Here is a 70,881-nt window from a genome sequence, read left to right as displayed (position 1 = left end):
GCACTGGAGCTGCCGCTTGCACCCGCTGCTGGCACCCGAGCCGCTGCCAGTGCCCAGTGCTGGTCCCGATCGCTCAGTGCCATCAGCAGGTGCGAGTGATGGCTGCCCGCCCCAATCACCCCTGAGGGCTTCTCCACCTCCCCCTGCCACTGAGGGGCAGCAGCCACTGCTCACACCCGCTGCTGGCGCCAGCCCCAATCACTCTGTGCTGTGCTGTCAGTGGGTATGAGCAGGGCTGGTGCCGTCAGCACGTGAGAGCAGTGGCGGGAGCGGGGCTGCGGGCAGACAGGGGATGAGGGTTGCGGGGGCCACGGCAGGAGGGGCCAGGCGGGGGCACGGAGGATGGGCCGAGACCTGCCCCTGTGCCCACCGCAGCCTCGCAGCCCACAGTTCCTTTCAAGGTGCACGAATTCATGCACTGGGCCCCTAGTGTTACTTATAAGTGGTCCCACCCTAGTGTGAAAAAGACAAGTTTGGATCCAAAAAGTCTCTTTGCCTCTCTCAACCTTTGCTTCTTCTTTGCCAAAAATGGAATAACCACTCTAACGTTCACTCAGGATCAGCGTGAGGGTCAGATGAGATGTGTCTGGATCTTGTAAGTCCCTGCACAGTAGTTACAGGTGTTTGGTTTCGTGTCTGCAGGCAGCCTGTCATCCCATTAGACTGAGGGGCTCCCCTTGCCTGGAGGCAAGGAGGGTGGTCCCTCTGAAAATCCATGGGTTACCCCTCATTCGATCGCCACACAGCCCTCTGGTTGAGTAGAACACCCTGCTCCCCTTTACCGGTGAGAGGCAGGACGTTAGCAGAGCCAGTGAAACTGGGGCGGGCAGGCTTCCGCCTCAGGGAAAGCTCCAGACTCGACATTATAAACAGGAGCCCCAGGAGCAGGTCGCACATGTCATTGTCACCTCAGTAGCTCCTGGTGCCCACTGGGGTCCAGGAAGCCCAGGGCCCATGGCTAGGATTTAACTCCAAAGAGGGAAACAGCAGGGAGGGAAAGGGGCCGAGAAAGAAGAGGTTCGATTAGTTTGGGAAAATATCACCGACTCAGAAAGCTCCACAGTGAGAAGCTGGGGAGCCCCAGGCCTCGGGGTCAGCCCACCTGTTCACAGGCGCTCATTCATGGGGATCAGCGCCCGAACCACCTCCTGCCAGCCTTCAGGAATTGCTCTGAAACCCCCGGCGCGGGAGGCCTTGCGCTCACCAGCAAACACACGTCCAAGTGCTGTGCACAAGGGACCGCTGGTCGTGTGTGCCGGAAAGATGTCGCAGCACATCTGGAAACGGGGGCGGCTGCGTACTCAGCAGTGCACAGGGGCGACCCGAGTCACGAAGACGCTCCAGGCGTGAAGCTGGAAGGCCGTCTGGTTTGGTGGGTGTTTACTTTCAGGACGCGTGGTGTGACGTTCTGTTGACATGGAAGGCCTGGCTCCTAAGGAGGATGTGAAAATAAATTACCCCAAACTTCCAGCCGAAACTGTGTGCACGTGTCTGAGGTTGTGAGCTCCAGAGAAAGAATGAGGGTTCCAGCTGGGTCCCGGCTAGCCCGTGACCTGGGCCCAGGGACTCAGGCGACACCTGAGCTTCACCTACAGACCGAGCCTGGCTGCCTCTCCCCGAGAGATGACACAGGTGGAGCATCTGACACCTCTCACTAGCGCAGGCATCACGCTATTTCCCCCAGGTATTTATTTCCTGGTCTTTAAGGAAAACCTCACCAAAGGGGGATTTCAGTGAACACCAAACCACTGAGCTGGCAGCATAGCCCTGAGAAAATTAAGACTCGCTTTGGTTCTCAAGGGGCTTTTCTTACTAGGACGGTGCCCCCAGTCCACCCCTCATTTCTGAACAGGAACAAGAGCCGCCACAGCCTCCATATCGGACAAATCATTTGTTGAAACAACATGATGCTGAGCATCAGTCAACAATGCATGATCGCCACGTGTCACTTGATCCTGACTGAGGAGAGACACTGCCAAGGCTCTGGGTTTTTTCAAGAGTAAATTCCAAGCCTTTCATGTCAACCTATCTTTCTACCTTTGGCTCTAGGTATATTAGCAGCAACTAAAAAACTCAGAAAAGGAGAAATCTCATGTGGGAAGAGGCCCCAGATCCCTCCCTTGGGTGATCCTTTGGAGAGAAGCCCCACCTGAGCGATGACCGGCCAACATCCACTTACACTGCACATGACTGTTCCCATCTTTGATTATCATGCAACACTGGGCTCCCAGAAAGTCACGCAACCCCAAACAATGTGCCTGCTTGGCAGCCTTAGGAAATAAGCTGGAATATCCTCCTCACTGTTTCCAGAAATGAGGAAACTGATACAAGCCCAAGGCGCACTATCTGAGCTGTAGGATGGATAAGAACATGCCACTCAGCCCTGAACAGGTATTCCATGCTCGTGGCCACACTGATTAGTCCAGAGAGGCGCCCAGGACACAAGCGGGACCAGTCACACCCTTCCCTGGGCTTCTTCCGCCAAAACGTCGGGGAAGATGCTATTCTCTCCTGTGGATTGCTGTCACATATAGGCACATGCCCACCATGCGAAGAGTGCCCATGCTCCCAGACACAAAGACAGTGGTGCCCTGATGGTGCTGGATCCAGCCATGCCTGAAGCTGTTCTGCTCCTGGATTTTACTTCACTGTTTTATGAACCAATATGCTCTCTCTCTCTCTCAGATGCTACTTTGAGATGGGTTTTTATTTGCATATAAAAAATACTAATACAAGTGCTTAGTTAAAAGGAGTAGAATTATGTGTAAAAACATTTATGCTTTTATTCATCTGCATATTTGACCATGATTCAGAAAAAAGCCCACAAAAGTACGCCAAGTGAAAACATGTAAACTAGAACTCTTGAAATAGTATAACCTTAGCCAATGTGTTGATGACAAAAGCTGGCTGCTCTTCAATCTAAATTTGAAGTTAATTATTGGTCAAATGTAGTCAAACAGGGCTTTCCAGATGGGACACGTGACAGGATTTTGCTGTTTGAACGCTATCCAAAGGAAATACTCAGCCTTTCGATTCCAGAAAAGGTAACTGTGGGTCACTGGGAAGCTGGGAAACATTTCCAAGAAACTAAGGTCCAGTGCTTCTGGAAACAGTGGCCGTTGCTTTGCCCTCAGGAGAGGTTTTGTGAGAAAAGAGCTCTGGTTTCCGGGCAGGGTGCGCGGGTCATCCAGGTTCTCTGTGCGGATGTCGGGGTGTCTGCACCCCAGCAGAACGCGCTGTGGGCGGCGATGCCCCAGCACAGCACTTGCACAGCGAAAGCCCATGTGGGTGAAAGCAACAGTCTGGCCGAGGCCCAGGGCTGTTCAACGCAGGAGCTGGCATTAGCGACCCTGCTGTGTGTTCCTGGCCCAGCCCGCTGTGGTCTCAGGAGGAAGTGGTGAGGGAAGGCCACTTGGCACGTGTATTAGCCCAAATCCTTGCCATTCTCACCCCCGCACATGAGAGAACAGCCAAGGCCACGTGATGGCTGTCTTGCACGTGGGGTGAGGTGTGAGCTGCGGGCAGTCGCAGGGCCTTCAGCTTCTCGGATCTATGGCCCATGATTATAAGCCGTAGGCTGCTGGCTCCAACAGGCACTCACGAGTCACTCTTTTTCACAGAAGAGGAAACTGAGGCCCTGAGAGAGGAAGTGATGTGCCTGGGGTTGCATGGCACTGCCTGGCGACAGCTCAGGCCCGAGCCAGACCTGCTCACCTGCTGAGCATGTTGCCTCTTGTACTTTTCTATCTTCCCACGTTGCCTACAGCCTGGTGCCCACCATGCCAGGGCCACTGGCACGGTCTGCCCTGCAGGGCAGCAGGTGGGCAGACTCCAGAGGAGCCAAAGGCCAGAGCTTGCCTGATTCCAATGCCCCTAAACTCTGGAGACATTCTTGCACTTGTGAGGCAGTGCATTTGTCATCTGCCTTTTATTTTAAGAACTAGAGGCCCGGTGCACAAAATTCGTGCATGGGGGGAGGGTCCCCTCAGCCCAGCCTGCACCCTCTCCAATCCAGGACCCCTCGGGAGATGTCTGACTGCCAGTTTAGGCCCGGTCCCGGGGATTGGGCCTAAACAAACTGGCAGTCGCACATCCCTCTCACCATCCTGGACTGCTGGCTCCTAACCACTCACCTGCCTGCCTGCTGATCGCCCCTCACTGCCCCCCATGCCAGCCTGGTCACCCCTAACTGCCCTCCCCTGCCAATCTGGTCACCCCTAACTGCTTTCCCCTGCAGGCCTGTTCGCCCCTAGCTGTCCTCCCCTGCAGGCCTGGTCCCCCCAACTGCCCTCCCCTGCAGGCCTGATTGCCCACAACTGCCCTCCCCTGCTGGCCATCTTGTGGTGTCCATCTTTGACCACATGGGGGCGTACATCTTGTGTGTTGGAGTGATGGTCAATTTGCATATTACCTCTTTATTATATAGGATAGATACTAAATCTTTTGAAAGCAGAGCTTGACTTAATTTTAATCCGTTTGTGAGCATAGGTGATATAGATAGACATATACATGTATAGGAAGGAAGAGACAAGGCAAACTAGATCATGTCCCATAAAATAACAGTTTAACGCAGCCCCTCTGACCCAGCTCTGGAGCTGCAAGCACTGCCACGCCCCTCTCTGACTCGTGTGAACGTTGTGCCCTTTGCTCCACGCGGCCACCCAAAGCCCTGCAGAACTCCCAGCAGGTGAGCCCAAACAGCCAGGCTGGCGGGAGTCCTGTCGGCTTTCTGTCTCACAGCAGAACTCTTTCAAATGATTACAAACTGCTAATAAAGGAGAGGGGCAAATGAGAAGGGAGGCAGGGACCTATCGTGGCTCTGGTGCAGAGAGAGAGAGAGAGGCAGGAAGCCTGCACAATGGTCCTCCCTGTGGAGCACGCAGGAGGAAATCTCAGGTCTTCCACCGCGAGGGGGTCGGGGGCCTGAGGCGGGGTGAAGGGGAGGCCCAGTCCCCACCGTGGCTGGGTCAGGCATGGGGTGAGAAAGTCTCTCCTGCCTGGCACCCCCAAGTCACGCAGATTCTCCCAGAGCCTTAGCCAGGCCGCTGCCGCCTCTAAAGCAGGAGCCGTGCCCACTGGCGGGCGGTCAGAGACTCCAGCAGTGACAGTGTCCGCATGGGGCTGGGCCCGGGGCAGCAGGAAATGTTAGCGCCCTTAACCTCCACCGAAACTCCACCGAAGCGGCTGAGTGACCAGCTGCCTGCAGGTTCCCGCCAGACCCCTGCCCCGAAGGCTGGGTGAGAGGGTGGTGGGGGAGCTGGGGAGCAGCCCCACCCGCACCCCACACCTCCCTTAACAGGTAGTGAAACCTGCAGCTGCTTGGCGATGCCCACCCCCCCCCCCCCCACAGGCCACTGAAAAGGTGGAAGAAATGTACTGACTAAATGGCTCATTTGTCTTCCCTTTCAGGTCATTAGAATATGTAAACATTGTCAAACATGATCTTGGTGCCTGGCTTACATATGGCCTTGGGTGCTGGGGCGGGGATGGGGGAGGGATGGGGGCTGGGGGGTGGGGGGATAGAAACTCTTCCTCCACTGGCAGGAGGAGCAGCAGGTAAGTACTCAGATGCCCTCACACCTGTGCAAGGCTGGAGCAGGCAGGGAGCTGACAATTGTAGGCAAACAGAGCACCACCCCTGACACGCACACACATGCACAGGCGCACATGCACACACTCACCAAAGCAACCTCCCAGAAGACTACACAAGTGACCTGTCAACTCCTGGTGACCGCCTAGAGCCCACATCCAAGGGGCCCTGAGAGCCACCCAGAGATGAGGGCATTTGGCCGATGGAGGCTCATCTCCTCCCATCTGGTGGCGTAGCTGACAGTTCAACAGGAGAGCAGGCTGCCACCACCCCTGAGCTCTAGAGGTTCCCCTCGCCAACTGAATCACAGCTGAGCAGAGAGCATCACTCCGTGGCGCGGGCCCTGAGCAGTGTGGGAGCGGGCCCTGTCCTCTAGCCCGCATGGCTCCTGCTGGGCCTGGCCGCGGGGGCAGCCGCCCTGCCGTCCATGTCCCCAGGCGGCGCTCGCAGCAGTTACTTCTGCTGTGAGTCCTTTTTCTGTTTCCCTGGCCCTTTTCATTGGACTCTATTTACGGCCCTGCTACCTGCTTCAAGCAGCCACCCCCTGACGAGAGCCTGCTGGAGCCTCTGTCGGACCAGACGCACAGTGCAGAGGAGTGGGCTCTGGGGGACGACCCAACAGCCTCCTGCCCTCGTAGAAGAGCCCAAATTCGGGAAAGGAGCCAGGTCCCCCGGGGATCAGCGCCCTGGCCTCTGCGGGCGGGGAGGCTGCACGTGGGGAAGGCGGAGAAGAGAGCCGCAGGCCACGGAGGCCTTTCCGGGGCTCCGTCCGGGCAGTTGCCGGCGCATCGCGCTCTGTCTCCGGTGAGCCACCTCTCAACCCCGCTCCCGGGCTGGGAGACAGAAGTCAGGACCGGAGCCTCGCCTAATGCAGGAGCCCCGCCCAGCCCGCCGCACCTCACACACGGCGCCTGAGCCCGCTGGACGGACGGACGGACGGACGGCCCGCGGGTGAACGAGTGGGCGGGAGAGGGTGCGGGTAGAGCACTGGGAGCCGGTCCGGAGCGGAGCGCAGGACTCGGTCCTTTGAGGAGGGTCTCAGCGCCCTGCGCAGTGGCCCCTGAGTCAGCTGAACTGAGTGTGAAACGGTGGGTCTGCGGGATGCAGACGCCGTCAAGGTCAACCAGAGACCGGAGCAGTGGGTGACGCTCCGCCGCGGCGCCCTGGGCAGGCTGTCAGTCACTGCTTCCCTGGAGAGGAAGTAGCGGCGCTTGTCAGGCTGGCACTGTGCACACCGATGCATCGTTACAGCTGGATGCACGCATATTCATGTGGCTTTTGATCACCTGGATTTGATTCTCAAACCCTCTCATTGTGGTCACTATAAAGTCCGGAGCCCAAGGGCTCCCGCAGGTATCAGCGAGGAGGCATAGCTGAAGCGGCGGCGGCATCTGTGGGCCCAGGGCACCCAGAAGGCAGTGCGACAGAGCGATGACCTCAAAGCAGGGGCCTGCCCAGCGCCAATTCAGAGCTTCGGCTGCGTATGTTACAACATCCGCAGTAGCCAGATGAATCGTCCTACCAGACGAGCCTCCTGGTTCCATGCCCTGGGATCTTAACTCTGAAGGCAGGACTGACCTGCAGAAATGACAGTAGGTGGTTTCTAAGGCCAGCTCATTGCCGCTTCCACTGGCTTCTGGGATCACACACCCGGAGGAAGCCAGCTGCCAAGTCATGAGGACACTCAAGCTGTCTCCTGGGGAGTGTGCATGGCAAAGGACTGAAGTCCCTGCCAACAGCCAGCAGCACCTTGCCAGCCAGGAGTCACCTTGGCAGCCAATCCTCCAGCCCCAGTCACACCTTCGGATGACAGAAGCCCTGGCAACAGCCTCCTGACAGCCCTAAGCAGGAAGCCAAGCACTGCTAGCTCACTGGCCTCAGAGACTGTGAGCTAATGAATGATTATCATTGGTCAAACAACTAAATCTTCAGACATTTTGTTAAACAGCAATAAGCAACTAGTACAACATCTATCTTGAGCATTTAGATATTATTTTTCACTTTATTTCAGGCTCTTAGTTGAGAGTGGCAAATAAATAGCCCATGCATCCACTACCTCAACCCGCCTCATATTTAGAAAATGCAGAAGATAGATTTTTGAAAAACAAAACCAGAAAAACTAAACAATATAATTATGCTCCCATAATTGACCCCATTTTATCCATTTCCCTTCAGCCTATGACAGTTGTTCGCTAAGGGAAGAAATCATAACCTATTATTTAAGCCCTTGGTTTTGGTGATGTTTTTACTCTGGACGTGTTTTTTGAAGAATGCCAGGCAGTCATGACTCAATGGTGGTTTTCAAAGAACGGATGGTATCCATGGCCAGCAGGAGAGCTTAGGAAAACACGGCCAGCTGAGGAGTGATCACAGAAGGCATGCATCCTGATCAAATGGTGCCAGACTTCCTTCCGCTGTTGGCCTGAATCCCAGTTTTTGGCTTGACTTAAAAGGATTTAGGTAGTTCCACTCTCCCTCGCAGACAGGAAGATCTGTTGCATCTATTGGACCTCGGGAAGTGATGCGCAGTATCCCTTTCTGGTCCTGCTAGGAGGCCGGGAGCTGGTGTGCTAGACCGTGGGCACTTTCCTGGCCGTGGCTCTCCGTGGAGCAGGACTGCTGGGTGGCAAAGCCCTGTGCAGCGTCGTGGCCAACTTAAATACCTCAGGTGGAAAATTGTTTCTGGCTACAACCAACTTCCTAAAGTACTTTCTTCTTCTTCTTTTCTTAAGAACACATTTTTATTGATTTCATAGAGGAAGGGAGAGGGAGAGAGAGATAGAAACATCCATGATGAGAGAGAATCATTGATTGGCTGCCTCCTGCATGTCCCCTATTGGGGATCGAGCCCACAACCCAGGCATGTGCCCTTGACTGGAATTGCACCCGGGACCCTTTGGTCCACAGGCCCACGCTCTATCCACTGAGCCACAGCAGCTAGGGCAATACTTTCTTCTTTAAATGAATCCTTAGAAGGAGCTAGGGAAGAAAAGAACTCTAACCCAAATCCTTTGTTTTGCAAATAAAAAACATGAAACTCAGCACTGTTTAGTGATGTGTGGCTATGTTCACAGAGCTATTCCTAATGTAGCTGAAGTCAGTTTGGTTCAGCAAATGAAAGAGGAAGATGAGCATTTGGTAAGACAATGCTTTAAACAGCAGCGTCACTCCCAGCCCACAGGCCCTCCCCGGAGAAACCACAGGCAGCGCTCTTGTTCAGCTCTCACAGTGCTCCGGGCCGCGCCCCACCAGCAGTCCTAGGGGAACTTCTCGCCGGCTGGCCAGCGGTGCAGGCTGCACTCTGGTTCTGGCCCCCAGTGACCTCCATTTGCAAATGTTGATGAAAGCCTGACCCAGACCACCTGTGCTGGCAGACCCCCAGACCCCCACTTTGCACAGTCACTCGTCTGCCCCGTCCTGCATCCTGCGTCCGTGCTCACCGGCCGCACCTTCACTCTGGTCTGCAGAACAGCCCCAGCTTCAACACAAGCCCGAGCCCGGCTGCCCTGAGGGCGTTTAGTGGTCGGCGTAAGGGTGTGCCTGGCACTTGATGTTCCTCCAAACGGGGGAGAATCCTTTTGGGCGTGGACACCATTCAGGAGCTTATTTCTCTTGCCAAGAGGTGTTGAAGACAGCCCTCTGTTGACTTCACCCCGTCCACAGAAGCAGACGGGAGACCTGGAGAGGCAGAAAAGAGAGGTGCAGCCACCGCCAGCCACGCCCGAGCCGCAGGGACAACGCACCGGCTGCGTTCTGCAGAGCTGCCGGCCGCCCCTCAGCACTGGCCTGGCTCCTGGACAATGACCCCAAACGGAGCTGTCTCAAGTCAAACCCCTTCCATGGTCCACAGTAATGCGAGTTCTGCTCTTGGAAACTCTCCTCACGCCATAAACTAAATGTCTAAGCTACCAACCAGAATAAACAAACACACATTTGTGCCTTTGCCACTACCCAAATCAAACCCAGTTTCAAAGCAGCCGGTAGATGTTTCTTTGGGAGGCTTCCCCGGCCAGGTGGGGCGTTCTGAAGTTTCTCATATATTGAGCGACGCTGGGCTGAAGTCACATTCTTCACCTTCTTTGCATTTATCTCCCTATGGTGAGCATGTCACATTCAAAATTTACGTCAACTGTCTCCAACATTGTATGCTATTCAATGCTACAAAAATAATTTTTAATAATACATGTTAGAGTGGGGCCATTCCCATGGCAAAATGGACTTTCATTTGACCAGTCCTGTGACCGGCCAGAGCAGTTCATCACCTGCCTCACCTGCAGAGGGTCCCAGGGAACTTCCCACTCACGCCCTGTCTCCTCATCTGTCCTGCAGCAGCACTCACTGGAGGCACCTGTGAGGACAGATGCTCTGCAGCGGCCGCCCATGACCGGCCAGCGGGTGAAGGCTCTGCCCCCCTTCAGGTGTAGCTCTAGGCAAAATGAGCAGGAAGGGCCGGAGGTGAAAAGCCCAGCCTCCTGAGCCACTTAAGCCTCCACTAAGTGGGCGTCGTCACAACTGCCCTGCCTTCCGCTTGGCGGGTGAAAGGATGGATGGAGTTCAGTCCAAACTACATAAGAGTATGAGCTCATTGCTTTCTTGCCTCTAGACAGACTTTAGTAGAGGAAAATGAAAGACTGAGACTTTGAATTAGGGGCCCTCTGCCTGGACAAAGGTTCCGAGGGAAAAGGGGCTTAGAGGAGAGGAGCCCCGGCCAGGGTGGCAGGTCTGCAGTGGCTCCCGGCCAAGGCTGAGCTGTGGGCTGTGGGGAGTGTGTCCCTAAGGTGACCTCGGAAGGTGTAGGTGTTCCCAGGGATTCCTGAGCACACATTACGAGTTCTAGATCCTTGGCCACCCCCTCCCCAGACTGTGCCACCTCTGGAGACATGTTCCCTGAGGTCACTCCATGCTCTGCAGGGTCATGCATTATTTTTATTTTTTATTCCTTTTTTAAATTTTTATTGAATTTATTTGGGTAACATTAGTTAATACAATTATATAGGTTTCAAGTGTGTGATTCTTTAACACACCATCTGTATATTGTATGTGCGCACTCATTGAATCTTCTATGCATCAGGTGTTTCTGCTCCAGAAACAGCGTGCAAAATCCAGCTTTACTCTAAAATATATTTTTTTCATAGCTTTACAGATTTTATTCTCCAGGCTGTAGGGTTCTCACCTCTGGGCCTGCCCTCACACACCCTCCCTAATCTGTTCAGCACGGAAAATCCACCAATGGTTTGCAAGGAGTAGCTGAGGTGATGGCAAGCAAGGTGTGGGTCTGGGCAGCCAGTGCGGGAGCAGCATGCCAGGGCACTGCGCCTAGAGGAGGACTTCGGGCTGGGAAGGATGTGGGGGCACAACTCCCTGGAAATCTGGAATCAACCGACAAAGTGAAAGGTCACTGTAATTTGAAAACTCCCAGAACCTAGGCTCATAGAGACCTAGAGTTGGAAATCATCACTGACGTCATCTAATACAAACTACAACTTAAGAAGCATTTATTCTGTGACACTCACCACACATTATCTCATTTAATTTAATCCCCAAAACAATGTTACGGGATAAGCATCCTCCTCCCAGATTACAGAGATGTTAGAAACCTGCCTATTATCACACAGTGAGCAAATGGCTGAGCTGGGCTTTGAACCCTGGTGCTTAATTAGGCACCACATACTATATCATCTCCTTGGTCCGATGCACTAGGAGGGGTCCAGGAAGGAGGTGGAATGGCTAGAGGTGAAATTGTTGCCAAGCTTTAAAATATCCTCTATAATAAAAGCCCAGTGACCAAAACAGCAGAACAACCAGAACAACCAGAGACCAGAACGACCACAGCCCCTTGCCCTGGCTGGCCCCGCCTCCCAGTGGGAACCCTTAACCCCATCGGGGGCGTGGCCAGCCTGCAAACTACCTGTGGCCCCTGCCCCCCAGCGGGGACCCCCACCCTGATTGGGGGCATGGCCAGCCAGCAAATCACCCGTGGCCCCTTGCCCCGGCCAGCCCCGCTCCCCAGCAAGGAACCCCACTTCGATCCTGGGCCCCCATCAAGGCAGGCCAGCCGACCCCCACCCATGCACTGAGCCTCTATCCTATATAATAAAAGGGTAATATGCAAATTGACCCCAACAGCAGAACGACTAGAATGACTGCTCGACCAGTCACTATGAGGCGCACTGACCACCCCTTGGTCCCTTTCCCCAGCCAGCAGGCTCCCATCACCCAATGGCAAATGGGGAACCAGGGTGGGTGGCGGTGGGGGGCAGGGCCAGCGAGTGGGCGGAACAGCCAACCTCTTGGTCCCTCCCCCGGCCGGCAGGCTCCAATCGCCCAATGGTGAATAGGGAACAGGGGGTGGGTGGTGGGGGGTGCAGGCAGCACCAGGCCAAGGCCCCTGACCCGCCAGTTGCCCCACACACAGAGGGTGGGGCCAGCCAGCGGGGGTGGGGCCAGCAAGAGGTTGGGAACAGCAGACCTCTTGGTCCCTTCCCCTGGCTGCCAGGCTCCGATTGCCCAATGGCTAACGGGAAACCAGGGATGGGTGTCGGCAGGGGGCGGGGCTGGCTGCGGGAAGCCAGGGAAGATGGCCCTGATCACAGGCCAGGCCTTGGGACCATACCCACACACAAATTTCGTGCACCAGGACTCTAGTCTATATAATGAAAGCCCAGCGACCATTATGGCGGAACAACCAGTCGCTATGATGCGCCGGCCACAGGGGTCGCCACCAGTGCTGCTGCCGAGCCTGAGGGCCCCGGGGCCAGTTGTGCAGTGGCCACCAAGGCACGGGTAAAGAAGAACGGAAGGTGGCCAGCGTGAGCATGCAGCTTGAGATGAAGACTCTGTGGGACGAATTCAATCAGCTGGGCACGAATTCAATCAGCTGGGCACAAGATGATTGTCACCAGGGCCAGCAGGTCAGGGTGCCCCTCTCCCCACTGCGACCCTCCCCACATGGTGCCGGTCTTTGGCCCAATCTACATGAGCGAGACTGAGAAACAGGGTAGGGGCTTGGCCTGGCCACCTGTGGGTCCCTTTCTGCTTGGGCCAGCTCCTTCCCTCTCAAAGTCCCCGCTAAGACAACAACCGCCTGGCACACTGGGCTGGAGGGTACTGCTCGGGAGGCCAGGAAGGTGGTGGAGAGAAATCCTTTAGACCTTCCGCCCAATCAGCAGCTCAGGACCTGGCACCACCAGAAATGGACCGGCTCAGAGCACACTGAGCTTGGGGGGAAGGCAGCCACCTGTGAGGGGCTTTGCCACCAGCCGGCTCCCAGTGGATCCCACCTCAAAGGAAACTCGTTCTTTGGTTCCTTAGTTCAGTCTAAGAGGAGAAGCTGGGTACATTTTAGGGGAGAATTAAGACTTGAAGCAGTGTGTTCTGTTCCGTGGAGATTGCTACCCAGTTGTCTTAGGCTAAATTCTGGGTGATTGTGGGGCCTGGCTCTGCCACTGGGGCCTGCGTCTTCCAACTGGCCTGTATTTGCTGTAAGGCCCCAAAGAGAAGAAGGGGAACAAGTTTTTCGATGCAGTGGATTTGACCAACAGACAAAGGCGAGTGCTGGGCTGAGTCTAATGTACACACAGAGACACCAGCTCTGAGTCCGCCTGGCCAAAGGGAGCTCAGGGCCTGTGTGCAGAGCCTTCTGGGGTTTCTGTTTCTTTGCTGAGGCCATCCTCCCTGGGAAGCCTGGGGCCTATGCTCACCTCCAGCTCAATGGGTCTTCTCCAGGCCCCTCCCCCTGGCCAGCCCCACCCCCGATTGCCCCCCCCCCCCCAATCCTGGTTGGGGCGGGGCTGGCCAACCAACCTCCTGCGAGCCCTTACCCCAGCTGGCCCTGCCCAATCGGTCCCAATCAGGGAGGGCCGGCTGGACCCCACCTGTGCACAAATTTGTGCACTGGGCCCATAGTATCCTATATAATAAAGAGGTAATAAACAAATTAACCCTTATGCCCTCACAAGATGGCTGTCTATGACCAGGCCAGCAGGGGAGTTAGTGAGGGATTACAAAAAGACTGAACAGCAGCAGGCTGCCTAAGGCAACCAAGCTGGTGGTGGGGGGACCATGAGGGGCAACCAGGCCAGCAGGGTGGGGTGGGGGGGGAGTTGGGGACAACCAGGCTGGCAGGGGGGGCAGTTGGGGGCAATTAGGCTGGCAGGGGGAGCAGTTAGGGACGACCAGGCCAGCAGGGTGGGTGCAGTCAGGGGTGTCCAGGCCAGCAGAGGGGGGCAGCTGGGGGTGACCAGGCTGGCAGGGGGGCAGTAAGGGGTGACCAGGCCAGTGAGGGTGGGGCAGTTAGGAGCCACCAGGCCGGCAGGGAGGGGGCAGTTGGGGAGACCTGGCCAGCAGCGGGGGGCAGTTAGGGGCAACCAGGCAGGCAGGCAGGTGAGCAATTAGGAGCCAGTGGTCCAGGATTGTGAGAGGGATGTCCGACTGCTGGTTTAGGCCTGCATCTCATCAGTATTATAACTAAACTAGAGACCCGGTGCACAAAATTTCGTGTACTGGGGGCATCCCTCAGCCCGGCCTGCACCCTCTTGCAGTTCAGGACCCCTTGGAGGATATCCACCTGCCAGCTTAGGCCCACTCCCCATGGGGAAGTGCCCCCAAGCCAGCAGTCGGACATCCCTCTCACAGTCTGGGACCCCTCGCTTCTTACCACCCACTTGCAGTGGAGGCAGGAGAGGCTCCCGCCACCGCCACTGTGCTCGACAGCTGTGAGCCTGGCTTCTGGCTGAGTGACACTCCCCTGTGGGAGGGTATCGATCACCAGGGGGCAGCTCCTGCATTGAGCGTCTGCCCCCCTGGTGGTCAGTGCACATCATAGCAACCGGTTGTTCTGCCATTCAGTTGGTTTGCATATTAGGGTTTTATTATATAGGACTAGAGGCCGGGTGCATGGATTCATGCACCAGTGGGGTCCCTCAGTCTGGCCTGCTCCCTCATGCAATCTGTGACCCCTCACGGGATGTCAGAGAGCTGGTGTTGGCCTGATCTCTGCAGGCCAGGCCGAGGGATCCCACAAATCCATGCACCAGGCCTCTAGTATGCATATAAGATCTTTGGTTAATCTCTTCCCATCCTCATTCCTCCCCCTTCCCCTCTGAGATTCATCAGTCTGTTCCATGTTTCCATGCTTGTGGTTTCTGCTCCTGTGTTGAGCGTCTTCCCCCTGGAGATCAGTGCATGTAATAGCTACTGGACGGTCGGCTGGTCAGCTGGTCGGCTGGTCACTTAGGCTTTTATATATATAGATGACATTATCCAAGGACCTTCTGTAATTAGATAAGTGTTGGAAAAGGCAAGGATGTTTACTGTGGCTTTGTTTATGATAATTAAATACTAGAAACAACTTAATTTTCTATGGTAGAGACTGGTTAAATACTTTTTAGTATAGCGACACAAAAAGTACCTTAAAGAATGGGGCAGGCTAGATGGGGTCAATGGAGAAAAGGAGGACATATATAATACTTTCAACAATAAAGATTTAAGTTTTAAAAAATTATCTTGTAGATATGGATGTATTTCCTCAGAATGAATAACTCAGGCCCTATTTGAACCTTTTGGTATTTTAATATGTGCCACCTCTTCATGATTGACTTCCATGCATTGTCTTTGTCCCTCTGGAGCAGCGATCACCAACCTTTTGGACTTCACGGACCATCAGTGGTCTGCGGACCACTGGTTGGTGACCGCTGCTCTGGAAAATCAAGTGGCACCCTTGAGTATGTTCTACTATGCTGAGTAAATCTAATTTAAATTGCCTTATGATTACATGGGCATGAGCCCATTCTTGACTTGCCAAAGTCCCAGGTTTTGACAATGACCTCCTCCGGAAGGCATCATCTCCCCTGGATTCTCTCCTACCTCAGACCTGCCCCAGATCTAGCCAGAGGACTTCAGAATATAGGCATCTAGTAATTCCAGACAGGAAACCTGGGGCGCAAAGCCAACTTTCAAGATAAATGAATAATTGTAGAGTGAGTATGTAGGGAAATCACTAACTTTGCAATGGCTCTCAATTTTTCCAGATAATATGTCCAGCTGATGAACTTCAAGGTCTGACAAAGCAATAGGCAGTGGGTGGGAAATTATAGCTGTATGCTCTGGGAGTATTTTATAATTATGCTTTTCCTTAAAATGACTTCCAGAGAAGTCAACTATACTATTTCTATAAGATACAGACACCCAACCTGCCCACTTCAACCTTGAGGAGACAGGTGCCGTTCACTGCGGCCATTTCTTGGCAACATTCTCCCTTGTCCCGCGAGTGAAAGGGCAGCAAAACCATCACTTCATAAACAAACCATCATTCTGTGTTTACACAAAACCGAGTTGCAGTGCATTGGAAAGAGACAGTGAACTTTGTTCTATCATATCTTTAAAAGACAAAATGAGGCTCAAACAAGTTCTCAGGAGTAAAAGCCATTGATTGTGGAGATGTGTGCATGGTGTGGGGTATAAATTAGAAAACAGGGAAGGGGGTGAAAACCCCAGCAAGCTGCTGACTGAAGGGTGGCCTGGTGGTCTTCCCTTCTCGGCCTCTGCTTCCTCCAGAGGTGAGAGGGTCTCGTTCGCTAACACTCCTGAAAGGGCTTTTCAAAACGACTGAAACTTACTCAGGGCTCAGGACAAGCCTTATCTTCCTCTTAATGGAAGCCCTGATCTGAGAAGTTAGCCTACAATTGAGGATCTTCAACCAGAAAATATCAGGACTCTGGGAATGTCAAGATCATCATAAAACCAGGCAAGTGTGTAAGATGAGAGGACCCTCCCCAGGGCCCTTGAGAAACCAGCCGTGCCTGCTCCCACCACCAGATAGCCAGCACTTGATGGAAAGCACCCACAGGACCCCAGGCCAGCTCAGCAGAAGGTCGAGAGGACAGCAGCCTGGCCAAAGGCAGCCAGCCACGGAGCTTCCTCTGCCCCTGCGGCCAGGCCCAGCCGACTCAGACCCAGAGGAAATAAAAGGGTGTGAAATGACAGACCTGTCAGAAACATAAGCACACAACACATACACACACTCACAACAGTGGATAATTGTGAGATTAAATTTTTTAATGGACAAGGCTAAATCTTAAAAATCATAACTGTTCCAATAACCCATTGTTATTACTAGTAAGCAGCCATGAAAATGGACTGAAGAGTCATTAGAGGGCTCCCACCCAATGGCTGTGGTTATTGAGAAAGTGAATGAAATCATAGCATGCCCTTGACCCCAAAGGAGATGCTTCACTAAATCCGTTGCACGGTTAGTAAAGAAGGTGTCTTTTTTCCAACAATACAAGAATGACTGAGGTTCCAGGAGCTATAACCAGGGTGCCTGCAGGCTGGTGGCCTTCTCCGAGCTGCGGCTCCTGAACCTATGTGGGGTAGGACACCAGTGTTTCCTGCTGCAATGCCCTCTAGCCTGGGCACGAACTCCGAAAGCCATCTCTTTGCCTTCTGAGCACCCAGTAGAGTCTGAGGAGATTCCACAGTTTTTGTTTCACTTTCTGCTTAGCTTTCTCTCGGAAAGCAAATCCACAATCTTTGCTTTACTTACCAACCTCTTATGAAAACCCCTCACGATATGTATAGTTTCTACTGCTTATTATGCTTATGTCTATAGGTTGACTTAAGATCATGTCCACCACTTAGAATTCAATGCTGAGAATGGAGTGTACTTTCACCTCCTGGGGTCAAGTTCTTCAGACGCTTGATCCAAAATTCCAGGCATGGATCACAGAGAGGAAGAAAGAGATATCCAACTTCCCAATGATTTCTAAATGTATATATGTAGTAGAACTTAGTCCAAACAACTGAATTTGAACCTAACATTTTGGGCTAAATTTAAAGATGGGACATGCCCTTCTAAGAAGGGAAAACTGCAGTGACCACAGGACATAGAAAGTGGCGATTGTGTTCTAGTTGTCTATTGCTAAGTAAGAAATTACTCCAAAACTTAGAAACTTAAAACAACAATTGTGTTACTTTATCTCACAATTTTGTAGGTCAGGAATACGGGCAGCTGGGTGACTCAGCTGTTCCATATGGTATCACCAGAGTTTACCTGCTGGCACTTGGCGGGAAGATGGCCTGGTCTGGTGGGTCTCTAGTATGTTGGCACGTTAGCAAGGACAGCTGGAAGGCTGGGCTCAGCTTACACTCTCACCTGGCATGCTTACCTGGACCTCTTCCGCATGGCAACTTCAGAGCAGTTGGACACCTTAATGGTAGTTCTGGACTCTAAGAGTGAGTGTTTCATTCAAGCCACCCCGTTGCAAGCTGCAGGGATTCCTAGGGCAAATCTTGGGAGTCCCAGAAAGTCATTTCTGCCTCATTCCATTGGCCAAGAAAGCCACTTCTTGATGGGAGGCGTAGCAAAGAATGTGCAAGCTCCTCTAATCTGCCATGGACCCGCTGCCATCCCGTGAGACCATGCCCTTTCTGTAGACACGACGTGTACAGAAGAGATTAGCACCGAGCAAGCCGGACTCCCGGGTCCAGGGCAAGCCCATGTGCTGGTTTTACGAAGGACATAGAAGAAACTTGTAGGGAGCTCTGGGAAGGGTTTCCAGATAAAGCAGAGACAGGCTGAGCTGCCTCTTCCCCTTCTCCCTGCCGCGAATGGAGGTCTGTGCCTGGCACTCCAATCGTCATCTTGTGACGATGAGAAAGGACAAAAATTCAAGAGTCACTGACCCTTGCATTATGAAGCACATTTCTAGCAATGTGAGGGAAAATGTTTTCGTTTAGACCACTCTGCACTTGTTTTTCTGGCACCGGCAGCCAAGTGCATACAGATCCGGAGCCAAGAAGACTTTCAGGTGCCATTCTTGTGGCCCATGCATCAGTGACACCCACAAGCTGGAGAAGCATGTACAGCCTATGAAAATGCCAGGCCCACCTTTGTTCCACAAGCTCCTGGAAAGCAAGGAAATGCTGTATTATCTGTTGGTGTGTCTCCCCCAGACCCTCACCAAGCACAGCATCATGCACCTGAGAGGAAAGAAAGAGAGAATCTGCTTTGTGCTATTGGAGAACATTTGTAATTTAAGAATATTGGAGCCAGTGCTGTCAGTGAGCATGGGGAAGTCAGGAGGCTCATGGTACCCCAACTCCCCTCCTCACCCCCACTCTTATCACCAGATGCTCTGTATATTTAGGAGGTAGGGGAACAGAGGAAGGGAGACTCAGAGCAACCTCTTCATATATTTTCTTCCCTGAAAAATTGTAAGTTCAAAGGTGTCACAGAAAATGTTTATTTAAAGAAAACCGTGCTGAAACAGAAGCACCGCCCATGTGCTACCCCTCAGGAGCCTTTATCTCCAGGAGGCTTTCGAAATCAGCTTTGACTTTGAAGACAAGTCTCCTGAGTTTCCTCAGGATAGACACTGCTGAGTAAACCTGATTCAAAGAGACACAGCAGATTTGAATGTTTACCAAGAAAAGTATACTCAGCGCCTGACAGAATTCCCAAATGACTTTATTCTAAAAACATTTTTCTTAGCTTCTGAAATAAATTATTTATAGGCTCCTGTTAGTCAGAAGCCAGTAAGTACCTGGTGTCCAACAGTGATATTCTCTTAGACATTTAAACAGGAAATTCTAAGTCTGCAGAACAGAAAACATTCAGAACCATGCCAGTAATTTGTAAAGTTATTCTCTGCTCACACCGAGCTTCCAGTGTCCCCCACTTTGTTGAACGAGATGTTAAATCTAAAGCTAAAAGGTGGGGGGGGGGGGTATCACCATGAGATAAATACTAGATAAAGGAACTCCAAGCTAAAGATGAGCTGGCAGAGCCGGCAGCATCCAGTCTTTGAGAAAGAGGACACAGAGAAACCTTGTTAGTTCTCAGAACCCCCCTCCCCCCCACCCCACAATGAATACCAAGCACTCCACTTTGGCCCCCTCTAGTGGTTGACTCTGTGGCATGTTCAGGCTTCCAGGAGAGAACCTGACTGGTTCCAATGGTCTTTGTTGTGTATGGCCCCTATCTGTGGCATATCAGGCCCTCTCAGGTATGAGCTTTCTTCTTCAGAGCCTCTGCACACGTATACCACATGCTTTTTCTTCTATGATACTTTGAAGGATGGCTTGAAGAGATAAAGACAATATCAGACCCCAAAATTGCTCTTAAATTATTCACAGCCTCATAAGGGAGAAAAGAGAAAAATTTGATCAATGACATAGAAAGTTAAAAGTACTAAGTGCTATAAGGAAGGCCCAAATAGAAATGAATTAGGACTGGGAGAGCTTTTCCCAGTGTTTTGAAAAGACTTTGTAGTGGAGATGTTACCACAGGCAGCAATCACTGGAGCTCAGGCCTGGCTGGCCGCTCTGGAGGGTGGACTGTGTGGGGCTTCCCAGAGGACGCAGGCACCCTGGGAGCCAGGGATTCCCCGCAGACTCCAACTGGCCCCCCGGGATGTGTGTGTGCCAGGTCCGACATTGAGAGGCTGGCTCTAGGCTTTCTGATGGCAGGTCCTACTGCTCTCCCTCCCCACTATAGTAGACAGTCATGGGGCACCAGGGGGTCCCCCATTGGCCAAGACAGTGCCGTGGAGGTTCTTACCCTGAGAGGGCCAAAAGCTAGAAAGATGAATGAACAGGGCCCAAGTGCACCAGAAGCTAGAAAGACAACTGGATAGAAAAAAAGCCCTCTCCTTCCTATCTCTGTAAGAACTTCAGGCTTGAGTAGGAAGAGGGTATGGTCTTTGAGATGGACGTCCATAGTTCGCCCAGGCCGTGGCACATGAATGAACCTCTTTCCTTTTGCACCAGCACCTCTCACTAGTTTGGCTTCATTGCAGCAGGCAATTGAACCTGTGTTTCAGTTACAGTTTTTGGTGACCCAGATGGGACAGCATGGCTCTTGGAAAGTCCCAGAAGGCCTAGGCTGGGGTCCCAGATTACTCTTTTCCTAGTAACAGGGAAACCAGAAGGAGAAGTGGAACCCCAAAGGAAAAGGGAAAGACCCATTAGGTACCAATCAACGTACCTATTTCATAGAGGAAGGCCATGGAAGAAAGGACTGCCCAGACTCAAAAAGAAAAAGAAAAAGGGTAGAAGCTGTTGCCAAGAAATGTTAGAAAGAAATGATGAATCCGTTGTAGAATAAGAAGGTCCAGGGGCTCCTGTATACACCTCCCAACCTATTACTATTTCCCCACAGGAGCCCAGGTAGAATTGACTGTGGGGAACAAGCTAATCCACTTCCTTATAGATGCAGGAGCTACATACTCAGTGCTGAATATAAAACTCATCAAGAAAAGTTCAGCTGCACTGTCAGTTACTGGGATGACCAGACAGTGAGAAAAACAGGCATCCTTCAACCTCGAGAGTGGCAGCCCTGGGGTAAAAAGAGTAAACGGCTTTTTTTACATGCGAGGCTGCCCCATTCTGTGTCGGGTCAAGATTTACTTTGTAAATTGTAGCGCAAGTAACTCTTCCCCGAGAAGCAGCAATTATATTTGGGAGTCCCACTGGAACATGACATCCCGCTCCAGGTGCTCCCGGCTGGCCCGGAAGGACCCAGAGGTAAACGCTTCCCACCTGAGATCTATGAGCAGGTCAGTTGAGCCATTTGGGCTGACAGAATCCCAGATAGGGTGGTTAACATCCAACCTATAAAAATTAACCCAAGAAAAGGGGCACAAATCCCATGGAAGCAACAATACCTGCTTAAAAAGGAAGCCTTATAGGGAATTCAACCAGTATTGCAGAAATTCTTAAAATCAGAATTAATTTGGCCATGCCAGTCTCCCTACAACATCCCCATTTTTCCAGTCAAAAAGCCTTACTCTATGAATAGCAATTTGTACAGGATCATAGGGCCATAAATGACATTGTTCAGGATATTCATCCTACGGTGCCCAACCCTTATAATTTGTTGACCACAGTACTCAGGACAGCAAGTAGTTTTCGGTCCTGGACTTGAAGGGTGCTTTACTCGATTGCTTGTCTATGCAATAGGTCTCACTCTGGAAGCCCATCAGCAAAGTTCTCGTTTTTAAAAGGAACTTGTTTCCCTGTCTCTTGAAATATGAAGCAGTCTACCAGCCCTGCTTGTTCAGCAGTGCCATTTTCTAGACACCGCATATGCCACCTTCAGAAGACAACAGTCCTTCTCCCTCACATAAAGGCTTCCCTCCATGCTTCACCCCTTCTTCCTTTAGTAGACAGCAAGACTCTCTGGACCTGGGGATCGGTAAGACTATGCCCCTTGACAGCAGGAAGAAACTACAAGAGATGACACCTTCAACCACTAACCACTGTAAGATGACAGGGTCCAGAGTTTTGAAGGGGGAATTTCTTGCTGTAGGCAGCCATCAATCGGAGCTCAGGCTTGGCTGGCCACTTCAAAGAGGTGGGCCATGCGGGGCTGCCCAGAGGATATGGATGTGTTGGCATCTAGGGGTGCCGCATGGACTCCCACCAGCTCCCAGGGATGTGCAGGCACCATCAGGAGTGGGCTGAGGGCTGGGGCACCTCCAGGCTTCCTGATGGCAGGTCCTGCATCCCCCCAGCCCCAATACTGTGGCCAGTCAAGGAGCATCAGGGAGTTTTACCCACTGGCCAAGAAGGCACAGGGGGAGGTTTTTACACCAAGCACACCAAAAGCTAAAAAGACAAATGCACAGATCCTCAGTACGCCAAAGACTAGCAAGATAATTGGGTACAATAAACCTTCCCCTCCCTATCCCCACAAAAACCACAAACTTGAACAGGTAGATGAGATGATCTTTGGGATAGGCGTCGCTGTCCTCCCAGGTCACAGCACCTGAATAAACCTCTTTCCTACGGCACCACCCCTGTCTCATGAGTTTGGCTTTCATTGTGGCACGCAGCTGAACCCACACTGTGGTCACGGAAGAGGCATTTGAATAGAACTCCACGTATAAGTAGGGTTTGGAGAGGAAGAAAAGCATGAGGAAAGTCAGGTGCAGGAAAGCTAACAGTCACTGGACAAGATCTTCCTCTTTCCCCATCTTTCTAGTGCTTAAGTCATTCATTCATTCACTTGTTGGTCACCTACTATGTACCAGGATGTAAGGACCTCCTCTTTTCGAATGTCTTTGAACAGCTGCTGGACTGTTTGGCTTTTGTACAAATATCCTTGTCAGACAGAGAGTGAGGCCACATCACACCAGAAACAAAGGCTGGGCAAAGGCTCTGTCCTGCTTTCCGGGTTTGGACTCCATGGTGATAACCCAGTGATGCTCAGACCTTGACCAGAGCCCACCTGCCCCCTGTTCTCTCCTAGGAACAAATTCCTGAGGAGGAAGAATTGGACAGTTACAAAGGTTGTAGGACAGCTGCTCCAAATAACCGGAAAGTTCTCGTTTTTAAAAGGAACTTGTTTCCCTCTCCTGGCATTTCCTTCTATTCAGACACTCCTGAACCCTCGCCCAGGGAGCCCGGGGGTTCTGGCGCTGTGGTCACTGCCGACCCTTGTGCAGGTTTGGGGAGCAACATTGGCCTGGCCAGTCGCTCCAGAGCCCAGGGAATGGCGTATGGCACAGCTCGGTGCAGCACTGTGAGAACTTGTATTAGCAGCTGGGACTTTTTAAAGGGGGCATGTGAGGGAGCACAGACGCAGCCCCGCTCCCCGACGGAAAGCTCTCTCTGGGGCTGAGCAGAAAGGAATTGTGGAGGAGAAAACTCACACTTATTGTTAACATTTTGAGGTTTGTTTTTTAATACTTGAACTTACAAGGGCAGATAATTTAATCTTTAAACTTGAATGTTTCCTGAGAGACATTCCTGGCAATGGGAAGGAGTTTAAACCCACGGAGTGCTCTGGGGCATGTTTTGGATATTGCCAGGGCTCGGCGCGCTAACTGCTTCCGCGTTGCCCCGCAGGGCTCACCTCGCTGCTGGACGGGCAGCTGTGTGGTGGCTGCTTGGCTGCAGCGCGGTGCTTAATAAAGGGCACTTGAGGCTCTCCTGGACAAGTCAAGTCAGGCGCATGCCTACCCTGCTGGCCCTTTACTTGGGGCCGTTGACTTTCCTTGCAGAACGGGGATGAGCTGTGGCTGACAAGGCTGGGCGTGACTGCGTTCACCAGGTGTTCCTGGCATTTTGGCACCGGGCCTGGCGAACTCTGAAGGGCCAGTGCCTAGAGCAAGCTTCTCAAAAGCCAAGCAGCCGATCCGAGCCACCTCAGCCACCTCCACCTGGGCGCCCACACTCCCACGCTCTCCCCCGCCCCTGTGCCCCCGCCTGTGAAATCATCCACACGCGCCTGCCCTGAGCCTCTTCCCTACCTGTCCCTTCCTGCCTCAAAACCACAATCAAGGTCATGCTCCCCCGACTGCTGCTCCTCCCCCCTCCCCCCTTTCTGCCCCCATTCCCACCCCCCACCCCCTGCTGCCTCCCAGCCACCGGGGCTTCCCCAGGCGGCAGCTTCTCCTGGGAACTGTGAGTGACAGACCATCTCTTCAGTGACAATCTCCTCCTGACCTGCTGGCCTCACGGCACCTGAGTAATAATAAAACCTACATCTTAACACAGGCATTTGGGACAGGAAATAGGGTGAACTTTCAACCTTGGGGACAGCATGGCTTTGCATCTCATTTAATTCTCACACCGGGTCCTCTGGGGGCTAATCCACACTGCCCCCTGTCAGGCGCGCACGTGTGTGTGTGTGTGTGTGTGTGTGTGTGTGTGTGTATGGTGTGTGTGTGGTGTGTGTGTGTGGTGTGTGTGTGTGTGTGTGTGGTGTGTGTGGTGTGTGTGTGTGTATGTGTGGTGTGTGTGTGTGTGTGTGTGGTGTGTGTGGTGTGTGTGGTGTGTGTGTATGTGTAGTGTGTGTGTGTGGTGTGTGTGTGTGTGTGATGTGTGTGTGTGTGGTGTGTGTGTGTGTGTGTGGTGTGTGTGTGTGTGTGGTGTGTGTGTGTGTGGTGTGTGTGTGTGTATGTGTGTGTGTGTGTGTGGTGTGTGTGTGGTGTGTGTGGTGTGTGTGTGTATGTGGTGTGTGTGTGTGGTGTGTGTGGTGTGTGTGGTGTGTGTGTGTGTGTGTGTGTGATGGGCGAGAGCCTTGGGGCCAGGGCTGCCCCTCTCCATCTCTCTGCTGCTGCCTGGAGCCCCGTGCGCAGGCCAAGGAGACAAACGCGGGGAACCCTGCAGGGGGAGGGACACCGGTCCCATTCCCTGTGCTCAGTCCCCTGCGGGCCCCCAGCAGGACCAGCTGCTCTCCGCTGGGTTCTGGGGTCGGTACTGGAGGCGCTGTGCGTGCACATTGAAGCCACACTCCCATGAGGTCACGTTCCCACTAAGTGAGCCTCTGTTTCCTCATCTCAAAATGTGGGTACAATATTCACCCAATAGATTTTTTTGAGGATTAAATTGAGTAAAACATCAAATTTTCACATTGTAGATGCTTAAATGTTGGTTTCCTCTTCTCACTCTTGCTTTTCCCTCCCACATCGAAAGCTCCCTCTCTGCTGGTCCCGCGCTGTCTGAGCGGCTCCGGACCCGAAGCCCCGGCCTGGCCTCCGCGGCCGGGAACTGTCGGCCGGGCCGTTCCTGGAGAAGCAGCGGCCGCGCCTCGGAGCTCCTGGCTCTGCCTGAGGAACATGGGGAGGCGGTTCCTGCAGACACGGGGCTGCACCCCGGGCGTGTCTGCCGACCTGGGGGCCACGGAGGAGATGTGTGTGTACGTGCAGGCTTCTAGCTCCACAGGTGACCCAGGCTGAGGCCCAGGGTGGCAGCTGGACTGCTTGCCTTCTGGACACCCCAGGACAGTGCCTTCTGTGGGGGACAGGGCTCCTTTGGCAGCAGTGGCAGCACCAGGAGCCCTGAAGAGACGGCCTGGGAGGGATGACAAGAACAGGAAACAAGCCCGGAGCCGCCAGGTCGGAGGGCCCCGCGGGGGCCAGGGGAATAGCCAGCCCGCGGCAGCTGGGCCAGGAGCCAGGACACAGAGGCGTCCCCGATGCCCAGACGCCAGCACGTCCTGGGAACACAGTTTATCTACCCGCTCAGCAGACACTTCTCAGTCCCCACCAGGCGGCCGGGCAGCGTGCTGGGTGCTGGGGCCCATCGGGAGCGAGAATGCGCCTCCCTGCAGGCTCGCAGTCAGGATCCCCCCTGAAATCCCGTCTATTCCCGCAGCAGGTGAAACACCTGAGACACCAAGTCTGTCTGTTAGGCAGGAGTTCGTCCTGGGCGCGTGGTGGGAGGTGCTGTCTGATGCCAGGTTTCCTGCCGGCAGAGCTGCCGCAAGGATGCTGTTTGCTGCCTGTCCCCCAGGTTTGTGCTGTGTGTGAAAGCTCACCTCAGAGACTAACCCAGCAGCACCCACAGAGACGGCGCGGCGCGGCGGGAGAGAAGCCGCCTCGCTCTGTTTGTGTGATGAGGACGCAGGTGTGCACCATCTGATTCGTCAGAATTCTTGGTTCGAGACACGCACTCTTCATTGGTCCTTGCGTGGCCTGTTTCTTAATCTGTTTGATAATCAGCAATAATAAGCCGCAGCCAACCTGAGATCTAGACCTTGATGAAACTTACATCTTCCTAACCCATCCCACCCTGCCCACCTGCCCCTGGCTGCACTCACTATCCTGAACCTGTGTTTCTCACTCTCTTGCTTTGTTAAAACATAGACAGTTTAAACACTTAAAGTCATATGTGTGACCTTTAAATATACACACATGCATTTATATAGAGTTAAGTATATCTTTATCATTTGTGCTCTTTGATAGCCACACATAGTCATGTGTATGTATAGATATTGTACATGTAAAGGTGTGTGTTATACATGTAAACATGTATATGTGTGTATAGATGTTGTACCTGCACACGTGTGTGCAGATGTTGTGCCTGCACATGTGTGTATAGATGTACCTGCACACATTGTGTGGATGTTGTATCTGTACTGTACCTGCACATGTGTGTGCAGGTGTTGTACCTGCACTCATATACTTTGTGTACATGTTGAACCTGCACATGTATGTGTTGTACCCGTACAAGTGTGTCAATGTTGTACCTGTACACGTGTGTATAGATGTTGTACATGCATGCATGTGCATGTATGTATGTTATACGTGCGTGTGCATGTTAAACCTAAGTATATGCATAGAGAGAGGGAGAGAGTTTAGATTCAGTTGTTTGTCACTTGATGTAAAGGAGTGTCGTGCTTCCGGGACTTCCTGTTCGTGTAGGAATAGACCTCTAGGGTTCCTCCTGGAATTGCAGGAGCTCCGTTTGTTCATTCTCACCACCGATCACTGCACCTCCATGCTACTACACCTCAGTCCGCGTGCCCCTTCTCTTGGCTGGTGGGTATTTGGTTTCTTTCTGTGTTAGCTTTCCCCTCTGTGTTATGGAACATTTTAAACATGGACAAAAACAAAGAGAATGGCCCAAGGAACCCGTGCACTCATCATCAGTGTTGACTCCTGGCCAACCTATTTCATCAACACTCCTGCCCAGCACTGGATTATTCTGAAGTGAATCTCAACGATCAGCCACAAATATTTCCGTGCGTCACTTAGAAAGAGAGCTCCGCTTTCCAAACGTAACACCCCAACATTTCCTGTGCCCCTTGATACGATCACAAATCCAGTGTCCAAAATTCCCCGGTCTCCACGCGGTCCAGCAGCATGACCTGCCCTTGCGAACGTGGCAGGAGGAAATGCTGGGGGTGCAGTCAGGGCATCTAGAAAGCCACTGCTGTTCTCTTCTGGCTGCATCAGCTTGTTTTCTGGGTCGTCGCTGAAGCTGACAAAATCTGAAGTTGGGGACTCCGAAGAGCACTGGGGGAGGAGTTCCAGGAAGGAACAGGGGCAAAGCCGCGTGGCCCCCACCTGAGCCAGCAGGTCCAGGAAGGGCGAAGCACCAGACCTGCTGCCTGCATGCCCTCACCTCTGGTTCCTCTGGGACCGTGTTCCCACCTCCTGCACAGTGTTCATTCCTAGCTCAATGCCAAGGCCTCTGCCACCCCTTCCATCCTCTCCTGACATGAGGGAGAGCTGACCTGTGCTCTGGCCAGTTTCCATGGTGCGAGCACTCCCACCTTGGCCGGTTTTAAGCCACCAACGTCCCGTCCCTGAGCAGATTTGGGAAGAAGTGCCAGCCACATTGGGCTCTTGCAAGAAGGTGCAAGCTGGACCCAGCACCCCCCTGGCGTGGCACAGATTGCCTTTTCACTTCCCAGTACGGGTCAGAAGTGAGCACAGGGTGTGAGAGCCACTGCTCCGAAGTGGCCGGGATAGCACCTCTTCACGCTCGGCAGTGTGAGTGCTTCGCACCTCAGTGCTGCCCTCGTCTGCATCTCTGGTTGTTATGAAACTTCATTTTCCATGGCTTTTTCATGTGTGTTTTTCCTGCATCTTTCTTACTCATGCTCTTGCATTATTAGAATTATGATGCTTTTCTTTAAAGTGTGAGTAACTCTATATGGTATAGTTTTAATTCCTTGAATTTGGCTGACAATTTTCTTTGCCTTTTGCTTTTATTATTTCATCAACAGAAATTGTAGCATCATCAAGCCTGTCAGCCTTCACTCTGGCGATTCTTTCACTGGTAGTGAGCACAAGAGCATGTGTCCTGGTTTCATCGTCCTACAGCATGTGGCAGGCATGACTCCAGGTGCTGGGGACACAGGCCGTGGCCCAAGCAACACCTCTGCCCTCACGGAGCTCTCATTCCAATGGGGAAAGCAGACAGCAATTAAGCAAGCAAGCATATAATAAAAGGTCTGGTGAGGGTAAGAGCTATGACATAAAGCAGAGTGAGGGGGCAGGAGGGGTGTACAGAGGTGCCATTTAGGAGGACCTCTGGGAAGGTCACCTTGGAACAAAGACTTGAACGGGTGAAGGAGTAAGTCATGCTAATTTACCTGCAATTTGATTTTTTTTTTCAATTTGATTTTTAAAAATAATCTAATTGGCCCGGGACCGGTGGCTCAGTTGGTTGGAGTGCCATCCTGTACACCAAAAAGTTGCAGGTTCGATCCCTGATCGGGGCATGTACAGGAGGCAACCCATCAATGTTTCTCTCTCACACACATTGATGCCTCTCTCTCTCTCTCTCTCTCTCTCTCTCTCTCTCTCTCTCTCTCACACACACACACACACACACACACACACACACACACACACCAATAGGAACCTTTTCTTGGGTGAGGATTTTTTTAAAGATAAAGTAATCGAATTGGAAATGTTTTGGCATATAAGAAGCTCTGATTATTTTTTCCACTATGTATGCAATTACCTCAATATCCCTTCCTTTCTCTTTATTTTTAGAACTCGGTTTGAGGTTGGGTCTATTTCAATAACGTGTTCTAAGATGTATTTTTCTGACAAGTCTACTCTATTTTAATTGCTCCTTTTTGGATCATCCTTTTGAAAGAATTTACCAATTTGTGTTTTAGCATTTTTAAACTATCCTTCCCAGTCTTGAAATGAAATTCTATCTTCCCAAAGAGGCAAACGCAGCTTAACTCTCTTTGTATGTGTGACATCTCCCAGAGAGCAGAGCCAAAAGAGACTCTTCATATATTTTGTTGAATGATGACTAAATGAATTTCAAACGCATTTTGACATTTTTAATTCTTTTCAGGTCTAAGAGTACCTCACTCATTTAAATAGGTCACGCATGACAGGGGACTCACCTGACCCACACTTGCTCCTGCCATTGTTTAATGTAATAAACTTTACATGAATACTTAGTCCTTTCCTACAGCCCACTGTAAACACACAAATAAGGAACAGAACAAGGTCCTTCACACAGACAGAGCCACTTGCATAAGTAAGACTTTCATTTGTGTGTGAATCATTTTATTTCCTTTATTTTACTTGAATAGGATTGAACATCTTGATGACCAGTCTTCAATGTCGTCAGGCCGTATGCTTTCCCAGTCCTGTGTCTATGCCATCTGCGCATCCATATTCCCCCCAAAACCAAGAAGACCAGCGAAAGGGGGGCCAGCGCAATCCCCCAGGAGAATGTGGCAGCTGCGGGAAGAAAGGTCAGGTCAGGGTCAAACGTTCTCTCACCAGATAGGACAGTGCATGCGCGTTTGGGGGCAGAGAGCCACTGGAGGTTGGTCGTCCTCATGAATGTGCATTGAGTTTCAGAATGTGTGTCCTGGCGCCAGGACCAGGGGCACTGGAGGAGGACCTCTGTGGCGTCATGGAAACAAGCCAAGGGGAGCAGCACTTCATCCGAGAGACGCGGGCAGAGGGGAGGGTCTGCCTCGGCTTCCCCACTGGGTAGTGCACAGCAAGCTGTCACGTGGGTAGGCCTCAGCTCGCAACCATGAAGAAGCCGGGGTTAGCTCTGCCCTTTCCCAATGAGCATGGATGTCATAAGGATTCAATAGTCGCAAAGGAAAGAAAACAAACTGTGAAAACAGAAGGTTAGGTGTGGAGATTATTGCTTGGATGCAGCTGTTTTATGTCCTACTCCTTGGCTTCTGTGTGTTATGAAAACATAGGAAGAGACTGTGAAGAAAAAGTTAACGAGGAGGCACGAGAACATGAGTGCTGTCAGACACACTAACGAAGAGGCCAGAATTCCACGTGTGGAAGCTGCTGTCTATCATAGTCTGTCTAGGCATCCTGGATCCAACACAGTTTCAGACTATTTTCTCCAGGCGATTCTTACGCCCTAAAATCTGACAGGGCTTTAAGTGAGTGATGCTTCATTTTCTAAGCGGCCATTTGCAGGCACCTGTGTGTCCTCTAAGGTCAGTCATGGCCAGCTCAGCAAGAGGACACGCTCACGTTACAGAAATGTTTAGAGGGTCCCACCATCAGGCCAGACAACCACAGGTTCCTTTGGGTCAGGAATCTGAGCCCTATCCGTGGACTCCACTCTCTGTGGAACCTCCATTTCCAAGTTTAAACAGCCCCAGCCCCTCCTGGAAACAAGCTGAACTTGAGCCTTTGCATACACTTTAGTATGAAGGAGCCTGCGCAGGTGCAACCCTCAGCCCTCCCCTGGGCCCTGGGTGGAGCCCAGGGACCTGTATTTTCAACGAGCGGCTCAGTGAGCATGCTGGTGGCTTTCCTTTTGGAGAAAGGTTGTGTAGAGTTGTCTTCTCGGCCCTGAGACCTGGCCCAGCCCTCACCTTTCCCATGACCAGTCTGTCTGCACTGCCCCAAGGCAGGGCCTGGAGGGGCTGTGTCCCCGCACATGCCCAGAGGCGTGATGGTGACCTCACAGCTGGGGCCAACTCTGGCTGGTCCCTCGCCATCTTCCAGGGCTGCCGACAGACCACCGGGCCTGTCTCCTTCCTGCTCAGCTAAACTAAGAAGGCAATTGGTCAGAATGATAACGTGGGGTTTTTCTCTCTTCTGTTAAAATGTCCTTATGTGGGCACTGGGTTGATTTGCCTTTCACTCTATTTCCTGTTCACTGGTGACGTTAACCCTACAGCTGCCTTGAGCCCTGGGATCTACCAGTCCTGGTTCTTGGGGGTAAGGTTTCCCAACTTGGGGATAAAGAGTGAACCCTCTTCTCACTAGGTCACCAGGGACAGCGGCCCTGCTGAGCCAGGCAGACCCACAAGAGGACACAGGTTTTCCTAGGGTTTATCGCAGAACCATTTAGTCTCTTTTCCAAAAATCTGCTTGCTATTTAAATTTTTATTGACTATAATCTCCAAAAGCCAGCCTCCACCCTACCAAAAAAAAAACAAAAAACCATAAAATATTAGAGATTTGTTCTAATTCCTGGAAACTCCCTACCCTTGTTCTAATATTAGAGATTTGCTCAACTAACAGGAAGCACGAGGGACTTGCTAAGTGATTCTGGAGAACTGGCAGTCTTGTCCAGCACCCAGAGAACATTCCACACGCTTCCCATCCGGGCCCCTGAAACATGTACCTTCTTTGACTGTGGTATGCAGCATCTGAAAACTCAGTGTGTTGCGAACGACACATTTAAAATCTGTGGTCAGATCCTCTCTGATGACTGGATCAAAAATCAGGGGCACTTCAATGTAGTTCTCGTTGTTTTCTGAGTATTCCCTGCGTGAGAAAGCACGTGCTTAGACGGGGCGGTCAGGTCAGGCTGGTCCCACCACACAGACAGCCAAACATTCCCAACAAGAAGGGCCCCGGTGCCTGCACTGATTTAAGGCTAAGAAAGCTGGGCGCACTGGCCGCTGTGTTTGTTACTGCTTTGGGAGGGTTTCTAAGCGGCTTCTGAAGGTAGCAGTGACACTGAGGATGTGGAGGTGCTGGTCACTGGGATGGGACACTTGTTACCAGGAGGGCCCAGGGGAGCCAGCTTGCTTTGGACAATGGGAAGTCCATCTTTTACGGCCCTCAGTGAGCAAGGAGCTAGGAGTGGAGCCAGAAATGTCTCCTTTTGGGAAACCTGACTGTATCACCAACAAATCATTTGCATATGGAAAGGCAGGGAGTTTCCAGAAACCCAGTTTTCAACAGCGTCCCCTCCTCTCACCCCCACTGCCAGCTCTCACGCTGGGAACTCTGAGTGCAGAGTGGAGGCATGTGAGTTTCACAACGAGGCCTTGCAAACAACTGTGCTAACCACACATCATTTTTATCCGCTCAGTTGCACCAGAAAGACCTTTTTGATAGGTCTTTCCAACATCCGGCAATGGAGTTCAGGCTGCTCAGGCACTGGCCCTGCAGTTCTTCAAGTCTGTACTTGATCATGGGAACATCGCTGGTCTCCCTCCCTCACATAAAGCTTCCTAGTTACAAGGTCTGATTGTTCTACTTTCAAAGGGAGAAAACCCTTTTCGAGGTGACTGCTTCTGAGAACAGAACTCTTTCTTACTTTGAATGTTAACCTCCCTTAGACCGCGGCAGCCATGGGGCCCTGGGACACAGGGCTCTCGGATGCTGTGGCTAAGTTTCAGAATTTTTTAAGGGTTCATGAAAATGTTTGACACTCAGGTTGCAGAATGGGTAATAGAAATATATTAACTCCAAGTATTTTTAATTGCAAAAATCAAGAAACAAGCATTTATTAAACAGCTAGAAAACGCAACCTCAGTGACAAGCAGTTGGCTGCAACTCAGCTCTTATATAGAAAGTTTGCTTCTCAAGAACAGATGGTAATTCTGAGCAAACTCAATTTTTAAAATTCTAAAAATCCAGCAGTTCACACTAGCAAAATTCTTTTTAATATAGCGTGTGTGTCCTATGGGGAGGTTGGATATGGCACTGTCTCTTTAAAAATGAGTGAAGCTGATGGAGGTCTCGCGAAGCTCTGCCCGAAGACGCCCTGGGCCCTGGGCCGGCAAACCCTCTCCCCACTCACAGGCGTGGGCCCTCGCGCACGCGGCCGGCCCGGTAGGCGGCGTCGATGCCGGTGGCGTTGGCCATCCACCACAGCAGGGTGCTCGAGTGCGCGCCGCCTCCCAGAAACACCTTGCAGGGCACGGTCAGCCGCGAGCCTGTGGACGGGGACACGCAGACACGTGAGAAGCAGCTGGACGCAGGGTGAGCCCGGCTCCTCGCGCACCCGCAGACCTGAGCGGACCCTCCGTCTCCTCAAACACCAGCCAACTCCTTTCTTAGAAGGACACAGCTCCCCGGGAGATTCCCTTCACCTTCACGGTGGGCACCGGCGGTTACCGAGTGTCTCCAGTCCCTCCAACCGGCCTCCGAGCAGAGCCGCCCGGAGGCAGGTGCTTCCCAAGGCCCCGGGCTCCTGCCAGCCGCCTGCTCCCAGCCCACCGACGGCCCATCCAGGCGGACACGCGCCCTTTCCCCGCCTCGCTGTCTGCCTCCCTCCTCCCCCGGGGCGCCGTGTGCAGGTGGCGCAGCCTTCCCCAGCCTGCCACCCGAGAGCGCCTGCGGCTGGCCATGCCGTCGCTGCCCCGCGGCTCCTGCCAGCTGGTGGTAAGTGACCAAAGAGGGACGGGGGATGGACAAGCCCTTCCCGTCTGCGTTTCCCTCTGGGCGCTAGGCCACCTCAGGCCCCAGCGCGGCCTTTCTCCCTCCTCCCCGGGGCCGAGACTCCTCAGCCCGCAGCCCTGCTCCTGCCTCGGGACCCTCAGCCCTGCCCGGAGGGCGGGAGCTCAGCCCTGGCGGGCCCACCAGCTCTCCCAGGCCCCCAGTTACCAGGCCAAACACAAGCTCAACCTGCACAGGAAGCTGAGAGAGAGCGAGAGAGAGAGAGAGAGAGAGAGAGAGAGAGAGAGAGAGAGAGAGAGAGAGAGAGGAGAGTTTCACAAGTGCGCACAACCTACAAACGGCTGCACAGAAGCACACTGTACAGACGGAGCCTTAGGGGGGTGTGACTGGCTTCCAGGGCAGGTCCTGCTCCGTGAGGGCGTCCCCCCGCCCCACCTACAACTGCCGCCCGAATGCCCCAGGTTTCCGGTTTAGATCCTCTTGGGTGGGGTTTTCATGGAGCACAGCGCACCTGTTTCCCATTTCTGACCGCACATGCTATTTCAGCCTCTCATCCTGGGCGCCCGCCCCCAGGCACAGGGCACACCCAGGGCAGGCGGTCCGGGCCGACGGGGGCGCAGGCAGCGGGCCCTCCCTCAGGCCTTACCCAGCGAAGCCGAGATGGTCTGGTGCGGGGAGAGCATCACGGGCACCGTCTCCTCTTGCTTTCCTGGGACGGAGCAGAGGAGGGCGGTTAGGGGCCCCGCTCCAGCGGGTCGGCCATCCCAGCTACTGGCCCGCTCTCCCAGCGGCGCCTCACTCGGCCACAGCGCATCCGTGGCCGCGCCCTCCCGGAAGGAGAGGCCCGGAAGGAGCCACAGCGCATCCGTGGCCCCGCCTTTCCGGAAGGAGAGGCCCGGAAGGGGCCACAGCGCATCCGTGGCTGCGCCCTTCCGGAAGGAGAGGCCCGGAAGGAGCCACAGCGCATCCGTGGCCCCGCCCTTCCGGAAGGAGAGGCCCGGAAGGGGCCACAGCGCATCCGTGGCCGCGCCCTCCCGGAAGGAGAGGCCCCGGAAGGGGCCACAGCTCATCCGTGGCCGCGCCTTTCCCGAAGGAGAGGCCCGGAAGGAGCCACAGCGCATCCGTGGCCGCGCCCTCCCGGAAGGAGAGGCCCGGAAGGGGCCACAGCGCATCCGTGGCCCCGCCCTTCTGGAAGGAGAGGCCCGGAAGGGGCCACAGCGCATCCGTGGCCCCGCCCTTCTGGAAGGAGAGGCCCGGAAGGAGCCACAGCGCATCCGTGGCCCCGCCCTTCCGGAAGGAGAGGCCCCGGAAGGGGCCACAGCGCATCCGTGGCCCCGCCCTCCCGGAAGGAGAGGCCCGGAAGGGGCCACAGCGCATCCGTGGCCCCGCCCTTCTGGAAGGAGAGGCCCCGGAAGGGGCCACAGCGCATCCGTGGCCGCGCCCTCCCGGAAGGAGAGGCCCGGAAGGGGCCACAGCGCATCCGCTCACAGCGCTCCTTCTGTGGCCCACAGTGAGCCGCTCCCGGAGGGAATCCTTTTCTCCGACTAAATCCTTACTAGTGACGTGCACACCGTCCCCGGGATAGGTTTGCCCCGGAGTCCATTTGCCCTAAAGTGCCCCCTCCACGGCATCCTGCCCCCGGCCAGCGCCCCCAGACTCCTGCGGCTCATCCGGGAGAAGAGAAGAGGCGGGGCCGTGGGTGAGCTGCCGTGGAGGGGGAGCTGGCGCCGGCCACGGGACTGATGGGGGAGAACCCCTCGGGGGCCAGGGTGGGTCTCCCAGGAGGCAGAGCCCAGCTCCCCAAGAGGCGGGGCTCCCAGCAGCCTGGACAAACTGTCACCTGAACGGGCAGAAAGAGCAGCCTGGGTGGGCAACGCCGCCCGGCCCACCCCCCACCCCGGCTGCTTCCACGGGGAGCTCTGAAGCCTGACCCGGGGCGCCAGGCAGCGTGGCGTGGGTCAGAGTGCGCGCTCCTCCCGCCACCGGGACCGCCACCACGCTGTCCCCCCCACCCCCCCCCACCCCCCCCCCCCCCACACACACACACACACACACCACGGGGCGCGGCTCCGCTCCGGGCGGGGCGGAGGCCGGATGCCCCAGGGGGTCTAGCTTGAGGTCGCACAGCAGCTCCGGGGCGGGGTCCGTTAAACACATTGCCCCGCTCCCCCGGCCCCTGCTTCCAATCCCTAGGCCTGGGATGGGGCCCGAGGTTTCGCCTGCCTAACCAGAGCCCAGGGGGTGCGGCTGCGCCCCTCCCCGCAGAGCCGCGGAGACCGTCCAGCAGGCTAACGTGGGGGCTGGCGCCCCCTGGTGTCCCTGCGCAGCACCGTGAGCAGGCGAGGCCCTGAGCAGGGCCTGGCTGTGTCCCTCCCCACCCCACCCCCATCCCATCCCCTCCCGCCCCTAACTGAGTTGAGATGAAGGCACCCTCACCGGCATTTGCTTTCATGGGCGACAGTGAAACTGAATCTCTAGATTCTGTTGAAAAAAGTTAATCGTTCCCCCTCATAGGCCAATTATCTAACCTTAGTACATTCCCAAAGCTCTGGAATGCCCTTAAAAGACCCCAGCTGTGCAGCTGTTCGGTGTATAAAGTGGAGGGACGCAGCCCCCTCCCCAGGACTTGCACACCGTTTAACCCGCACCATCCCGACGTCCAGCCTGGGGGTTGGCTCACTGCTGAAGGAACAGTCACACTGGTCAGTCCTGTTCACAGCATCCCCCAGCAGAGCTCATTTAAGCCACTAGGACACTCACTGTTCCAGATCCTGTTCAAGGGCAACGAGACCTGCCTCGGGGAACACCAGGCGCAGCTCCACTGGGCGCCATCGCCTCGCCTTCCAGAGAAACACCCAATAATAAGCCCCAGTAGCGACAGCCCTACACACAGTCCTACACAGAGTGTGGCCGCCTTCCCGCAACCACTGCTTGGCCCCACAGACTTGGAGCCCAGGGACTCACCTTCCTCAAAAGAACACCCTGCTTTCTACCTTTCAAGGTGTCTCACACCTCTCTTAGCCTGATGTTTTAAGAGAGTTGACATGTGTGTTTTCCTTTCACACCAAAGACATTCAAGGAAACCTAGGTGGTCCTCAGTTTGCTCTTTGCAGGCTTGTGATGGAGCCAGGGCAGAGGGTGCCTCGAGGGCCAGCACTTACTGTTGACGCGGAGTTGGATATTCCTGGTGACGTTGTACCACGTGCCCCCGTGGACAAAGGCCATGACACAGCTGTAGCGGCCCGCGTCCTCCACAGACACATCGCGGATGAGTAAGCGCGTCGTTCCTCTCACACTTAGAAACCTCTCACTGTCTTGATCCAAGTGGACAGAATCCTTAGGGAAAATGTTTTCAGAAGTTACACTCTGTACTAACTTCACCTCAGCAGCTATGAATGGATCCGTATTACCCATCAGGGTTGAATTTGCAACCCAAGACTTGCCTTGTTATTTAATTTGCAAATACTGTACTTTGGACATATTTTCCCTGTTTTGGGGAGAGGGAATTTGTTCACATAGAAAACAAAATTGCTGAGTTTGTTTAAACACCATGCTTAAGGCACGTTTGCTCCAGCACTGCGAGGGGGTGGGGAAGAAACTCTTCTCTGACAGAGCAAACCGTTTAAAATACAAATGTAGGTCTGGCCTGACAGCTGCCCATGGGCCTCGGGCCCCGGGAAAGAGTCCCGCTCTGTGGGCATGGCGACCGGGAAAGCAGTGTTCAGGGGAGATGGTGTCGCTGTAATTACTTTAAAAATTAATTCCATTTTAGGAGTCGGCAGAGAGGTGGGAAAAATGGAAAGAAAACCTAAATGTGAGACTCGAGGCCACACCTTTCATAGGGACAAACAGTAGTGTGGCTTCTGCAGAGGAGCAAGGCCACCAGCAACACGGAGGCAGCCAAGTGGGACTTGGGAACACCCTGGTGAGAACGAGTTGTTCTCATGGCACACGTGCCACGCCAGGGCGCTTGAGACCGCGCTTAGTCAAATGAGTCATGTCAGCTGCTTACTCCGAATGGGAACACAGACATAACTGGGAGAGTGTGTTCTTCTCGATCTGTTCAATTAAAAGGAGAGATTGTTGTTCCTAACGTGAGGACAAATACGAGCAAGCCCGGGGGCCAGCAGCACAGTTCTCCCACGGCAGCGGCCACAGGGCTGCCTGCCAGCACCGGGTGTGGAGCTCCTGGCTGAGGGTTTTGGCTTCGCCATCTCTGCTGTGTGGCCTTGGGCAAGTTCTTACATTTGTGTATCTCTGTTCTCTAATCTGTAAAGTAGAGAAAGTAATCGTTTCTGCTTTGTGGTTGCCTGGCAGCGAGTTTGGAACAGAACTGTGCCCAGCACATGCTCAGGAATGGGTGCATTTAGGAAGGGCACGAGGACCACTGAGCACCCCGGGGACATCCCCTCCATTGGCTATCGGGCTCCATGAGTCTGTCAAGCCCCACGTGAGTGCCTCAGGCACAGTGCCACACCTCGCAGCTCCTGGCGGCTTCGCAGAGGGGGCAGGTGTCGGGTGAAATCAGTCGGCCAAGGCTACATACAGCCAAATGGAACAAACAGGGCTTAACCCAGAGTGGGGAACGCCAGCGCCCTCCACAGGCACAGCCTCTTCCCTATCCTGTTGCCTCTCCCAAACCAAGAAAGAATCCAGTCCCTAATTATGCTGCCGATTCATAGGGGCTGGCTACTTGTTCCTACTTCCAGAACATCATTTACGTTTGCAGCATTCATTGATATAACACACATATATCTTGAAGTTGTAAAACCAGTCAACTGGCTAACCCATTTCTTTTCTAAAAAGGCACATTTTTATAATTATGACAAAATTATAGATAATGTTGATTGAGATCATACTAGAAATATAGGTTTATATAGATTTGAATATAGATTGAGGAGTAATAAGTGTATTTCATAAATGAAAGTCCCTAACTTCTTTTTCTCTTACCCTCTGGGAATGCCTTTAATGCCTTTGCAATTAGCAAACTAGTACAACATAAAAACGTAACGTAACACTGGCTTATAAAAAATGGAAAGTGAATCCTATCCTCAACACATCGTTTGTTATTTCAATGTATATTCCTCCATATTCTTAAATATATTAAACCATATTTTTACATAACTAGGAAATATAACATGTCATTTAAAGCCTTTAAACTACAGCAGTATTGTATTTTTTCTTCTGTGTTTTGTAAATACTTATGATAGTCCACTGTTCCTATGAGATGAAATCAGTTTAACCAGTCCCTAATGGTGAGCATTTTCTTGATTCCAGTATCTTCTTATAAGCAGTGGTTCAGTAAACATGTTAGTACATCGTGTAATATATCCTTGTCTCATTTCCATATACATTTTTTAAATGGATCTGATTCTTGATTAAAGGGCTATTTTCTGTCCACGATTAAACAAGTAACTGTACTTTCTAATATCAGCCTACGGTCTGTATCAGTAATGTTTCTGTGTGTTAGGCCCACAGTGCACATGGCCTTGGACCACACCCAGCTCTCCCGCCGCCATGGGAAAGGTGGCCTGGCCCGGGACAGCGTGACTATGCACAGGAGCTGGGGTCCTGTATTCACATGTCATAAAAGAGTGCGATTCTTTTACATTTTTCAGCCATTTAAAAACGTGAGAACTAGCCTCGCTCGCAGAACCAGGCCACGGCTCCGTGTGGCCTGCGGCTGTGTTTGCCCACGCCTGGCCCACCTACTGTGAGCTGACGGTAATATTTACTCGGCCAGGCAAGAGAAGAAAGTGTGTTTGTACTTACTCCTTTAACCAAAAGTTGTGCAAAGGTTATTAAATTAACCAACAATTGTTTTTCTGAATTTTAACAGACAAATAGAGTGGAAAGCTGTCTTTTTCAGCTGTTATTTACATGGGATTCATTTCATATTCTCAAATCATCATTCTGAGAATGAGCCACATAAGGATCAATAGAGCATATTGACCATGGTCCTTTATAATTAACTGGTTTAAAAAACAGAAATATAGCAGTGAATGTGTTATCTTCAGAACGGCATTTATATATTTCCTGTGGCAGTGAAATACATATTAATTCAACACCACTTGTTGGAGATGTACCTTGTACCACTGAATCTTCACGTCAGTTTTGTTCTGGGCGAATTCACTCAGTTCAGGGCAAACTAAGGAGCCCGAGGCCGCGATGGTGAGCACCTGCGGGTAGGAGACAGCAGGCAGCGAAGCTTCCGTGTTCTCCAGCACCCTGAGGTCCAGGGCCATCTGGTCACAGTAAGAGGCATTTCTGATTTAAAAGGGGAGTAAATGGCAAAGCAAAATAACCGTAAATCTAAATGAAGTTAAGAACAATTTCCCCATCCCATTAAATTCTGCATTTTTGATTAGTATGGTGATGCTTCGGTCCCTGATCTTTTTGAGTCCTTGGAGGACAAAGCAAGCACCACATCATAAATGTTATTCGAAATGACACTATATTCTGAACTTTTCCCAGAAGGCCCTTCACCAGCCTGATTGCAACACCACCAAGGGCCTACACCCGCCAGGTTCTGGGCTCCTTGAGCAAATGCGCCTGCCTCCTGCGTCAGGGAACAGATCCTAACACAGGAAGTGCTCCTGAGAGCCACCGTCTCCATATAAAGAAAAGTCCTTCACTTCTCGGGGAATCACTGTTAGCTGGGGTCTAATTTCAGAAAACTGCTGAGAACTTAGCATAAAATCTAGAGAAGATGTGTGATGCTGCCTGGGGGAAACTAACTCAGTGAGTTTGTTTGTTTGGATTTTAATTTGTTGTTGTTGTTGGGCTAACTGTAATCTCAATATCATAATTCTATCAACACCCTAGAACTGGGAAACGGTACAGGCAACTCATGTCTAGAAACATGGAGGAGATGGCAGAGGACAAAGGATATGAACTACAACTAAGTTTTATCATTATCTCACTAAGTTTCCAGCTACCTAAGAACCTAAGAGTTGAACAAACATTTTAGGCACAAAGAAATACAAAAAGTTAACTATTGCCTTGAAAAAATGCACATCAAGGAGACATGAGCGAGGACCACCCTCCAGGGCAGCCCGCGCCTCCCAGCGGCACCCCGGCGGCGAGGAGGGCTGCCGGCGTGGCTGGGGCTGCACGCATCCTGCACTCACGCTCCAGCACCAAGAGCTAGAAATTCTCAGTATCTCATGTTTAGGTGGGGAAAACTACATACACAGAAATTAAGCAATTTCCTAAGGCCAGATAGCTAAGAGGTCAAACCAAGGCTGAGACCCAGCAGGGCCCTGAGGAAACCCTTGAATGAGGATGATATCTCTGGAAGCACGCTCACTAGACATGCTGAGAGCCACGAACCTGTTCACATTATTGGTGAGGTGACTCCCCTGGAGCAAGATACTCCATGAAAGTGCCCAACAGAAAGCGGGGTGGGCGTCATGCCATCGCCACTCTTGTTCCCCATGGCGTACGATGTCCCCACAACAAAAGGGTGGGAGTCATTAATGTTGTTCTCTACACCCATCCATCCTCTCATCCTGCACACACAGTGGGGTTGCACATCCTGGCCCCACTGTGAGAGGGGCAGCTACTTGACTGTAGTCACTTCAGCAGGGAGCCCCTCAGAGCATGCTTTGTCTTGGTGCAGGGACCCACATTCAGTCTGGGTCCCCAAGCATGTGCCCAGCCATCCTGGCTTGCTGCCAGGGTGACCGCCTCGCCCTGTTGTTTGAAACCCTGAGACTCAGAGCGTCATGATTCAGCAGCACGCTTCCCCCCTGATTGACAGAAAGGCCCCTCGGTGCTACACCTCAAGACTTTAAAAGTCGAGGGCACAGGGCAATCTCATGCCCTCTGGCTGTAAATGCCAAAGGGGATTGTGGCAGCTGCTGGTGATTCTAGGTCCTTTGGATCCCAGTCTTGGATGGGGAGAGCGTTTTAGCCATCAGCTAGGCAAACTCTGCTCAAAAGCTTGACCCACATACGGGTTTCCACTGCTCCTCAATTCCAGATCTCTACTTTTCTAGAAGAATAGGAAACAAAACAAGAGTATTAGCTAGGATTTTTTAGTGAAGGATTAAAGCCTTCTTTAAGACAAACGTGACTCAGCCATGTCCCCGTGATCTCTGCAGATTATCACTTCGGGGGCAGGGGGAAGTGCGTTCTCTGAGTCTGCGCACACCGCTGTGGCGCTCCCCTGACTAGACACTCCACCGGCCACGAGTCACCGGCCCGCCCAGCACCCTCCCGGGGGACAGAACTGAGGCCGGAATTGCCAAGTAATCAGACCAAGATGGAAAAGGGAAGGGTTCCGATTCACATCCCTGTCATCCTGGCTCCACACTTTATTCTCTTTTAAACACACTTTTAGGTTTTCCTAGCAGTGCTCCTTAGGGGAAGAAATGGGTGGGGGTTTTTTTGCACTAGAAAGGAAACAAAAACTATGTATTTATAACTACTGTAAAATCATGCATACACATTCTTCCCTGGTACAGAAATGAGAGACGCTTGGCTTGCTTCCTAGGCAGGGTTCATTGGCAGAAGGTCACACACACACACACACACACACACACACACACACACACCCCATCTGGGAATTAGCACTGGGGCTGATGTTGTCTGAAACCCTCCTGTGCACTAGTAGTCACTTTCTTTGGTTCTCTTTCTAAACGTCAGTACTCATGAATATGGCTTCTCCGGAAACAAAGAGTTCCTGGAGCCTGAGACTCCAAGCTGCGGGAGGCATGGGGCAGCCAGGGAGGGCGCAGCCCCTGCAGAGGCCAGTGGCTGCACTTCCCAGCCAGGCCAGCAGGCGGCCCCAGTCCTTCAGAAAACTAGGCCACGGAGCACTACATGAGGACTCTCTCCTTCACAAGCGGCAAGAGCCCAAGGCCATTTGCCCACCGGAGAAAGGACAGTCTTCCCAACAGAAAAACTGGACAGCCACATGCGAAAGCATGACCTCACACCGTATACACAATTAAACAACTCAAAACGGTCAGACACTGAACAGGAGAGCTAGAACAGTCCAAATCGCAGAAGAAAACACAGGGGAAAAGCTCCGTGACATTAGCTATGGCAGTGATATCTTGGATGTGACATCAAAAGCACAGGCAACCAAAGAAAATACAGGTAAATTGAGCTTTATCAAAATTAAAAACTTCTGTGCATTAAAAGAGCATTATCAACAGAGTAAAAAGGCAATCCATGGAATGGTAGAAAATATGGCTAGCATATCCCCCCTAAAAAACCCCACAGAAAATAATAAGTGTGGGTGAGGATGTGGAGAAGTTGGAACCTTGTACATTGCTGGTGGGAATGCAAAACAGTGCAGCCACTGTGGCAAACGGTACGACGGCTCCTCAGAAAGCTCACAGGTTCACCATGGGACCCACCAGCTCCACAGATGTATGTATGCCCATGCTCATTAGGTATTATTCTCAATAGCTAAACGGCAGAACATATGTATTGAGAGATAACAGGTCACCAAAAGGTGGTCTATACATACATGGAACATTGTCTTAAAAAGAAGTGGAACCTGCTGCATTGCGCAACGTGAATGACCTTGAAAACGTCACACGAGTGAAGGAAGCCAGGCACCGAAGGCCAAGTGCTGTGTGACTCCACTCGCATGAGGTCCCCCGAGGAGTCAAATCCACAGCAACAGAAAGTAGGGTGGCGGTAGCCAGGGGCTGGGGGAGGGGAAGGAGAAGGGGTGATTGTTTAATGGGAACAGAGTTCCAGTTTGGGGTGATGAAAGAGCTCTGAGCTGATGGTGGTGATGGCTACACAGCAGTGAGACTGTGCTGAGCACCACCGGGCTGTGCAGTTTAGTGGAGTATAATGGTAAATGTTCTGTTGTGCATACGCTACCACAGTTAAAGGGGGAAGAGCAACAGGACACAGAGGGAGAGGGACTAGCCCCGTGGCTTCAGCTCCACACCAACTCCTGGGAGAACTTCACGCGTGAGCATGGTTCCCTCACGTGCAGATAGCAGTTCTCATGTCTCATCAGGTTTCGGGGTCTGCCCTCGTGTTCCTGTGTCGGAGCAGGGAACAGGTGGCCGCGTCCCCCGCTGGAGCGCACGTTCTGAGGGGCGGACCCAGGGCACGGCCCACCCTCCATGGCAACCGGGAGAGCCAGTTAATGTCTGACCTAACAGCAGGCTAATTTCTAAGCTGGCAACTTTGTATGCCCATGAATGCTGTGATAAACAGCCAAATGCCCTGGGCAGAGAAAAGGTTCCCACCGCTGGGGTAGACAGACATGAACTACACACACATATGTGTCAGAGGAAGGAAATCCTGGCTGGGTAAGCCGCGGGTGGCACGAGTGCTGCTTTAACACGGCGGCTGAGAGGTGACGTCTGAGCGAGGGCCTGCGTGGGGGCCAGGGAGCCATGAGGACGCTGGGTGGCCCTCGCATGGAGGCATCTCAGGACCCGTGGGGAGGACAGCGGACCGTGCTGGCCGCACTGGAGCACGTGCACGGAGCCCACCCCCGTGCCCCAGGGCCTACCTGACAGTGCAGAGGTAGGTGCCTGAGTCGCCCCGCTGGGCGGGCAGGATCCAGAGGGCACCGTCCTGGACCCACACTCGCCCGTCTTCCCCGGGGGCCGGCCCAGCAGAACCGCTCTTGTGCCAGGTCACGGTGCCGCGGGGGCTGGCAGCGGCCCCCGGCCAGTACCGCTCCTGGGGGCACCTCAGGACCACCGGCTCGCCTTCCACCTGGAGGCTGGTTTTAAAATGTTTGCCGCGGTCCTGGCAGCTCCCTGCGGCCGCTGGAGGAAGAGAGAGGCGTCAGGCTTGGTGGGTATCCCCCGATGGCGCACCCGAGGGCACAGCGCCCCCCGGCAGCGAGGCGCCCTCTGGGCCCTCTCACCCTCTGGTTATAATGGTTTCAAAGCTCTCAAATGGCAACTTCAGGTTTGCTCTTCATTCCGATTTTGTGGGGAAAGTTAAATCAGGTTCACAAAAAATAATGATGAAAATGATTGCCAGGCTTTTCGCTTGGCCACTCCTTGTTATTAAAGTGGCTCCTTGCTGAGTTCAGACACAAAACCGGGCTTAGTCCCCACAGATGTGTGGTTACAACCCAAAGGCCCTGCATCCAGCAGGAATGAGGCTTCTCAGAGGAGCACCCAGATTGTCCTTGCAAATCGTATTTGCTTTCCTTTTATTCTATTTATCCAGGTAACATCTCTCTATATAAAAGCCCAGCGACTGGAATGGCGGAAAGCCCAGAACAACTGGAACTACTGGTGGCTCTGACATGCACTGTGGCAGCCCACCAGCCTGATCCGGCCCCCCATCAGCCGGCCAACCGCCCTCAGTCCCTCCCCCCGCCGGCCCTGTCCCTGATCCACCCCATCAGAGCGCTCCGGCCGGACCCCACCCATGCACAAATTCGTGCACCAGGCCTCTAGTTTTACTATATTTACTGAGGCAACATTGGTTAACAACATTATATACATTCCATGTATACAACGTTATAACTTGATATCTGTGTACTCATTTGCATGCTCACCACCCAAAATCTAGTTTCCCTCCCTTACTGTGTATTTGGCCCCTTTGACCCACTTTGCTCTCCCCACACCCTCCCCTCTGGCAACCACACCTTGTTTTTGCTAACAGCAAAGCCTCCCTAGATACACACCTGCTTCCCCAGACAAGCCCTTCCCAGCTGAGAGTCCCTCCTTACCCGCGTGCTCCTCAGGCTGAATGGGGAAGGCAGAGACGCCCATCATCAACAGGTACAAGGTGAGCATCCTTCCCAGCAACGTCCAGAGGCCCCACGGGCTGCAGGTCTCAGGCCCTGCACTTTGTAGCCTAGAGAAGGAGACAGAGGGTCACCAGGGGTCACAGTACCCAAAGGGAGAAGGTGCTCTCAGGGCAGATGCTGGGAACTTCACCCAATAAAAGAAACCTTTCACCTAGACTTTTTAACAAGAAAACTCAAAATTTGGAGATTTGCTCCTCTAGAGCTGTCTTCACTGAACACACCTGACGTCGAATCCCACAGTGCTCCCAATGGCCTTGGGCTGGACCTTCCATACCCTAGTGTCTCTCCCAGAGTCCCCTGCCCTCCCTGCCCTCCCTGCCCTCCCGAGATGCTCAGGGGCCTCTCCTCTTCCAGGTCTTCGCTCAGATTTCGCCCCTGGTGAGGTCTTCCTGACCTCCTGTGTGAATCGGCACCACCTCCTGCCCCAATGCTCCATGTTGTCCTTCCTGCTCTGTTGCTCTCTACAGCACTCATGGTCCATCTCCCCTCTCTCAAAGGTAAGCTCTACGTGTACAAGGATCCTACTTTATCTTATTCACAGTTATACCCTCCCTTCCATTTGTTGAATGAGTGAATAGTGGTGAAGGCTGGGGTGGGGGGCAGGGTAGGCTGGAATGAGTCAATGGGGGGACAAGGGGACATATGTAATACTTTCAACAATAAAGATTCTTTTTAAAATATATTGTTATTGATTTCAGAGATGAAGGGAGAGGGAGAGATAGAAACATCAATAATGAGAGAGAATCATTAATTGGCTGCCTCCTGCTCACCCCCTGGGCACAACCCAGGCATGTGCCCTTGGCTGGAATTGAATCTAGGACTCTTCAGTCTGTAGGCCAATGCTCTATCCACTGAGCCAAATCAGCTAGGGCTAAAGATTTTTTTTTTTTAAATTAGTGAATGTTCCATGAAAGCTATTGCATTTGCTTTCTTTTTATTCTATTTATCGAGGTAACATCTATGTATATAAAAGCCCAACAATTGGATGGCAGAACAACCGGAACGACATGAGCAAGGCTGTGAGCCCTTTTGCTCACTTTGTTTGTGTTTTGCCATCACATGAGATCAGCTCCCAGGAGACACTGGTCCAAGGAGGGTGAGAGCCACGTGGTGACTTGGATGCCATCTGAAGCTTGGCACCAAGCCTAACCTAGCCTAAACTAGGTCACCCAACCTCCATCGGACCCCAGACTTGTGAGCAAGAATAAATTATGTTGCTTTAGGCCATTCAGTTTTGGGGTGGTTTGTTAGCCTTGCTCAGGGACTGGTTCACTCTTGTCTGCCCACATTCCATTGGTCAAAGCAAATCACATGGCCAAACCTGCCATCACGAGGGTGGGGAAATGCCCCACCTCCGTGGGAGGAGTGGCAGAGTTACACCAGGAGGGGAAAGGAATGGGAGCAGCCATCCCTGCTTCTTGTCTCAGTCACAGCCTTCATGGCCTGCACAACGCCCAGGCCCAGAAAGGACCAGGCAATAGTGATGCCTGAGAGTCTAATAAGAAGTCGGGAGTGATGAGTAAATCCAGAACAAACCCCTACCACCACCCCTGCCCCATTTCCTGGAAGGAGTTTGGCCTGTGCTCCACCCCTGGAGCAGATGGATTCTCAGTGGCTCACAGCACACCCAGATGGCTCCTGACGTCCAGGCCAGGGCTGCCCCCTGCGGAGTGACCCTGTGCTCCAGGAGCCTCCCTCAGCAGGGAGGCCCAGCAGAGGCATGGCCTCAGAGCTGCGGCTTGAACCCCACTCCGTGATGGAGAGCAGCGACGAGGGTGGCAGAGAGTCTCCCCTTAGCTGGGTGTCTGCCAGCGCTGTCTCCCTTAAGCTCTTCCTATGCTGCATAGGTCCGTCCTCTGCATGTTTCTGGAAGTTAATATTCCTTAACTTTACCTCTATCCCACCCTCTGGCTCATCAGGCCACCTGGTTACCAAAAAGGTCCCATCAGCACTGGCCAAGCTGCCTGTGCCTCCAGACACCCATTAGCGTGTCGTGTCCCCAGCTGCGCAGGCCTCAGCCCGGCTCACTGGGTCCCGGGAGGGATATGAAAGGAGCAGGACTTCCATGCGCCAGGTGTAACCAGCACTGCGCACCCTAATACTAGTAAGTGAATGAAGTCCAAATGTTGATATGGGGACTAGTGTAATAGTGACAGCTATTGTGCTAAACACTGGGTGTTTCTCCTGCTGTTTACCCCATGGTGAGAACAGAATGCCGGTCTCACGGATCACACAGCAGAAGCGATTACAGAGGCAAAGTGGCTTGGCCAGTACCTCACAGCTAGTGAGTAGGGGATACGTTTAAGCCCAGGACTAGTGACTCCACAGCCCTACGCTTCAGAAAGAACTCCTGTGGCAGATGCCACCATTTCCGCCTCCACCTGTCCTCCCTGCTTCCCCAGTAACAGAGCCACCAGACTCTTAACCAAACCAATCACCATCCCACACGAAGACTGCATTTCCCATCCTCCCTTGCAACTAGGAGTGGCAACATGACAAAAATCAGGGTCAATGACATGCAAGTGGACATGGATGGTCCACCTGGAAGTCTACGTGCAAGTCTCCACTCCTCTTTCCTCCCGTGGCCTCGGGGGGAGAGCTGGCTTACAGCACCACCTTGGGCCACAGCTGCAGCCGCTTGTTGAGAGTGATGGGGTGCAACAGAGGAGGGTGGCTTCATGGAGCTGCCCGCCCAGCCTGCCTGCCTTTACATGCTCGGGTTTTCTGTCGTGCACAGCAAACCTAGCCCCTGGATGTTAGCCGTTCAGAGTTCAGGAAAAGGACGAGGTAAGAAGCCCTGCCGGGCGCTGGTGCTCAATAGTGTCTGATGATTGACAGGCAGGAGGAGCTGTGCAGCCGCCTCTTGGAGGAAAGCACCCCTCCCGCAGGTGCAGGCTCAGGCCTGGCCTGGGACTAGGTGAGGATCTGAAACCATGTTTAAACGCATTTCCCACCAGAAAGGCAGGCTGCATCCATTCAGGGCAGCTGCCAGCTCGGACTCCGCAGAGCTACAGAGCTGGGAGCCTGGGAGGTCTAGTCCTAGCCCTTGCTCAGGTACGGGAAGAGAGTTGGCCATTAACCCTCTTCTCACAATCACACATCTGGCCAGGGTTAGACGTAGAGATGTTTCCACAAGGACCCTGTCCCAATCAAACAACACTCTCCAATGCCCACGCGGGGCAGCCACTCCCCCCTCCGCCCGGGCCCCCCACCGCCCGGGCCCCCCTCCGCTCGGGGCCCCCTCCGCCCAGACCCCCCTCCGCCCGGACCCCCCTCCGCCCGGGCCCCCCTCCGCCCAGGCCCCCGCCCAGAAAATTGCCTTGGTTTCTCTCTGTGGACTTTGGCAAAATAGCAGCTTTCCTGTGACCTTTCCAGGAAGTGGCCTCAGACAATAACCACAAACACATCACAGTGATTGTTTTCAATAATCAAAGCCCCCCAAGAAAGGCTGCAGCCCAACCCCCATGTGGGAACAGTCGGCCTTCGGCAGAGCCCAAGGAAAGAGGATTTGTTTGCAGAGGTTTGCACCAAACATTGTTTTCCTGGCGCGCTTTCCTTAAATGTCTTTTCGTTACAGGCAGTTCTACATTTCTGCTTGAATCCGAGTTACTGGAAGAAAGGAATGTTAAGGGCAGCTCGTTCCGAGTATTTAAGTTACAATTCTGTCCTTGTTTTTTGTTGTTTTGTTTTTGTCAAATAACTATGTTTCTCCACACTCGGTGTAAAACCACGGAGGAATAGGATGAAGAAAGCAGAGCCGGGAATTTTTTAAAAAATGACCCAAAATGTGTGCCGAGCTGAAAGAAGGAGAGAAAAATGAAATAAGCGGAGAGCAATGGCACAGCCACGCGGGCGGGGAAACGCCCCAGAACATTGCACTTTGCTTTCTGTCTGTCTCCACCTTGTTTTTGAAAGAGTTGGCGATGCTGTGCCGAAAACTCTGAGTCAGGTGGCACAGCCGCCCGAACCAGGGGCAGGCCCTGAACACGCATGAAGTCAAACCGCCAGCAGCCTCGGGCACAGCAGTCACCGCCAGCCAGCTTGTGAAATCAATTCCTAAAAACCCAAACATGTTGTGTCAGGCATGTGGTACAAACCTGAACCCAGGGGAGAATAAATACCGACATCCAAATTAAGCTTGGAAACTTTTAAATGCTAAGGTAAAGCAAAGTAAAGAGTATTTTGAGCTAAGCCTCTGGACAGCGCAGAGTGTGGGAGGTTGGGGGTAGGGAAGAGCCTCCGGAGCGGAGTGGGGACCTTCGCTGCCCAGGCCCTTTGGGATTGATAGCATCACTCGCTGAATGCATTCACTTCATGTCAAGTCACGCTGCTTTGAAAAAAGCTCCGAGATTTATTGACTTTAGAGTCCAGTCTGTGGTTGCCTTGGCAAGGCCAGACCAAATGATTGCTGGGCCTTATACAGCCCGCGGGCCGGACGTTCCCACCCTGCGCTAGAGAAAGATGTGACCACTTTGAGGCAGCTTTTGTTGACAATTGTCCTGGCTCAAAGCAGAACTCTTAATGGGTCATCTATAAACTATTTTTGTTCTTTAAAAAAGGAGCCATTCCCCGCCCACCCCCAGCACTACAGGAGCGGGAGCAGCACTGTGGGGCTCGCTCTGGTTTGCGTGGCCGGGTCAGAATGGCAGCATCTCGATGGCCCTGACTCTGGTGGGGCTGCGGACACAGCCGGCCTGCTGGGAGCGGGCCAGGCAGGCTGCGTTCGGCAGATGGGGCCTTGGCCACGTCAGTGGGCTCCAAGGGAAAGCCTGGACAGGTTGAGACTGGGCTCCACCAAGGGCTCCACTCTCTTTATATTTTCCTTTCTGCCAACAAGTGCCTTACTCCCGAAAGCCATCCCTGTCAAACCTTTTGAATTTGACCAACTTCTTCCCTAAAACCACTGACTAAGAGTTTCAGGAAAACAGCTCATCTTCCCACTCCTTCACATCCTCTGCTCACACACTGGGTTCCCATGAAGCCGAGTTATTCAGAGCCTCTGAGCTGGACCATCAAACAAAGACACCTTTTTTACAAACTTCCTCCTCCATCAGCCTGCCCACAGGCTAAGCCCGACAAGCCCCCCCCCCCGCCGCCCCCCGGGTTCCAGAGCAGTGCTGAGGTGGGCACCCTACCCAGGAGGCCCTCGGCACCCACCACGCACAGCCAGCAAGCTTCAGGTTCCCCAGCCTGTGTTGTGTCAGAGGGATTGCCACTCTGAGCACCTCCAGAGGCAGAGCTCAGTGTCCAGTGAGCACGGCGCCCTCGTTACAAACAGGAAGGCACATCCAGTAACTTAGCCAAGCCGCGGAGCTGATGGAGTGACAAGCCAGATGCAAGCCTGAGCCGACACGTCCCGCCTTGATACTCATCCTCTGTTCAGCAGAACCACCAGAGCCTGGAGCTGGAGGCAGCTCCAGAGCCATGAAGCTCAGCAGCTCACCAGACAGTCTTCCCAAGCCCAGCATCCTCCATAGCGGCCAAGCCACCCTCTTAAGATGGACACTTCCACGTCTTCCAGAGTACTCATGGTCCTTTGGAAATACAAAATTGCCTTCATGTGAGCTCTAGTTCTTGGTCAGCTTCCACCCCAGGGTGGCTCGGAAGTCTACATGTTCCGGAGTCCTGAGACCTAGGGAGTCTGCACAGGGAGCATTCTGGGAAGCAGGTGGACTGGAGAGTCTGGCAGAGCGGTCAGGAGGACCCGCTGTCTCCCATGGCGGCTGGATGGTCAGTGCCAGCAGGCAGACTGTGCGGGCTCAGCGAGCCTCCGGCTGCTCCCTGGAGGGGCTGTGGCCTGACGGGCCCCCGGAGGGCAGGTGGCGTGTGCTGCATAAAGAGGTGAACACGGAGTTGGCAGGAGAAAGCACTCGACAAGTGGTTGCTCTCATCAGCATGTTGTAGAAGAGGCCCCGAAACGCAGGACGGTAGTAACTTACTCAGAAGCACAGCGAGCAGACCCCAGGGAGGCGTCAGAGCCCACTGCCTGCGTCGGACTAACTCCTGCGAGGGGCCGTCACACGCCCCAGAGCCCCCTGGCACAGTCAGCAACTTAGCGAACCCCAGTCACTACACTAGAAAGCGGGCAACTTTACCTAATGGAACCAAAGCCGATAGAGGCCCGAGGCACGAAATTCGTGCAAGGCCTTGGCCCCCGCTGCCGCGGCTTTGTCCAGAAGGAAGGATGGAAGATGTCCGGAAGGACGTCCAGTCTAATTAACATATTACCCTGTTATTACTATAGGTGTTCAACATGTACACACACACACACACACACACACACACACACACACACACAGCCTACCACGGGATTCAGATGCTTTCATTCAGACGACGCAGCACAGACCGCGGCTGATGCCTCCTCGCTGTGCCTGGCTCTGACCCGGCACGCCACAGGCATGTGCCAATCTGGGTCACAGTTTCTGCATCTCTAAAAGGCAGGGGCTGGGCTGCTGAGAGTCACTACACCTCCAGGTGCACAGCCCTCCGCTCTAGCCAGTCTAGATGTGAGCTTCGTCTCAGTCCTGGGCACCGCCGTCATTTCTAAAGCCCCGAGTCGGCGGCTTCATCAGATAACCTCCAATGGGTCCCCTCACTCACTCACATCCCCAAGACAGCAAAGGCAGAGCAGGACTCAGGACCCTGATTCTCCTGGGCGTCCGCCTTGCAGCTGGCTGGCTGCTCACTGGGTGATGCTGATTAGTCACTGGACGTGGCACTCGCGCGGACAGGAGGCGGGAGCAGGTGACACCCTTAGCCGAGATGCCTCAGCCCCTGCAATCCGAGTGGCAAACACCTCAGACATTCGAATTATCCATGAGCCACAAAACTTGCCCATTTAAATGGCCACAGACAGCAGAGACCAGGACCAAGCCCTAAACGGCAGGCAGGAGCTAGCAGGCAGGGTCCAGGCTTCCCACAGGGCGGCTCCGAGGCCTCCCGAGCCTCCTCCTCCGTGTCCGCGTGGCGTGGCTCACTGCTTTCTGCAGCTGCCGCCCTCCTGTGCCCGCGCACCCATCACCCCCGGGGCTCAGCTCCCTCCCTTGAACGCGGGCCAGCCTGGAACCCGAGCCCCGCAGAGTGAGGCCGGGTGAACTCGGAGCGAGGTCAGGAGCAGACACGCGGCTTCACCTGCTTTCCCCGGACCCTGGCCCGGAGGGACCCAGCCACCTGTGACCTGTCCCGGGGCCCAAGGCCGCGGCGAGGGACTCCCCGCTCACGCACAGCACAGCCCACAGGAAGCCCCGCAGAGGCCGCAGCGGCGACGCCACCAGACGCCCGGCTGAGACCCTCTGTGTGAACTGTGGGACCCCACGGCACAGAGGGACCGCCCCACCGAGGCCCTGCAAATTCATGACCTGCAGAATATGTGAGTCAGACTAAATGTGAGTCTTAAGCGACTCGCTTGAGCAGCCGTTGTTATGTGCAATGGGTGACCAGAAATGCTCAATCACGAGCAGACGCGAGGCAGCAAACGGGAGCCGGGAAAGGGCTGGCGGGGAAACAGAGAAGCGGCCGCCGATGGACCAGTAACAGCGAGACAGGAGAGCTGTGACGACAGATGCAGGGGCCGAAGGCCACGGGTTGGGGGGCCGGGGGCCGGCACAGAGAGCTGGTGTGTGAGGAGCCCGGGCGGGCCGTGAGGGGCAGAGCACGGCCTCAGAAAGGAGGGAGGAAGTGGCTGTGACGTAGGGTCCATTCCCAGGAGGAGGGGACGTAGAGGAGAAGGCTCTGGGCTCCAGGGTGGAGGAGGGGAGACGCGAGAGGACGCGGGCAGATTCTCCTCCCCCTTCTGGGCTCAGAAACTGCAGAAGTAGAAGAGGGCGCTGACAGCAGAGGCACTGTCTCCTGCTCTCAGTCTGGTCTCTCGGGATCCCGCTGCAGAACCAGGAGCCGTGAGCAGGACGGACGTGAGGGAGGATGGCGTGGCAGCATGGCGAGTGCAGGCAGAGGGTCTGAGGGCAGCTCCCTGCTAGCTGCAGGTCTTCGCCAACGGGAAAGGGTCCAGCTCCTCCCCTGAGCCTCCCGTGGAGGAGGAGACCCGGCCTGGCAATGAGGAGCGAGACGCCCTGGAGCTGAGGCTGAGGGCACGCAGTCAGCAAGGAGCCGTGTGGCCAACTGTGGAAACGTGCTTCCCAGCTGGTGAACAGCCACTTCCGCAGGCTCGGCTCTCCACCCGCTGCCACCCCGACGCCCCGGTGCTCCCCAGTGGTCCTCGTGGCCCAGCAGCAGTACCACAGCCACTGTGCTGACGGGTGGCGCTTGCGCCCTGCGGGCTGGTAAACATTTTGAGTGTCACTTGCACAGGTGGCCAGTCCATGCTGGGAGAAATGATGGCATAGCCAAGATGTGAGGGCCTGTGAGCCAGGGAGGGCACAGTGGCACCACGTGGCGTGGCCATGTCATTGGCTCTGACTGGGCTGAAAGGCAGACGATGGGTTTTCCCAGCACGGACCTCAGAGGTAGATGCAGACGCCCAAGATGGCCAGGTCCAGGGGCCTCTCCGTGGGAGCCGGGAAGACCCACAGGCCAGCAGCTGTGGATTAGCCACTGCCCATCACGCTTGGGGACACAGCCTCCCCCAGGCTCAGATGCCTTCCTGGCTGGAAGAGGGTGCGAGGTGAGAAACTGAAAGACAGCTTCTCCCCAGAAGAGACAGCAGTTTTGAGAGAGGCCATCACTTGAGCCCATCAAGAGGGGGCAGCGTGTACTGGTAGGTTTGACTCCTTTTTCCTGATGAAAAGGGGCCTCAGGAGACTCTTATCAGAAGAGTTAGTCAAGGTACATTTTTGAGGCATTGATCTGCAGTGAGTATAAATTTTCACCATGCTACATACACCTCACAAACATCTTCTCCCAAAGTGTTACAGCGCCAAGCAGACGGCGTTTTCTTTTTACGTCAGCAGGTCACTTCACTCTCCGGGTGACGTGCCCACCAGAACGGCCGGGCCTCCGAGGGCCACAGAGGCAGCAGCGTCCCCTGTCCTGTGTCCGGCGTGGCCATGAGAGAGACGTCAAGCTCACACACAAAAACCCCATGCTGCAGGGCGGCCATCTTTGGCCTGAAGACAGCCTGGGCTTCCTGGGTCTCCACCACCCCAGAAAGTCCCGCCAAGAAAACGTGTGCTCCACCCGGGCCTGGGCGAGGCCACATTCCCCCACTCGCCCTCGGGCTTCCCTCAGCTCTCCGCCGCCAGCCAGCCTGCTCCCTGCTGGTAAGAACAGCTCCCTGGCACCGGCCATCTGCAAGCCTGGCTGCGCCCCTGCCACTCAACCGACCTCCTGAGCAATGCGCTGTGGTAGAGAGAGTCATGTTCACCAACATCTGGAACTTCCCTATTTTGGGCGCACACACAGGAGTCCATTTCTCTGCACACGCGGCATGGCCACGTGATGGTGATAGCCATGAAGAGGAAGCGGGAAGGACGTGGGTCACATCCAGGCGGACCCGCTTCTCTCCTGGCGCCCTCCCCCGCCCACTCTGCTGCCACCATGAGCCCCGAGCCTTGCTTGTCACACAGGGTGGTCAGGCCGTGCTTCCAGGAGGCTGAGGTGCTCTCTTTCCACGGCCCACTCACTGCTTCCTGCTGCCTGTGACAGCACGCGTGTCACAGCCCCGAGGCCAGCGGAGCCCTGTCTTCTGGAACCACCTCGAAAGGCCCCAGCACCATCCGTCTGACACACTGACCACTGGCGATACGGAGCATGAGCCAACCACTTGTGCTACATTGAGCTACTGAGGTGCGTTAGGTTATCACTGCAGAATAACGGCCTGGCATGCACAGAGGTCAAAGGGCAGAGCTGGGCCTCAGGCGCGTTTCCTATTGCTGTGTAGCCAACTGCCACGCACTCAGTGGCTGCACGCCACACCCACCGATGAGCTCACATTGCTGGGGGTGGGCGTCTGGCCTCAGCTTGGATGGGGTTGGACTCGGACTGACATCAGTGCTCAGGGTCCTTTTCCAAGTGTGCTGACGGAGCTCCGAGCTGTCATCTACCTGGAGTCGCCACTTCCTGCCAGCAGAGGCCACGCACAGCAGCCGGAGGCCGCCCGCCACCTCCTACCCCGGGGCCTCCGCACGGGGCAGCTGTCTCCTCCAGCTCCTCAGGACCCCGGGTGCTGCTTCCTGTCTCGGACCTGTCGACTCTGACCTCTAGGCCTTCGTCTAAGGAGCCCACTGGCTGCGTCGCACACACCCAGATGGTCTTCCTTTTATTAATGTCAAGTCAACCGACTGGGGACCTAAATTACATCTGCAGAATTCCTTCCCCTTGCCCATGAACCTGATCGTGGACATGACAGCCCATCCTAGTCATACACCCACCCTCACTCAAGGGGAGGGGCTTAGACAAGCCACGGGATCACCTTCGAAGTCTGCCTTGTACAGACATTGAGGGAAATGCTCGGGGAATGTTAGCCTAGGAAATGTAGGGTCATCCAAAGCTTTTCTTTGACCTCTTTTTGCTCCCAAACAAGAAAAGCTCGCCTGCAGCCTTGTAGCAGGGCCATCACTGTGAGAAGTGCAAAATCTCAGGCTCCACCCAACCTTGTCACCCTTCTGCACATTAAGAAGCCCCCGGGTTGAGGAGCACTGTCACTAGGGTTGGCTTAGTTAGTTAGTTAGTTAGTTAGTTAGTTAGTTTTGTTAATCCTCACTCGACAATACTTTTCCATTGTTTTTTTTGGAGGGGCGGGGGGAACAGAGAGAGAGAAACATTGATGTGAGAGAGACACGTCAACTGGTTGCCTCCCGCACATGCCCTGACCAGAGCTGGGAATGGAAGCCTGTAACCAAGGTACGTACCCTTGACCGGAATCAAACCTGGGACCCTTCAGTCCGCAGGCCGAAGCTCTATCCACTGAGCCAAACTGGCTAGAGCAGGATTGGCTTACCTATATATATAAAAAGCCAGTGTCCCTGATGACCAAACGACCAGTCACCATGAGGTGGCATTGACCACCTCTCGGTCCCTCCCCACCACGGCCCATGAGAGGGGCAGGGCGGGACTGGGGACTGGTGAGTGGGCTGAATGGCTGACCTCTTGGTCCCTGCCCTGGCCCACAGGCTCTGATGGATCAGCGATGGTGAACGGGGGAATCGGGGTTGGTGGCGGGAGGACCGGGCTGGCTGTCAGGCCATTGGGATCACCAGCTCATCTCCAGCTGCTCGAGGACTCAGGCCTGCGGGAAAGCAGGCGTCGGCGACTTCACCTCCATGCGTGTTCTCCAGGCCGGTCACTGATGGAACGCGCTGCCCGCTCGGGGCTGCTCACACTGGGGCAGGTAGGTCGCGGGCGCATCCCACAGCTTCTGTCAGCGGCTCAAGCCCCAGCGGCAGTGGTGGCGGCACTCGTGTGAGTGGCCCCTTGGGCAATACGTCCATCAGCATCCCGCGTGGTGAAGTCACGGGCGCCTGCTTTCCCACAGGCCTGAGCCCCCGAGCAGCTGGAGATGAGCTGGCGATCCCAATGGCCTGACAGCCCTGCAGCGGAGGCGGCGTTCGGTCTGGGGACTGGCGAACGGGCAGAAGATGGAGGCTAGGCCTAGGGACCCTACCCACACAATTTCGTGCACTGGGCCTCTAGTTCTTAAATAGAATGGGCACATGGAGTGAGCTCCGAGAGGCTTCCGAAAGCCCGCTGTCAGAGCCTCGGGGTCTGATGGTGATGATGAGCATGATGCTGACAGCTGTGAGGATGCTGGAGATGGTGATGACAGCTAACACTGACCTTCCACCAGAGAGCCGGCCAAGTTTGAAAATATATTCTTTCTTTTCATTTTCCCAGCATTCTATCAACTACATGCTATTTTTTTGTGTTAAGAGATGAAGACGTTGTGGCTGACAAAAGTTAAAGAACTCCACGCAAACACAAAGAGCAGTGGTGGGGCCGGGGTTCGGTCCTCGTCCTTCAGCTTAGGGTTGTATGAACAGGTGTTAAGCTAACAAACTGGAAGTCGGGCCAATCCCACATGTAGAGATGTATCATTCAGCCAAAGCATCGGTGCTCCTTTCCACAGACCATCTCGTCTGAGGGACGGGCGCATCAGCTGGCCACAGGTCCGACCACGCAGGCCTCCCGGTGGGACTGACCACGTGGACCCTGAGTGCACTCGCATCTGCAGTCCCTGTGAAGTCCACGTATTCTTAAATTTCCTCTTGGCATTGCATAACATTTGGGTGGTATGACTACCTTCCGGAGATTCTTCCAAGTAACAGAGAACCCTGCTCTCTAATCCACCCTTTTCTTCTGGTGAGTGAAACTAGCATCCAGAAACATAAAGTTATGCTCCTAAGTCAAACTGCAAGATAATAGCCATGTCTTAAACTGGGCTCTTTGCCCCCAAATCAAATGCCACAGTCATTTGCCTCCTGTGTTCAGGAAATTATTCATGCTCACTGGGAAACAGGCTCTTTACGAGAGCACGCGTCAGAAACGCCCACAGGGAGCGGAACACAGATTCTCAGACTTCTCTCTTGGCTGTGCTCCTGGTGAGTCACATGCCCATTGATTCCAGAACCATCACACACACGACAGGAGAGAGCACAGGTTTGAAAGGAGAGTAAGTCTCAGGGAGGAGGGGGAGAGGTGGAGCAGACAGTGGCTCAGCCTCGGTGCAACTGGCGCCCGGACTCCGACCCGAGCCCCGATGTCCAGGCCCTGGGCACAGACTTGTGGAAGCTCCTAGGCCAGTGATGGGCAACCTTTGGAGCTTGGTGTGTCAAACTTTGCCAAAAAACTGAGCATAACTCGGGTAGTGTGTCACTTTGAGGAAAAAACATTATTTCGCAAATGTTTCATCCTCAGGAGCAGCAAATGTTTCATCCTCGGCATGCGGCCGCCTCAGCGGCCGCGTGTCATCAGAAATGGCTACGCGTGTCAGTGCTGACACGCATGTCATAGGTTCGCCATCACTGTCCCAGGCAATTCTAAAGCTCACCAGGTAAGAGCCACTGGCGCAGGGTCTCGGAGATGAGAGAGAACCCACATCCACCCACTATTTTCCGTGGCCCCACTGGGACTGGCCCTTCAGCTGGCCACAAACTTCCATCCTCTTCCCATCTCTTTGCTGCCCTCCTCCTTTAAGCAGCTCTCTGTGGGCAGCGACCAGAACCGATGACGCTGAGGTCCAGTTTCAGAGGCTGATGGGCTCAGTTGTGCCTGCTGCGCCTGCTTCTCCGTCTGTTACACAATAACCCTACTTAGCAGCCCCGCTCCGAGCACTCAGTCACACCGTGGACGCTCTCTGAATTCGGTTTCCAAATGGCCTCCAAGGCTTCGGTCCTTGAATAACTCATAGGTTTGCCGCAGGACACGAGACCTCATCTTACTCCCAAGGACGCGTTCTCAAAGTGGCTCCCAGAACAGCAGGATCTGCATCGCCTTGGAAGTTAGAGATGCAAGTCCCTGCAATGCACGTGCGCGCGCGTGCACACACACGCACACACACACGCACGCACACACACGCGCGCACACACACGCACACACACTGAGTCAGGAAGCCCTTCAGGTGATGCTATGGATCAGGTTTCAGAATCACTGGCCTAAGTGTCCCCACATGTCCCATCAAGAGAGCAGGTCATGATCAAGGGTCCCTATAGAGAGAGCGGGCAGTGACCACATAGAAGACAACCCACATCTATACTCCTTGCACCACCTCAGTCCTTCATCACCAGAGGCCGAATGCAATCTCGGGGAGGGGAGGGGAGGGGAGGGGAGGGGAGGGGAGGGGAGGGGTCGGAGGGGGCAGGGGCCTGACAATCATCTGATCCCCCATTGTTTGTGGTCAAACAGTTGGCCTTTGGAGGTGGGTGGGAGTGGGGCTGCAGGGGAGAAGGCCTGCTTCAGGGCATGGAAGGTGCTCCCAGGCCCACCAGGAGCAAACGGACAGAGACCTCCTTCTCGCCTATAGGACAATCAAACAGGCTGAAGACACCTGAAGTGGACAAGACCGCAGTGACGTTTAAGGCGCGGGCTCCCTTTTATTCCTCACTGACCTGGTGGAAAGGAACCCTCTGTTCTCTTGGGAAGGCAGAGCCCAGAGAAGCAGGCCAGGGAGAGGGAGAGCGCAGTGGGTGGATGGATGCCTGCTGGGGGTGGGTGGGCGGGATGCCTGCTAGGGGGGAGGGGGCCAGATGCCTGTGAGGGGGGGCACAGCAGGCAGCCCCCCAGCCGCTGGGGGCAGGGAGCAAGCCGCTGCACTGCCTCAGGCTACAGAAGGGGCCGCGGGGAGATGATGAGATGATGGATTTGATGAGATGATGCACACGCTGGGTCCCCCCCAGGGGGCTCCCGGAGCCGCAGTTCCGAGGAGCTGCAGCCTCTGCAGGGGAGTGGGCTGGAGGGGAGCGTCTCCAGGTGAGCGCAAGCATGCCTGCAGCTCCCGCCTCGGGCCAGGTGCAACCCTCCTGCTTCCCGCCACCTGAGGCCCTCCTCCTCCTCAAGATCACTCTGAACAGATGGGGAAACTGAGGCACGGGAGGGTAAAAGTAAATTGTGTCATTAATTTCATGGTCACTGAGGGTAAAAGTATTTTTAAAGAACCGTGCCCAGTTTGATTAGTATTTATGAGCATGAAAGCAAGGTAAGCTTAACGCTTCCTGGCTGCTCATTCCTGGCCAGCCGCTGACAGGGGTGGGTGGGCTACTCAGATGACACTGCTTCACTGATGGCAGAACATTCCAAAGGCGGCTCCGTTGTGAACACAGACATGACATCACCCTGCTGGTCAGAGGCAAATCTGGACGGACCCAAAGCCTCTGGCCTCAGGGCTCACACTTTCCCGAGACAGCCAGGAGCCGGTTTCAGCCAGCGGGGGTGCGGGTCAGAAAAGCTACATGTACTTTAAAAAGGAGACAGGCCCCCCGGAAAGCCCCACAATCCTGCCGAAGAGGGAAGTCTGAGTTCCCGTGAGTCCCACGGCAGGGCCTCCCGGTGGGGTGGGCCTGCCCCACAGCGCCTTCCCTCTGACCGGACCCCGAGCGCCTTGCCTGGCAGTTTCACTCACAGGACGGCTCGGAAACCTCTGCTCCCGCCCTGCCGTGGCCGAGCTGCAGGCCCGGAGCCCAGGCCGCCGCACACAGGGAGGCAGGGCACCCGGAGCAGGCACCTGGGGTCCAGCGACAGCAGGAAGCCGCCTGAGGCCCGCGGCACGTGGCGCTGGGTCCTGACGCACAGGCTCCGCTCAGACTCACCTGCGGCCGCGTTGCCACCTTGCTGCTCTGTCCGGGAAGGCTGCCAGGCCGGGCTTGCGCCTCGGTGAAGCGCGGCGCTCGGGTCAGGATATATATCCTCGTCCTCCCAGATTTCCCAATCGGCTTGTCACTCCGCCCGTGGCGGTGGCGTGGACACACCTTTCGCTCCTGGCAGGGAGCCCCGCGCCAGGTGCTGGCTGCGCTCACTCGGATGGGGAAGTGGCCGAGGAAGCCGTGCTTCCCTGTTCTCTGCGGCCCGCCCGCTGCGAGGCGGCGCTCCGCTCAGCGGTGTGAGCTTCCCCGACAAGACAAGGGACAAGACAAGGCCGTTAGAGCGAAAGGATGTTCCGGCTTCAGAGGGATGGGCACGGTTCCCGGGGGTCCTCCTGGGGGTGAAGGAAGGTTCAGTCTGGATTTGCCTAACTGAAAGCGTGTACTCTGAAAGTGAGCGTTTGGTCCTAGGTGGTGTCTGCACAGCTCGTGTGCCTCAGGCTTCCCTCAGAGTGGCTCTGACAGACCCTGCCCCCCACCCCCCACCCCGTGGGATTCGAAGGACGAGGGGCCTGCCCCGGGGGACTGGGGCGCACAGGGCCGGCGCCCTGCCCCCACTCGCTGAGGGAGGCCCTGCGTCCACTCTGTGATGTATGCGGACACTGAGGCTCTTCCGGTGAAAAGCTGAGGCAGGAGCTCTTTCCGAGGAAAAGGAACGTCAGACCCGAACTACGGGCTGAAGCCAAAGGACCCACAGCCTTTGTTTCATCTTTTGCGAACAAGGAAAATACAGTCTGAGAGAAGCGCCGTGTTTAATCTCCATGGAAACGTGGAGATGCCACAGCCGTCATCGAGTTTCGAAAAGAGCAAACTGGGGTGCAGGCCTCTGGGGAGCACAGGCGGGGAGGCGGTGTGTGGTGTCTTCATGTCATGATGGGGTGCATTCTGATGGGTCTGTGAATACCCCCAAAATGGAGCACTGACCAAGGGGTAGAAGTCACATTGTATCCATGTTAGTTCTTTTTCCGGGGACCGGGGGGACGGTGTATTTGTTCCACAGTTTGTTATGGTGAGAGTAAAGGATAAGCTATGAGTCTGGGCCAAGCCACGTAAGCGTCAGAGTGTGAATTCACCCCCGCAGGAGAGTCGCACAGAATCCCATCATCATCCAGGATCCAGGGCACGACGGTGAGCGAGGGAGGCCTCACTGCTCTCAGAGGCCCCGGACGCTCCGTCCCGCCTGGCCCGCCTCGGCTGGGACCTGCTCACCCAGCAGCACAGGCCGCCCACGGCTCAGCACGGCCACGCAGAGGAAGTGAAAGCACGCAATCACCTCCGGCCGCACTGCAGCGTAACTGCGGTCTGGTGGCCCCTAAAGAGGAATTCACACAGCTCACCTCTGGCTGTGGGAAACGCCGTCACAGCGCCACGCGGAGCTGTGTGCACAGGCCACGCCCGCCTCGCCCCCAGCAGCCCCCAGCAGCCCCCAGCGTCTGCCTCCCACTGGGGGAGCCATGGCCTGGCCACCGTCCCGACCCCCTGCATTCCCCGTCCTGACCCACGTCCTGGCCTCCCTCCCTCAGCATATTTCTCCACCAGCTCATGGGAAAGAGGCAAGGCACAGAATGTTCCAAAATATCTCGAAATCCTCTGAGGTTTGAGTTGAAAGTCACCGGGGACGCTTATTGCAAGGATTGAAGCAATGAGTCTTCAGATTTTAGACCCAGGTCTTTCCAAAATCTGCTGTATCCTCGGAAGTCAGCAGTATCCTTGGAAAACCCTTGTGGCAAGATTCCAACCCTTTCCTCCCTGATGTGGAGGCCAGAGGCTGGGGAGCGGGAGGAGGCAGGAGAGAGGAGGGGAGTGCGCGGCCTCTACGTCATGTGTTGTAACGGGGATTACTTGTATCAGACCAGAGGGAGGGAGGGCGTGGGTGGAGGGGGGCCTGGGGGGAGAAGGGGGCACCTGTAATACTTTCACAATGAAGACACTTACAAAGAAAAGCAGAGCAGTGAGAGGGGACTGCTCCGGGCAGGGCAGCCGGGGCCAGGCGGAGGCCGCTGACCACAGACCTCCCCGGAGGTGGGTCCTCACTGCCGTTGGCGCTGACGTGGAGCCGCGCCCTCCCGCCTCCCGCTACGTGCCGGTTCCTGGTTGTCCTGACTGACCTGGTCAAGCAAGCGAAGCCGTTTCCTGTGCCTTGCAACACTCACATACGGGCACCGCGGCCTCCCCTTCCTGCCCAGACAAGCCGTGGGCACCTGCCAGGCAGAGGGGACCCCTTTCCTCTCGCAGCCACCCCAGTCGCACCTCACTTACCACGTTTCCCTTACGCAACCCCACTCATCAGCGCCGCGTGGCCGGCCTCTTCCCAGCCTCCCGGCCCTCCCTGGGTCTGCGTGTGGTAGCACATGCTCGTTAAGTCCATAAGGTCCATGTGGCAACCAGACCCGATAGCATGAAGACTTGGGGGCCTGCCGTGGTCAGCTGGACAGCACAGAGGACACGCCTATGGCCCGGGCGGGGGGGGGGGGGGGGGGGGGGGGGAAGCTGCTCCCTTCCCACCAGTGAGTTACAAAGGAACCACAGCAGGTGCAAACATGGCCTGCAGGGGGCGCATCTGCGCGAAGAGAGGGGGTGAGCCATTCTGTATGGGATCCCCACCCAGTGCTGCTGCCACAAATCACCACCAAAGTGGCGGAACGCAGCACCAGCTCGCTCTCGCCCCGTCTGGCCCGTCCGCGGTCAGAGGCTGCGGCCTCGGCGCTGACCGGGGTGGGCCGTGCTGGGCCTCCGGGGCTCCGGGGCAGACGGCTTCCCTACCTTTTCCAGCCTCATGGCGTGTCCTCGCCCCGACCGCCCGCCCTGCACGTGGCTTTCCTCCCGCTCCCGTCTTCGGGGCCTTCCTCGTCCCTGGCCCCTCGCCCAGGGCCTTCGTGATGAAGCCTGAAAAGCCCTCATCTCGCCGCCTCTGTGCAACCCCATTCGCCCGTAGGTCATCAATCGTAGGTGCGGGGTGGAGGGCCGTGTCGGGCCCGTACCCAGCTTCCGCGCTCCCCTCCTCCGGCCGCGCTGCGTGCCCGTGGCCGTGAGCAGCAGGGCGGAGGTCTGCGTGGCCAGGGTGGCCCAGCACCCACGGCTCAGGGCGCCGCACAGGGCAGGCAGCGGGCGCGTGGCGCTCCCGAGATCCGCAGGAGAGGTTTGTTCGGTGTTCAGTTCAGAGGAAACCCAAGCTCCGTGACGGGAGGCTTTTTCTTTCCGGCCTTTCCTTTCGCTCCTGCTCCTCGCCTGGGCTTTCAGGGAGGCAGGGGTGGGAATTCCAGGGGCCCCAGGACACCGAGGGCCGCCGCCCGCTCCCACCAACCTGCCACAGAACCCGGGGCAGGTGGGCGGGGAGCTGGAGGCGCGTCCCATTATGCCACTCTGCCCTGGGCGCCCAGCCCACCCGCTCCTCCAGCCGCAGGCCTTCCCTCCTGGGCCCCCTGTCTCCCCGGCTGGGCTGGACACCCTCTCCCCTCAGCCTTGCCCTTCCCCCTCCACCTGGGACACGCCAGTGCTGGGGCGTGGCCACGCTAAGGGCACGGGCGGGCGTGCACTGTGCGGGGTGGGGGGCGGAGAACCCCGTCCCTCCGCTGGGAGGTGCCCTCCGTGGGGCATTGTCCACCCTGGTGCTGGGTGCCCAGCTCCCGCTCAGTGCCCAGGGTAGCAGGGGGACTTGGCTCGCTTTCCAACCTGGTCCCAGCTGAGAGAGAACCCAAATCATGACGACCTCCACGCACTCCCCCTGTCTTAGTGCCCGGCTTCATGCCCAGAGCTGGGTGTCGCCCCCCACCGCGAGCCTCCCCTTACCCCGCCTCGCTGAGCCGCTCCATCCCACGGGGGGCGGGGGGGGCGGGGAGGAGGTGGCAGAGACCCCGGGGCCAGTGCCCGCGCCCAGAGCCAGCCCTTAGCACCGCACCTCGTGGAGGCCCGCCCGCCTCACAGAGCCTTTCCCTGCAGCTCGGGTGCCACCACCCCATCAGCTGCCCCAGCAGCTCCTGCTAGAACAAACCACAGCAGTGAGTTGTTACATTGCTCTGGACTCCCAATAACGGTGGCTTAGCAAACAGGGGTCCCTGCGCCCCAGCAAGCCCCAGGCTGTGCAGAGGAGCCCCTGGCGCTGATGCCCAGGCCTCGCCAGGGCGCCCTGGGGGCTGGCAGCCGGCCAGCTGAGAGCCACCCCGAGGCTGGCATCGCCCACCCTCTGGGGCTGAGTCTGGCTCCTGCGGGGAGCAAAGCAAGTGCTGAGCAGACTCCCAGGCTGACGCGGGAAGATCAGACAGTGGCGGCTGAGGCTCCCGGGCTGCCCAGGCCCAGGCCGGGGCGCTCAGACTCGGTGTTCTGTGAGCTCAGCGCGGCCGCGGGAGCGTCCCCAGGCCGCAGCCGCTCGCTCACCGCTCGGGGGCCTAAGAGCTCACCTTCCATAGAGGAACAGGACAACAACAGAGACGCGAACGAGAGTGTCCATTCATAACAGCCAGATGCTGGCCAACCCTACCCAGCACTCAGGGGCCCCACACAGGACGGCCTCTCACCCCGGCTGAGCCTTTCCCATGGCCGTTCCGGGTTTGGTCTCGTCCTGCCCAGAGAGTCCGCAGGGCGGCATCAGCCCCGACCTGACTGCCCCACTCCAGGAGAAGGCGGGGCGCCGCTCATGCTGACAGTGGAACAGGCCTGGGGTGAGACTTGCCCGGAGCCCGTATTAAACAGGCTGCTAAGTGAGACCGTTCCCTGCAGGTACTTAGGCAAGTGGTCGCACGCCGGAGAGGGGTGGTGCACCGACCGAATCTCGATCCTTGGTCCCAGGGCCTCAGCTCAGAGCCTGTCGGCCGGGTCCATTTCCAGGGCGACTGCCCACCGCCACCCCCTTTTCAGGGTCTGCATCCCAGCACTCGAGGGCATCTGCCTCTCGGAGCGACGCCCAGTCCGACAGGCGGCAGGTGGGCTCTTACCTGACCCCGGTCCACGCCGCTCCCGCTCACTCACCCCAGCTCTGCCTCGGAGATGAGTACCCGACGTCATCCTGGGCACGTGTCGGTGACAAAGTGACCAAAAGGTCACTGCGGGGACCCCACAGGCAGGCGCGCCCAGCGCCCGCCTCCTGGGCCAGTGCCCGAGAGGCCAGCCCTGGGAAAGGCGCTGAGTCCCAGCCCCGGCCTCTACCGCAGCCCTGGCTGCGGGGGGTGGGGGTGGAGGAGGCGAGGGGGGCGGGTGCTGGCTTCTCTAGGATCCAGCCACCGGGGTTAATCCTCTGTGGGTCTGAGCCTCGAGCTGGGCTCCACGGGGGGTGCGGGGGGGGCGGGGGGACAGAGGAGCCGCCAAGCCCCGCTCACAGCCACGCTGCTGGTCAGCTTTCAGGGCACCTTTGGCCAAATGCCAGTGGGTCTGAGAGGCCGCGTTGCTGGCGCTTGTTAGACCATCGTGTGCTTTCCGCTCGTGGTGGAGGTTCACAGCTCCGCAGACCGTGGGCAGGACGAGGCCGCGACCCGGCACTGGTCCCCCTGTGGGGGGCTGCAGCACCCCCCCCCCCCCCGCCCCCAGCATCCACGCCTGCTGTGTGACAACAGTTCTCTGAAGAAGCAGATGGAGAAAAGCACTTTCCAAACTCGGCCGGCGCCCCCGGGGGCCGCCAACGGAGCACAGCGTTCTCCAGGTGCCTCCGCCCCCGGCCTAAAGCGGGCAAGCTGGAGCCCAGGCCTGCCGCCCGGAGTGTGCCCTGAGCTGGAGACCAGGTCTCTGCAGAGGAAATCAAGTTACAATGAGGCCACGAGGGTGGGCCCCGGCGCAATGTCCAAAGGAGAGATTGGACCGAGACAGCAGGAGGGGAAGACAGCAGGAGGGGAAGGTAGAGAGGCAGCTGGTGGGAGGCTGAGGGTCCTGCCCTAGAGCAGTCGGGGGCGGGGCTGACACCTTCATCTGGGACATCAGCCTCCAGCGCTGAGACACAATAAGCCACACAGAGAGTTGGGGTCGGAGCTGAGACTCTGGCCCCAGAGCCGGGGCTCCTCACCCCACCGCACAGGGTGGTGGGGACAGCGCAGCTCAGCGCCAGCACCCGGGCAGCTCACGGTGCGGGGGTGGAGGTGGTTAGCTGAGAACTCCGCGAAGATGGAAGAGGCTCCATTTACCAGCTCCTGTTAAAATATTCCGAGAATCCTGGCCGGTGCTGCCCAGTGGGTAGAGGAGGTTGCCCGTTTGATTCCCAGTCAGGGCACACACCCGGGCTGCAGGCTGGATCACTGGTGGGGCGTGCAGGAGGCAGCCGATCAATGATTCTCTCTCATCATTGATGTTTCTATCCCTCTCGCCCTCTCCCTTCTTCTCTCTCTAAAAGTCAATAAAAAATCTTTTAAAAAATATTCTGAGAAGGTTAGAAGATACCAACACAATGCAAAATACAGATGATGTATGTAGAATTGTACGGTTGAAACCTATATAATTTTATTAACCAATGTCAACCCAATAAATTAATTTTAAAAAAGACTCTTGTTTCCCTACATAAAATAAATAAATAAAATACAACATACAAAGGAAAATGGCAAACATCTCCCACAAGCACGAAGCCGTGCCTACGGCCCAGCGTGCAGCAACAGAGCAGCTCCGTCCAGAATGTCACGTGAGCACCCGCGGCGAGGGGACGGCTATGTTATTTTCTTTTCCTAACAATATTTCCCTCTGGGCACTGAGCCTATCCATCAAGAAGTTAATCCTTTGCTCTTCTTGCCAAGGAGCAGGGCTAGGGGCAAAATACCTTCACAGCTAAGGCAGGTGAGAGGCCCTCTTCAAACCCGCCCCCAGCCTGGCCACACCCAGGGCTGGCTCTGGGTCCCCGACCAGGCACAGTGTGACCCGAAGCCCTGGCCCAGGAGCAGACCCTGCCCCACTGGTGTTAAACAGTCACCCGGAAAGCAGGCACTGGGGAACGGGGCGGGCGTGCCAGCTACTCCTCACGGAGCCTACCAACACCTAGTAAGCACCTGGAGTGCAAAGGCGAACACATGATTCCCTCCTAGCTGGCGGCCTGGGCACAGCCGCAACCTCCTGGCGCTGTCTGCTGCTCTGTGCCGTGCGGGCTCCAGTTCTCCGATGAAAGCAGCGCCGAGCACAGTGCTGTGCACAACGTAGAACACCCGTCAGGTCAGCCCCACGCACGGCCATCAGCTGCTGCGCGGCTCACGACACGGGACGTGAACAGCCAGCATGAAGGCTGGGACATCGGCCTCCAGCTGATGAGAAACGGCCGGGACAAAGCTCTCCGTCCCTCCCAAGGCCAGGCGCTGGCTGCCCTGCGCCAGCCTCGCTGAGGGCCGTTGGCCCGCACCCTGTGCACAGCCCGCCCTGCGTGCTGGGACCAGCCTCCCTCAGTCAGAGGGCGCTTAGGGCCCCAGGCTGTTGGCTCAGCCTCGCTCAGCCTGCCCCTCCCCGTCACGCTGGGGCCTGCGAGCAGCTTCCTGGCTGTGCAGGCAGCTCTGGCAGGTTCCCCAGGAGGAAGGGGGAGAGGAGGTCAGCGGCCAGGTGCTGGGAGGTGGTCACATCCACAGAGGTGAGGGGTCGGGTGCAGAGCAGGTGGGTGGAACAGGAGGGAATCTGAGGTGGTGACATGGCCCCATTCCACAGGCACCCTGGGGCCCCTGCCTGGCCTGGCCTGTGGGCAGAGCCCTGAGGCGGCAGGCTGCCCCGCAGACCCCGGGTTCTGGTGACCAAGCTCCGCCTTCTTCCTATGACCAGCTCCACTGGGCACCCAGTTCCATACAAGGAGACAGAGGAGCTGATGCTGATGGAGTCCTGTCTATGCTCTCGGCACTGGCTGTAATACACAACACGGCCTTTCCATGTACAGTCCCAAGCCACCTGCGTCCCGTGTGAGAAGGGAGAGCCGGGCTCCACCGGGAGGGCCTCGGCCCAAGCCCTGCTCCTGCTCCCAAAATCTCCTGCCAGGCTCGCCTGGCCCTGCGCCCCGCGCCCCGCACCCCGCACCCCACACCCCGCGCCCCGCGCCCCACACCCCGCGCCCCGCACCCCACACCCCACGCCCCGCACCCCGCACCCCGCGCCCCACACCCCATGCCCCACACCCCGCGCCCCGCGCCCCACACCCCACGCCCCACGCCCCGCGCCCCGCGCCCCGTGCCCCGCGCTCCACGCCCTGGCCTGAATGGCATGGAGGCAACTGGCCTGGCCTCTGTCGTCTGACTACTTCTAGAACCTCCCCCACTTGTCCAGGGACTTGAGGCCTGTCTCTGAGTGACACCTCTACCCCTGGTCAGTCTGTACCCTGCGGAGCCCTGGTCCTCCCGGCCTCTTTCAGAACTAGTTGCTCAGCCCAGCTGGTGTGGCTCAGTGGTTAAGTGTCGACCTATGAACCAGGGCACCATCCCTAGTGGGGGGCATGTAGAAGGCAGTGGATCAATGATTCTCTCTCATCATTGATGTTTCTAGCTCTCTCCATCTCCCTTCCTCTCTGAAATCAATAAAAACATACATTTTTTTAAATTTGTGGGTTTTTTAAGAAAAAAGAAGTGGAAGCTCAGATTGGGCCGCAGAGCTAGGACGTCTGAGTGAGGGCCCTGGGAACTCCTGGTTCAAAGTGCAGCGGGACAGGGCACCCAGCCCGCCAGAGGCGCCGCCCCCGCAGGCGGAGTCTCCGCTCCGGACGTGGTCAGGGACTCTGAGTGGCCGCCTCCTGAGCGGACGATGCTTTTCATCTTCAGAGAAGGTCTTGGCCACACAAAGCCACCGAAATGCTCTCAGGTACGAGCCAGCGCAGTGGCCGGTCACACCATGGTCCGTGGTGGTCTCTCTAGTGGACAAAGCCCGGACATGGCCTTGCAGCAACAGGACCCGGCCCAGCCCAGGGCTGTCACGCTCCCCCGTCAGCGGCGGCTCAGCCATCCTGTCCATGGGCCCCAGGCCCAGCCCTGCTCTCGAGGCCCATCCCAGACACCACCTTCCCAGCCAGCACAGGCCCCGCAGTGCCAGGCAGGACTGTCCCCAGGTTACCACGCTCAGCGGCCCCAGCCCCTGCAAGTCACAGTTGACTTTTGTCCCCGCGACACCAAGCCCACACACAGCGGGCAAGGAGCCACGGCTAACCCGGGCCTGCGGCTTCCTCTCACAGCAGAGACTCCGTGCTCAGTTCCCGCAGGTCCTCCGACCGCCCCAGGGAAAGGGAGGGCCCCACAGCTTCTCCTCGGAGCAAGCTGCCCCCAGGGAGGGGCAGAGCGCTGGCGAGTGCTGGCCCCGCCCGCAGGGAACGAGCACGGACAAAGCCTTGACCTTCCAGAGAGTTCAGAGACCCTCGGACACGCCCCCCACGGAGCGCCTCCCTCCCGGTCGGGCAGCAAGCCGTCTGCCCCGGAGGCAGGGTGCGAGGACTGCCTGTGACCAGCACTGGGGCCCTCCCACCCCACACCTCCGCCAGGCCTGTGTCCCAGCGCTCTGTCCGCCATTGCTCACACCGGCTCTCTCCATGAGGTTGGGAGGAGGGGAGGTGGAGGCGCCCAGAGTGATGGGCAGTGGGGTGGCATCCATGGCACCACCAGCTTCCTAGCCCGCCTGGCAGCCACCTAGAGGGAGACATGCCGTCTCCTGCGGTGCCCTGTGGGCCTGCTCCCCACGGCGGCAGGAGGTGTCCCGGCTGGCTAGTCTCCTGTGGTTCGCAGCCCAGGCCACTCCTGCTGCTCCCCTGGAGCGCCTGGGCCGTCTGCAGCCAGGGTTCTTAGGTGCCAGGAGACGCCAGCGCTTGCTGCGTGGAGGCGCCACCACCGTGTGCTCTGAGCGGGACCTGCTCGTGCACAGCTACGTGTTGTGTTTGCAGGACACATCCGACGTTCCCGTCGCGTCTCGGAGTCACAGAGGGCTGCAGGCTTCCACGCCGCGCAGTGACGTGGGAGGGAGGTGCCCTCGGCTGCACACACCAGGTGGCCAGCTCCTGCTGGGGAAGAAGTCGCCAAGGGAGGCTGGCGACCCACAGCCTGCCGCCAGGCCACGGGAGGGCAAGCCTGAGACCGCCTCTGCCGCATGCACGTACAGACCTTTAAACTAAACTTGCCAACAGGGACAAAAAGTGTCCTAGGTCCTATGGGTGGGCTCAGGGTACTCCTAGCTCCTGGTTCTTGTAGGAACTCTGACAACCTCCTGGCGGGAAATATCCAGTGCAGACAAAAGCCAGGCCAGCATTCGGCCACTAGAATCCCTGGGGACCTGGGCTGGACACAGGGCGGCCTTGGGTGGTTCTGGGGTCCCGTCTGTGCAAGAATGGGGATGCTCTGAGATACTCGGGCCACGCCTTTAGGGCACCTTTAGTCTCAGCAGTGAGAGCCCACAGCTGAACCATCGGGCACGATAATAGTCACTGTTTTCACCCAAACAGAAACCACTCTGACCTTCAGGTGGCTGTCGATTTGAGACAGACGAGGTGACAGGGCGCCTCCCGGCGGGGCTGACCTCTGGTCTAAGCTCTCGTGACCAGAACGTCTGTGG

General features: G+C 55.4%; 1 protein-coding gene across 1 annotated transcript; it reads right to left on the bottom strand.

Annotated features, from left to right (window-relative positions):
- Positions 1-29,367: 29,367 nt before the first annotated feature.
- On the bottom strand, positions 29,368-60,628 carry IL1R2 (interleukin 1 receptor type 2; the record flags this gene model as incomplete). The annotated part of the gene is given in 10 exon segments (XM_079792462.1): positions 29,368-29,394; positions 29,396-29,535; positions 31,412-31,554; positions 32,822-32,957; positions 34,067-34,129; positions 36,582-36,756; positions 39,507-39,687; positions 43,913-44,174; positions 45,095-45,222; positions 60,370-60,628. Coding segments are annotated over 9 exon segments (1,194 nt in total). The 5' UTR covers positions 45,162-45,222; positions 60,370-60,628.
- Positions 60,629-70,881: the final 10,253 nt, after the last annotated feature.

This window comes from Cnephaeus nilssonii, assembly GCF_951640355.1.
Source record: "Cnephaeus nilssonii genome assembly, chromosome: 15".
NCBI classification, from domain to species: Eukaryota; Metazoa; Chordata; class Mammalia; order Chiroptera; family Vespertilionidae; genus Cnephaeus; species Cnephaeus nilssonii.
The sequence above is the reverse complement of the archived record's forward strand: the minus strand, read 5'-3'. Positions and strand labels throughout refer to the sequence as shown.